General features: G+C 46.9%; 2 protein-coding genes across 2 annotated transcripts; both read right to left on the bottom strand.

The window, feature by feature from the left end:
• Positions 1-47,221: 47,221 nt before the first annotated feature.
• LOC141023163 (uncharacterized) lies at positions 47,222-48,247 on the bottom strand. The gene has a single exon (XM_073499497.1). The coding sequence runs from the start codon at positions 48,245-48,247 to the stop codon at positions 47,222-47,224; it is 1,026 nt and encodes a 341-aa protein (XP_073355598.1).
• Positions 48,248-56,001: 7,754 nt separating this feature from the next.
• LOC120965439 (uncharacterized) lies at positions 56,002-60,330 on the bottom strand. The gene is made up of 8 exons (XM_040391198.3): positions 60,083-60,330; positions 59,778-59,861; positions 57,713-57,772; positions 57,461-57,500; positions 57,278-57,371; positions 56,760-56,819; positions 56,585-56,691; positions 56,002-56,444 (listed from the first exon to the last, which is right to left on the bottom strand). Exons 1-7 carry the CDS (start codon positions 60,211-60,213, stop codon positions 56,666-56,668), a joined length of 495 nt encoding a protein of 164 aa, XP_040247132.2. The 5' UTR covers positions 60,214-60,330; the 3' UTR covers positions 56,002-56,444; positions 56,585-56,665.
• Positions 60,331-72,089: the final 11,759 nt, after the last annotated feature.

Genomic DNA, 72,089 nt, shown 5'->3' with positions numbered 1-72,089 from the left:
CTCGGTGTTATTCACACATCCGCGGGAAGGGGTCTTCAGGGGCGTCCCGCTCTCCATAGCATTCGAGCTCGGCAAATCCTCTGATGAGGATTGTTCGGTGCGGGACCTCGCCAGACTACAAAAAATATGACTCAGGTTAAAATATTATGCCATGACGAGTCTCGACGCATAAACGTGTGCGGATTTTATATACTCACGAGTTCACCAGGGGCTGGGCCCTGGGATCCCACGCTGGGCTAATGTCGGCGGCGGCATTGGGCTCTTCCAGAAAATGAGCTTTTCCCCTTTTAGGTGACTCGGCCTCCAAGTGTATGGAGGCCGTCCTTTTCTTTCTTCCCCCTGCAGGGGATTCATCTTCCTCCTCCTCGTCGTCCTTATCGGAGGTAGAACGGGCGTTGGAGCCTTCGGATATTGTGCCCGAAGTGCCGCGGCGACGAAGGCCACCCCGGGTCTTTTTGGCCTCCTTCTCGGCCTTCTTCTTCGGCACCTTGTAAGGCGCCGGGACCAGCATCTTCGCCAGAAGTGAGCTGGCCGGTTCTTCGGGCAGCGGGGCCGGACAGTGGATCCGCTCCGCCTTCTTCGTCCAGCCCTAGGAGAGTTATGGAAAACACATCAAGCATTTCCCTTGAGTTATGCGGATAAAAAGTATAAGGACTTACCGAGCTTGCAGGGCGGGACAGTTGGTACCCGCGGTCTTCGGCTAAGTCCGGCCACGATTTGGCGGACATGAAAAGCACCTTCCATATGTCTTTGTGCGAGGAGCCAAAGAGCTCTCGCAGGGTCTGGGCTTGGCCGGATCGAATTCCCATAGATTGCAAGTCCGGTGTTGACAAGGCAGGGTCCGGCGAACTAACATCACCTGGACTACATTGACAAGTTCGATGTTCTTGTCCTCCATATCTTTAACGCGCGTCTGGAGCACCGACAGTTCATTGGACGAAGAACAGTTCAGGCCCTTCTGAACCCAGGATTAAGCTGCAGAGGGGCTCCGGATCGAAACTCGGGAGCAGCAGCCCATTCTGTGCTGCGCGGCTCAGTGATGTAAAACCACTGCTATTGCCACTCTTTGACGGAATCATTAAAGGTACCTGTTGGCCATGTGACATTGGGCATCTTGCTCACCATAGCGCCCCCGCACTCGGCGTGCTCGCCGCTCACAACCTTGGGCTTCACATTAAAGACCTCCAGCCATAAGCCGAAGTGTGGCGAGATGCGGAGAAAAGCCTCGCACACGACGATAAATGTCGAGATGTTGAGGAAGGAATTGGGGGATAGATCGTGAAAATCGATCCCGTAATAATACATGATGCCACGAATGAACGGGTGGAGGGGAAACCCTAGCCCGCGGACAAAGTGAGGGAGGAATACAACCCTCTCGTGGGGTTCCGGAGTAGGGACGACCTGTCCCGCCGTCGGGAGACGGTGGCCGATTTTCTTGGCCAGATACCCGGCCTCCCGAAGCTTTTTGATGTCCTTCTCCCGGATGGTAGAGGCCATCCACTTGCCTCCTGCTCCAGTTCTGAACATTTTCGGAAGACCTTTGTGGGCGGAGAAGATGAACGCTCGGGCACTGGAGCTCGAGCGAAGGGGAATGGATCAGGAAGAAGAAAGCGTGGGTGCGAAAGGGGGTCCTTATCCCCTTATAAAGGCAGCAAGGATCCTGCGCCTCCCCACTTACCAGATAAACTCGCTCATTCCCCAAGCGCCGTGATTAATGGCGCGGTTGGGTTACCCACACCGTATTGATGAAAATCCCGTGATAAGGGGACACGATCTCTGCTTCGACAAGACGTGCCAAGAAAACCGCTTCGCAACGCGTGCAGTGGCAGGCTGGTTGAGAAAAACGGTTCGAATAATGACCAAGCCGTGGCGTGATGTCACGCTTTAAAAGTTGCCAGCAGATTAGATTTGTGGAATATTATACTCTCTACGGTGGTATGTGATACGTCTCCAACGTATCTATAATTTATGAAGTATTCATGCTATTATATTATCCATCTTGGATGTTTAATGGGCTTTACTATGCATTTTTATATTATTTTTGGGACTAACCTATTGACCCAGAGCCCAGTGCCAGTTCCTGTTTTTTCCCTTGTTTCAGTGTTTCGAAGAAAAGGAATATCAAACGGAGTCGAAACGGAATGAAACCTTATGGAGAAGTTATTTTTGGAAGGAAAGCAACCAGATAGACTTGGAGTGCATGTCAGGAAAGAAACGAGGGAGCCACGAGGTAGGGGGCGTGCCCTCCACCCTCGTGGGCCCCTCGTGGCTCCCCTGACGTATTTCTTCCGCCTATATATATCCATATACCCAAAAACCATCGGGGAACATAATAGATCGGTAGTTCCGCCACCGCAAGCCTCTGTAGCCACCAAAAACCAATCGGACCCTGTTCCGGCACCCTGCCGGAGGGGGGAACCCTCACCTGTGGCCATCTTCATCATCCCGGCGCCCTCCATGACGAGGAGGGAGTAGTTCACCCTCGGGGCTGAGGGTATGTACCAGTAGCTATGTGTTTGATCTCTCTCTCTCTCTCGTGTTCTTGATTTGGCACGATCTTGATGTATCGCGAGCTTTGCTATTATAGTTGGATCTTATGTTGCTTCTCCCCCTCTACTCTCTTGTAATGGATTGAGTTTTCCCTTTGAAGTAATCTTATCGGATTGAGTCTTTAATGATTTGAGAACACTTGATGTATGTCTTGCCGTGCGTATCTGTGGTGACAATGGGATATCACGTGATTCACTTGAAGAATGTTTTGGTGATCAACTTGCGGGTTCCGCCCATGAACCTATGCATAGGGGTTGGCACACGTTTTCGTCTTGACTCTCCGGTAGAAACTTTGGGGCACTCTTTGAGGTTCTATGTGTTGGTTGAATAGATGAATCTAAGATTGTGTGATGCATATCATATAATCATACCCACGGATACTTGAGGTGACATTGGAGTATCTAGGTGACATTAGGGTTTTGGTTGATTAGTGTCTTAAGGGGTTATTCTTGTACGAACTCTAGGGCTGTTTGTGACACTTATAGGAATAGCCCAACAGATTGATTGGAAAGAATAACTTTGAGGTGGTTTCGTACCCTACCATAATCTCTTCGTTTGTGATCCGCTATTAGTGACTTTGGAGTGACTCTTTGTTGCATGTTGAGGGATAGTTATATGATCCAATTATGTTATTATTGTTGAGAGGACTTGCACTAGTGAAAGTATGAACCCTAGGCCTTGTTTCCTAGCATTGCAATACCGTTTACGCTCACTTTTATCATTAGTTACCTTGCTGTTTTTATATTTTCATATTACAAAAACCTATATCTACCATCCATATTGCACTTGTATCACCATCTCTTCGCCGAACTAGTGCACCTATACAATTTATCATTGTATTGGGTGTGTTGGGGACGCAAGAGACTCTTTGTTATTTGGTTGCAGGGTTGCTTGAGAGAGACCATCTTCATCCTACGCCTCCTACGGATTGATAAACCTTAGGTCATCCACTTGAGGGAAATTTGCTACTGTCCTACAAACCTCTGCACTTGGAGGCCCAACAACGTCTACAAGAAGAAGGTTGTGTAGTAGACAACAAGCTCTTTTCTGGCGCCGTTGCCGGGGAGGCTAGGTAAGCGGCACTCACACCCCGTCAACTAAGCTCTTTCCTGGCGCCGTTGCCGGGGAGGTGAGTGCTTGAAGGTATATCTTTAGATCTTGCAATCGAATCTTTTTGTTTCTTGTTTTATCACTAGTTTAGTCTATAAAAGAAAACTACAAAAAAATGGAATTAAGGGTGCCTCATATGCTTCATCTTTTTAATGTCTTTCGTGAAAATGATGGGAAGGAATATTGTGCTCAAGTACTAGAAGAAGAATTACATAGAATGCTTGGCATAAAATATTTGAATAATGAGCATGATTGCAATGTTGTTACTATGAATTCTTTGAATACCCATGATGCTAATGATATGCAAAGCCACAAGCTTGGGGACGCTATGTTTGCTGAAGATGATATGTTTAGTCCCCCGAGTTTTGATGAGCAAATTTATTATGATGAAAGCATGCCTCCTATTTATGATGATTATTGTGATGACACGTATGCTATAAAGAATAAAGATAACCATGAAACTTGTCATCTTGATCTTAATTTTCAATCACATGATAGTTATTTTGTTGAGTTTGCTCCCACTATTATTGATGAGAATAAATTTGCTTATGTGGAGAGTAGTAAATTTTCTATGCTTATGAATCATGAAAAGAATGATTTATGTGATAGTTATATTGTTGAATTCACTCATGATGCTACTGAAATTTATTATGAGGGAGGAACATATGTTTGTAGGAATTGCAATAATATCAAGTTTCCTCTCTATGTGCTTAAAGTCTTAAAGTTATGCTTGTTTTGCCTTCCTGTGCTAGTTGATTATTGTTCCCATAAGTTGTTTGCTCACAAAATCCCAATGCATAGGATGTGGGTTAGACTTAAATGTGCTAGTCATATTCTTCATGATGCTCTTTTTATGTTTCAATTCTTATCTTTTAGGTGAGCATCATTGAAATCATCATGCCTAGCTAGGGGCGTTAAACGTTAGCGCTTGTTGGGAGGCAACCCAATTTTATTTTAGTCTGTTGCTTTTTGGTCCTGTTTAGTAATAAATAAATCATCTAGCCTCTGGTTAGATTTGGTTTTATGTTTTAATTAGTGTTTGTGCCAAATAAGACCTATAGGATCTTCTTGGATGATAGTTATTTGATCTTGCTGAAAATTCCAGAAACTTTCTGTTCACGAAAGCGATTGTTTAAAATCACCAGAACGTGATAAAATATTTATTCCAATTGCAGCAGATCAATAATCAAATTATCTAGGCCGTCCTATTTTGGTAGAATTTTTTGAGTTCAAGAAGTTTGCGTTCGTTACAGATTACTACAGACTGTTCTGTTTTTAACAGATTCTTTTTTCTATGTGTTGTTTGCTTATTTTGATGAATCTATGGCTAGTAAAATAGTTTATAAACCATATAGAAGTTGGAATACAGTAGATGTAACACCAATACAAATAAAGAATGAGTTCATTACAGTACCTTGAAGTGGTGTTTTGTTTTCTTTCGCTAACGGAGCTCAATAGATTTTCTGTTAAGTTTTGTGTTGTGAAGTTTTGAAGTTTTGGGTAAAGATTCGATGGACTATGGCATAAGGAGTGGCAAGAGCCTAAGCTTGGGGATGCCCAAGGCACCCCAAGGTAATATTCAAGTACACCCAGGATCCTAAGCTTGGGGATGCCCCGGATGGCATCCCCTCTTTCGTTTTCGTTCATCGGTAACTTTACTTGGAGCTATATTTTTATTCACCACATGATATGTGTTTTGCTTGGAGCGTCATTCTATTTTCTTTAGCTTTGCTTGCTGTTTGAATAAAATACCAAGATCTGAAATTATTAAATGAGAGATTCTTCACATAGCTACATAATTATTTAACTACTCATTGATCTTCACTTATATCTTTTTGGAGTAGTTTGTCATTTACTCGTGTGCCTCACTTATATCCTATGAGTAAATGGTTGAATGATTTGAATGTCATAAATCTGAAATTATATATGTTTCATATGCCTTTCCCATGGGGAGTAATGCCTTCACATATTAGAAGTAGAGGTGGTAAATTTATTGAAGGTTAGCAAACATTGTATTGGTCACTTGAACAATTCATGAAAGAATATTGAAGGAAGAGAGATTTCACATATAAATATACTATCTTGGACATCTTCTACGATTGTGAGCCCCATTAATTATTTTACCTGAGCAAATTAGTTGAAGTTGGACAAGGAAGACAACATAATGAGTTATGCTTGGGTATATTTGTATAGAAGTTATATTGTTATGGATCCTCTAACATGTGGTGCTTGCTATTTAGAATCCTTTGCTAGCCAAAATATCTGTACTAAGCGGGAATACTGCTTGTGCATCCAAACTCCTTGAACCAAGTTTCTTCCATGAGTGTCCACCATATCTACCTATATGCGGTATTTACCTGCCGTTCCAAGTAAATTTGCATGTGCCAAACTCTAAACCTTCAAATAATAATCTGTTTTGTATGCCCGAATCGCTCATGTAGCAACTACGGGTTAGCATATCTTCCATGCTAGGTGGGTTATTCTCACGATGAGTGGACTCCGCTCATCATTCACGAGAAAATGGCTGGTTACTGGGATGCCCAGTCCCATGATCAAAAGATCAAAATCAAATATAAAATAATTGCAAACAAAACTCCCCCAGGTTTGATATTAGTTGGAGGCACCCGTTGTTTCAGGCAAGCCATGGATTGATGATTGTTGGTGGAGGGGGAGTAAAAATCTTTACCTTTCTGTTTGGGAACCGCCTATAATGTATGTAGTATGGAAGATATTGGGAACTCTTGGTCGTTATGTTGACAATGAAAGCATACCTCTCAAAATTATTTTCATCTCTGTTTTTGCTCCGAGCTCTGGCACATCTGCAAATCCCTGCTTTCCTCTACGAAGGGCCTATCTTTTACATTTATACAAGAGTCAGTAGTATTCCTTCTCATTCCAACCTACTCTTTAGTTGGCAAGCATCATGTGATGGAAAGCTCTAGGCATATATGGCCATTCAAATATATTTGAGCATGAATTATTACTGTTGACATTACCCTTGAGGTAAAAGGTTGGGAGGCGAAACATTAAGCCCCTATCTTTCTCTGTGTTCGATGAATAATATTTGTTCTAAAAATATGCTTTGAGTGGTAGCAATCATGCAAGACTAAATGATAGTTGAGTATGTGAAGTTTGCTGAATCAAAGCTCTGACGTAGACTCTTCCTGAAAATAAGATGAATTGTAATTGTTTGATGACTAATAACATGGTTTGTTGGTTTTCAAGAAAGTTTATAATCTATACTTTAACATGTGAATAGTTTGTTTACTTTATCATGCAAAGTTTTATGATATGAGCTACTGTTATGACATATAATGATGCTAGAAAAGGTGATTGAAATTATCATTGATCAAACTTGTGCACCTGCTAGCATTCACACTTCATAAATTCTTTCTTTTATCATTTACCTACTCGAGGACGAGCAAGAATTAAGCTTGGGGATGCTGATACGTCTCCAACGTATCTATAATTTATGAAGTATTCATGCTATTATATTATCCATCTTGGATGTTTAATGGGCTTTACTATGCACTTTTATATTATTTTTGGGACTAACCTATTGACCCAGAGCCCAGTGCCAGTTCCTGTTTTTTCCCTTGTTTCAGTGTTTCGAAGAAAAGGAATATCAAACGGAGTCGAAACGGAATGAAACCTTCTGGAGAAGTTATTTTTGGAAGGAAAGCAACCAGATAGACTTGGAGTGCACGTCAGGAAAGAAACAAGGGAGCCATGAGGTAGGGGGGGCGCCCACCCCCATAGGGCACGCCCTCCACCCTCGTGGGCCCCTCGTGGCTCCCCTGACATATTTATTCCGCCTATATATATCCATATACCCAAAAACCTTCAGGGAATAGAATAGATCGGGAGTTCCGCCGCCGCAAGCCTCTGTAGCCACCAAAAACCAATCGGACCCTGTTCCGGCACCCTGCCGGAGGGGGAACCCTCACCGGTGGCCATCTTCATCATCCCGACGCCCTCCATGACGAGGAGGGAGTAGTTCACCCTCGGGGCTGAGGGTATGTACCAGTAGCTATGTGTTTGATCTCTCTCTCTCTCTCTCTCTCTCTCTCGTGTTCTTGATTTGGCACGATCTTGATGTATCGCGAGCTTTGCTATTATAGTTGGATCTTATGTTGCTTCTCCCCCTCTACTCTCTTGTAATGGGTTGAGTTTTCCCTTTGAAGTAATCTTATCGGATTGAGTCTTTAATGATTTGAGAACACTTGATGTATGTCTTGCCGTGCGTATCTGTGGTGACAATGGGATATCACGTGATTCACTTGATGTATGTTTTGGTGATCAACTTGCGGGTTCCGCCCATGAACCTATGCATAGGGGTTGGCACACGTTTTCGTCTTGACTCTCCGGTAGAAACTTTGGGGCACTCATTGAGGTTCTATGTGTTGGTTGAATAGATGAATCTGAGATTGTGTGATGCATATCGTATAATCATACCCACGGATACTTGAGGTGACGTTGGAGTATCTAGGTGACATTAGGGTTTTGGTTGATTTGTGTCTTAAGGTGTTATTCTAGTACAAACTCTAGGGCTGTTTGTGACACTTATAGGAATAGCCCAACGGATTGATTGGAAAGAATAACTTTGAGGTGGTTTCGTACCCTACCATAATCTCTTCGTTTGTTCTCCGCTATTAGTGACTTTGGAGTGACTCTTTGTTGCATGTTGAGGGATAGTTATATGATCCAATTATGTTATTATTGTTGAGAGAACTTGCACTAGTGAAAGTATGAACCCTAGGCCTTGTTTCCTAGCATTGCAATACCGTTTACGCTCACTTTTATCACTAGTTACCTTGCTGTTTTTATATTTTCAGATTACAAAAACCTATATCTACCATCCATATTGCACTTGTATCACCATCTCTTCGCCAAACTAGTGCATCTATACAATTTATCATTGTATTGGGTGTGTTGGGGACACAAGAGACTCTTTGTTATTTGGTTGCAGGGTTGCATGAGAGAGACCATCTTCATCCTACGCCTCCCATGGATTGATAAACCTTAGGTCATCCACTTGAGGGAAATTTGCTACTGTCCTACAAACCTCTGCACTTGGAGGCCCAACAACGTCTACAAGAAGAAGGTTGTGTAGTAGACATCAGTATGTGGAATTTGTTTTGCAGAGCCGGACACGATCCTCGTGTTCAAAATCTTCTATGAAGTATTCAGAGGAGGAACCCGCCTTGCAATGCCGAAGACAATGCAATCTGCGCGCCGGACTTATCGTCATTGAAGCCTGGTTCAGGGGCTACTGAGGGAGTCCTGGGTTAGGGGGTCCTCGGGTAGCCGGACTATATCCTTTGGCCGGACTGTTGGACTATGAAGACACAATATTGAAGACTCCGTCCCGTGTCCAAATGGGACTCTCCTTTGCGTAGAAGGGAAGCTTGGCAATTCGGGTATGTAGATCTCCTCCCTTGTAACCGACTCTGTGTAACCCTAGCCCCCTCCAGTGTCTATATAAACCGGAGGGTTTAGTCCGTAGGACAACAACAATCAGAATCATAGGCTAGCTTCTAGGGTTTAGCCTCTACGATCTCGTGGTAGATCAACTCTTGTAATACTCATATCATCAACATCAATCAAGCAGGAAGTAGGGTATTACCTCCATCGAGAGGGCCCAAACCTGGGTAGACATCGTGTCCCCCGCCTCCTGTTACCATCCGCCTTAGACGCACAGTTCGGGACCCCTACCTGAGATCCGCCGGTTTTGACACCGACGGGAAGCGTTATGACAACACGGTTGATGTAGTCATACGTCTTCATGATTGACCGATCCTAGTACCGAACGTACGGCACCTCCGCGATTTGCACACGTTCAGCTCGGTGACGTCCCGCAAACTCACGATCCAGTAGAGCTTCAAGGGAGAGTTTCGTCAGCACGATGGCGTGATGACGATGATGATGTTGCTACCGAAACAGGGCTTCGCCTAAGCACCGCTACGATATGACCGAGGTGGATTATGGTGGAGGGGGGCACCACACACGCCTGCCCCCATATATAAAGGAGCAAGGGGAAGGCCGGCCAGCCCCTGTAGGGCGCGCCAGGAGGAGGAGTCCTCCTCCTAGTAGGAGTAGGACTCCCCTTTGCTACTCCTACTAGGAGGAGGAAAGGAAGGAGGAGAGGGAGAAGGAAGGAGAGGGAGGAAAAGGAGGAAAGGGGGGCCGCCCCCCTAGTCCAATTCGGTTTGGGCTAGGGGGGCCGTGCGCCCGACTCCTCTCTTCCACCACTTGGCCCATGAGGCCCATTACTTCTTCCTCGTATTCCCGTAACTCCCCGGTACCCCGAAAAATACCCGAATCACTCGGAACCTTTCCGATGTCCGAATATAGTCATCCAATATATCGATCTTTACGTCTCGACCATTTCGAGACTCCTCGTCATGTCCCGATCTCATCCGGGACTCCAAACTACCTTCGGTACATCAAATCACATAAACTCATAATACCGATCATCACATAACTTTAAGCGTGCGGACCCTACGGGTTCTAGAACTATGTAGACATGACCGAGACACATCTCCAGCCAATAACAAATAGCGGAACCTGGATGCTCATATTGGCTCCCACATATTCTACGAAGATCTTTATCGGTCAAACCGCATAACAGCATACGTTGTTCCCTTTGTCATCGGTATGTTACTTGCCCAAGATTCGATCGTCGGTATCTCAATACCTAGCTCACTCTCGTTACCGGCAAGTCTCTTTACTCGTTCTGTAATGCATCATCGCAACTAACTCATTAGTTGCATTGCTTGCAAGGCTTATAGTGATGTGCATTACCGAGAGGGCCCAGAGATACCTCTCCGACAATCGGAGTGACAAATCCTAATCTCGATCTATGCCAACTCAACAAGTACCATCGAAGACACATGTAGAGCACCTTTATAATCACCCAGTTACGTTGTGACATTTGGTAGCACACAAGGTGTTCCTCCGGTATTCGGGAGCTGCATAATCTCATAGTCATAGGAACATGTATAAGTCATGAAGAAAGCAATAGCAACATACTAAATGATCAAGTGCTAAGCTAACGAAATGGGTCAAGTCAATCACATCATTCTCTAATGATGTGATCTCGTCAATCAAAGACAACTCATGTCTATCGCTAGGAAACTTAACCATCTCTGATTCAACGAGCTAGTCAAGTAGAGGCATACTAGTGACACTCTGTTTGTCTATGTATTCACACATGTATTAAGTTTCCGGTTAATACAATTCTAGCATGAATAATAAACATTTATCATGAAATAAGGACATAAATAATACCTTTATTATTGCCTCTAGGGAATATTTCCTTCAGGAGGCGGCAGGTCTGGTAAGAGGAGTACTCCACCCCACGTGGTTGGGCAATCCTCTGGTGGTGCGTAAGGCAAACGGGAAGTGGACCCTGTGTATTGACTACACAGACATCAATAAAGCCTGTCCAAAGGACCCTTTCCCTCCGCCACGCATCGACCAGATTGTAGACTCCACTGCCGGGTGTGACCTGCTGTCATTCCTCGATGCCTACTCAGGGTACCACCAGATCTTCATGATGAAGGAAAATGAAGAGAAGACCGCATTCATCACCCCATGTGGTACGTACTGTTTTGTACGAATGCCTTTCGGGTTGAAGAGCGCTGGTTCGACGTTGTCTCGAGCAGTCCAGATTGGTTTTGAGCCCCAGCTACATAGAAATATGGAGGCTTATATGGATGGCATAGTGGTCAAAACCAAGGACAGGGCCACGCTCGTGCAAGATTTAGAAGAAACATTCACAAACATGCGCAAGATCAACCTCAAGCTCAACCCAGAGAAGTGCGTGTTCGGTGTCCCCTCCGGCAAACTTCTCGGGTCCTTTGTGTCTCAACGCAGAATCAAAGCAAATCCCGACAAGATCAAAGCGATTGAGCAGATTGAGGCGCCGAAATGGGTCGAAGACGTCCGTAAGCTCGCTGGCTGCGTTGCTGCCCTGAGTAGGTTCATCTCCAAATCTACTGAGCGCGCCCTCCCCTTTTTCAAAGTTTTAAAAAAGGCGGGTCCAGTAAAATGGACTCCGGAGGCAGAGGCAGCACTGCAAGATTTGAAGAGGTACCTCTCCTCCACGCCAATACTAGTCGCGCCTAAACCACGAGAGCCGTTGCTGCTGTACTTAGCAGCAACGAATCAAGTGGTCAGTGTTGCGCTGGTGGCGCAGAGGGGGCCTGAGGGAGAAGCAGCAGTTGCAGCAGAGACGTCGCATGACAGGCCGGGGTCTTCCCCGGCAGAGCCTGACGCCGGCAAACCAGAACCCCCGGCAAGGCCCGAACCCGGCAAGGCAAAGCCTGAGCGGATGGGCGAAGTGGGACAGAAGAAGAAGATGGTGCAGCACCCAGTGTATTTTGTCAGTTCCCTATTGCAGGGGGCTAGGTCAAGATATTCTGGAATGCAGAAGCTGCTTTTCGGCCTTCTCATGGCCTCAAGAAAGCAGCGCCACTATTTCCAAGTGCACGAGATCACCGTCGTCACCCACCTTCCTTTGCAACGGATTTTGCACAACCCAGATGCGACAGCGAGGATTGTGGAGTTGGCATTGGAGCTGTCGAGCTTTGGCCTCAGGTTTGAAAGTACTTCAAGGATCAAGAGCCGAGCTTTGGCAGAGTTCATAGCAGAGTGGACCGCAACGCCCGACGAGGAGATTCAAGAGACCACCCTTCCCGACAAGGAGACGAGCAGTGAGTGGATTATGTATTTTGATGGAGCTTTCTCACTCCAAGGTGCTAGTGCTGGCGTGCTACTCGTCGCACCCATCAGAGACCACCTCAAGTACGTAATCTAGATGCACTTCCCCGGGAAAAATCAACAAACAATACGGTAGAGTACGAGGGGTTGCTTGCCGGTCTCAGGATCGCGGCAGACCTCGGAATCAAGAAGCTCATCATTAGAGGTGATTCCCAGCTCGTCGTCAAGCAAGTCAACAAGGATTACCAGAGCCCATTGATGGAGGCCTACGTGAATGAAGTGAGGAAGTTGGAAGAACGTTTCGATGGCCTACAGGCAGAACATGTTTCCCGAGCGGAGAACAGCATTGTCGACGACCTGTCGAAACGCGCTGCCCTCAAGTTGCCTGTGGAACCAGGTACCTTTGTACTTCAGTTAATACAACCATCCGTAGAGCCATCAGCGGGGCAGAACAAGCGAAGGAAGACAAGCCCCGGCAAGTACCTTCCCGCTAAGCTCCCAGGAGCCGCCGGCAAGGAGGTTGCCGGGTACCCCAAGCTTGCCGAGGGGTGACTACCTCCACCAGGGCCCCAGGCCCTGATCGTAGAGGCAGCTGCCCCTGCGGCCGAAGATGCGCCTTTGGTCCTTGCCGTCGAGCCCCAGGCTCCGGCATGGGCGCAGCCCACTGTCCGTTTCCTCCCAATGGGAGAGCTCCCCGAGGAGCAGGAAGAAGCAGAGAAAGTAGCCCGTCGGTCCAACATGTACCAGTTTGTGGATGATACCCTATACAGAAGGAGGCCAAACGAAGTCAGGCTGAAGTGCATTCTTCAAGAAGACGGACTAGAGCTGTTGGCAGAGATACATGGAGTTATCTATGGCTCCCACATAGGGTCAAGGGCCCTTGCCGGCAAGGCATTCCGGCAAGGTTTCTTCTGGCCCATAGCCCTCCAGGATGCAGCTACGCTAGTAACCAAGTGTGAAGCGTGTCAGTTCCACTCGAAGAAGCTTCATCAACCAGCTCAAGCCCTTCAAACAATCCCTCTCTCCTGGCCATTTTCGGTCTGGGAGCTCGACATACTGGGCCCCTTCCCCCGTGCTGTCGGGGGCTTTGAGTACTTGTACATCACAATCGACAAGTTCACAAAGTGGACCGAAGTGGTGGCAGTGAGGAAGGTGACAGCATAGTCAGCCGTCCAGTTCTTCAAGGGGCTAGTTTGCTGTTTTGGTGTGCCGAACAGGGTCATCACCGACAACGGCACCCAGTTCACAAGCCGCACCTTCATGCAATACATCCAGGACCTCGGTAGCAGGGTCTGTTTCGCTTCGGTGGCACACCCATGGAGCAACGGCCAGGCGGAGAGGGCAAACGCTGAAATACTGCGAGGCCTAAGGATGAAGACTTTTGACAGGCTGCACAAGTGTGGAAGGCACTGGATTAATGAGTTGCCGATGGTTCTTTAGTCGATCAGAACGACGCCAAATCGAGCCACCGGCCAGACACCCTTTGCCCTGGTATACGGGGCAGAAGCAGTTCTCCCCACAGAACTCACATACGGGTCACCTCGAGTGCTCGCTTATGACGAGCTTGAGCAAGAACAGGTGTGGCAAGATGACGCGACGCTCCTTGAGGAAGATCGTCTTCGGGCGGCTGTGCGAGCTGCATGCTACCAGCAATCCTTGCGCCACTACCATAGCTGCAAGGTTCATGCCCGAAGCCTTGAGGAAGGCGACCTTGTTCTTCGGCGCGTTCAGGCGGCCAAGAATTCCAACAAGTTGACGCCGAAGTGGGAAGGCCCTTATCGGGTAATACGAGTCACCAGGCCTAGCGCAGTCCGCCTGGAGACCGAAGATGGTATCCCAGTGAGCAACTCCTGGAACGTCGAACATCTTCGTAAGTTTTACCCATGAGGCACGGTTGTTGGGCCTCCCGGCAAGCCACCTTTTGTACAAGCCTTGCCAATAAGGCATGTAACCCTTTGTACAAAGCCAGGCGCAGACCCTGAGCATAAATAAATGAAGCGCTGGCGCCCTAAGTTTTAGCATGCATGTTAGGTTAAGTCTCTCTTTGGTAGGGTTGATAGTGCCCGGGGGCAACTAACCCCTAGCAAAGAGGTCGGGTGTGTGTCTTTTCCGTCCTTTCCCGTCTTTTCTTTGGTTCGCAGGCTGCACAGGTGTTTCTACTAAGCCATTTAAGGGCAGGGAGACGGTCGACACCCCCGACCCCGGCAAGCCATTGCCGGGGGGCTACAGGTTCAAGCGCGCGACCACGTCAAGCCAAGGTTGCCGGGGGCTGCAGATCCAGATAAGTCCTTTATCCCCTGTTATGCATTTCCGTGTGGAATTGGGATGTATGAAGCCTCGTCTATTCCTGGACCACCGTGCTCCCCCTTTCCTGTGCCCAAGAACTATTCCCTGGGCCGGAACTTGGTTGTAGTTGCGGTGACAATGAAGCAAACGAAGGGCCTAACCCTACTTCGCCCCTGCCTCCGCCGAGGGCATGAGTATGGTCGTGAATGAAGTAAGGGGACGGCAAGGCCTGTTGCCGGGCGACAATGTTTATCTTAAAAATAACAAGGATTCATTCCTTGGCATGGGCCTCGCTCACGCACAAAGAACCCGGCAAACACCCTTTTTCATTAATACGTTCCAAACAGGTACAGTTCGTACGGGATGCATACATGAGCAAGGGGGTTACAAGGTTTAAATCTAACAAGTGCTCGCAGGCTTAAAAACTAAAAAAGATAAGTGCCACGTGATCCCCGTTCTTGCCCCATTCCTCCCAGGTGCGGCAAGTGAAGGCAAAAAGGAGGCGACGGGGAACCCGCCGATGGAGAGCTTGACGAGGAAGATCATCGGCGGGGCGCCTGGCCGAGGAAGGAAGGCGACGCGGTCAGCCGGCGTCCTCCCGCTTGACGCCCTCATCGTCGTTGTCACTGCCCTCCTCGTCACTCCCGCTTGAGGAGGAGTCTTCATCATCGGAGGAGCTCTCCACGCAACACCTTAGGCGAGTTCCCAAGTGCCCAAAGACCTTGACAGAGAGTAGGCCGTTCTCCATTAATTTGAAGTGGAGAACAAGCCCCTCTGACAGGCTGTGGGCACGAGCGAAGGTCTTCCATCCGCGACGAAGATACATGACGTGAGGGGCGGGAAAGTCGACGTCGACCCGCATGCTGCCATTCCCGCAACCCCTCATATGCAACCTCAGAGCCTGTGGCGCGTCCAGCTCCATCTCCCGAGCGAACGGAGTAGGGAGACGAAGACGGCGGCGCACTGGCCGGTGCAGCCTAATGACGAACTCACAGGGCTGGTCTCTGACGTGGCCCTCCATTTGGGGAGGGGCCGCTGGCGGAGGTGAGGCCGGTGCGCCGCCCCGTCCTCATCTTCCCCGAGTTCCATGACGGCCTCGGCCTCGCCCCCTCCCCCTTCCTCTTGCGGCCGGCTCCGCCGCCACGAGCTCTTGGGAAGGAGGGGCACGCTGTCGAGCAGAGACCCTCGTCGCCGCTATCGGAGTGCCGGCGCGCCCTCTCGCCATAGCAAAAGAAAGGAAGGAGCCAAGGTGGAAGGGGATGAATGATGGAAGATTGAGCGGTGCCATCCACCTCCCCTTCTTATAAAGGGGCGGGGCCGGGGCTCGGCCGCCCCACTTAACCAATCTAGCCAACAGAGGCGCAGGGAATCGAGACCGACCCGCTGCTCTAATCAGCAACGACCCGGTTCCCTGCCTCGTCATTTAAGGCCCGTGCCCCGCGCGGCCACTGCCTACCATCTTCGAGGCATGGGGGACACGTGGCGAGCAAGCCAAAATCGAGGAGACGAGTGAGGCGACCGTTTTCCACCCCGTGATCGTGGGGCATGGGCGCCTTGAAGGTCGTGACTCGAGTCCACTTAGTAAATGAGCCGCTCCCCTGTGTTTTCCTCTTTTTATGGGGAAGGCGCAAGCCGCCTCTTTACTATGATGTGACGCATGAGGGCAGCAACCGCCCCACGCATTCAACGCGGGTCGTGGCGAAGCGCAACGAGCGAGGGAGTTACTGCGGTAAAAACTCCGCCCCACATGCCCGTGCACCATTCTGGGGCCAGCCCAAAAACGCGTTGCGCTTATGTGTGGCCCAGTCCCGGGGGCTCCTGTCGGTGTACAAAAGTAGGGGGCTCTCTTTGTACCCCCTTTACTTGTGCACGGGCAGTCAGAGCCGCACTTGCACACTTAGCAGGGCAGAAGAGGGAAGCGGAGGCACAAGAATATCAGAGTAGCACTCCAACCAGGGGCGCAGAAGACAGATCGACAATATGGGCTTTTCCCCAGCAGGACCCTTGCCGGGGCGGCCTAGTCACCCCCAGCAAGAGCCTTGCCGGGGCAGCTCACCCAATGCCAACATCGTGACCACCCTTCAGCCTGGGAGTTCCGACACCATCGACAGCATTGGAACCAAGGCTCAGGAAGTGCCTGCATGGTGGCATGCAGATCTTTGTGAAGACCAGAAGCATACAAGACTAGATAAATAACCAGAAGATGAGAATCCTCGGCAAGATCCTTGCCAAGGATACCCACGAGACCCCCGGCAGGCCCCTTGCCGGGGACGACCACGACGCCATGGCAAGACCCTTGCTGGGGCCCCGGCAAGACTCTTGCCGAAGACATCCGCGGGGCCGCAGCCAGGCCCACATCTGCCAAAGCTCCGCCGCCGTTCCCATGCAGCTACCAGCCCACCAACTAGGCAAACACCTGTGTGGCGACGTGCGGCCTCTAGGCCAACTCAGCAAGCACCTGCGTGGTGGCATGCAGATCTTCGTGAAGACCCTACCACCATGCCAACTCAGCAGCCAGCCAGCTTACGTGGCGCCGCATGCCTCGTTTGCCTGGACGCGTGTCGGAGCAAGGCGGAGCGGCGACAGACGGGACGGGCCTCGTTACCGCCCCCTATAAAGCGAGAGGACACCTAAGTAGCGCATTTAATGTGCCTTGTCCCGTAATGACAGGCGATAAGCTTGTACACTGTATACCTTTCCACCTCCTATGTGCCACTGTGGCAGCCCCTTTGTCTATAAAAGGAGGCCCGCAGCGTACTGGGAAAGGATTCGGATCCTTTGGACGACGCATGCACCATAGCTAGTTCAAAAGCTCAAGAACACTCAAATATACAGAAAAGCAGGACTAGGGTATTACGCATCCTCGCGGCCCGAACCTGGGTAAACGATCTTTGTGCTGGCTTCTAGACCCGCTCTTTGCACAACCCCGCGCCCGCCAACCGTAGAAGGGATTCTAGTGATCCCATAGGTGTCGTTTCTCCCGACGGGATCATAACACATAATAGGTGACTATTGACTTGCAAGATAGGATCAAGAACTCACATATATTCATGAAAACATAATAGGTTTAGATCTGAAATCATGCCACTCGGGCCCTAGTGACAAGCATTAAGCATAGCAAAGTCATAGCAACATCAATCTCAGAACATAGTGGATACTAGGGATCAAACCCTAACAAAACTAACTCGATTACATGGTAAATCCCATCCAACCCATCACCGTCCAGCAAGCTTGCGATGGAATTACTCACGCACGGCGGTGAGCATCATGAAATTGGTGATGGAGGAAGGTTGATGATAACGACGGCAACGGATTCCCCTCTCCGGAGCCCTGAACGGACTCCAGATCGGCCCTCCCGGGAGAGATTAGGGCTTGGCAGCGGCTCCGTATCGTAAAACGCGATGAATCCCTCTCTCTGATTTTTTTCTCCCTGAACGTGAATATATAGACTTGGAGTTGACGTCGGTGGAGCCTTAGGGGGGGCACAAGGCAGGGGGCGCGCCCTCCACCCTCGTGGACAGGGTGTGGGCCCCTGGTGTTGATTCTTTCGCCAGTATTTTTTATTTATTCCAAAAATATTCTCCGTGAAGTTTCAGGTCATTCCGAGAACTTTTATTTCTGCACAAAAATAACACCATGGCAATTCTGCTGAAAACAGTGTCAGTCCGGGTTAGTTCCATTCAAATCATCCAAGTTAGAGTCCAAAAGAAGGGCAAAAGTGTTTGGAAAAGTAGATACGTTGGAGACGTATCACAGTCCACCACCACCACCAGATCCCCTTCTTCTTCCTCATCTTTCTTCTTCAATTCCGTGCACCATCAGATCCCTTCTCTCCTCTGTCCAATAGCACCAACAGATCCCCTTCTCATCTTCATCTAGTAGTAACCATTTTGTCCTGGGATGATCTTCCCAGTTCTTCTGAAGATGACTCTGTGACCAGCAAGGTTTGTGGGCCCCCCACCCAGTCTAGGGTTTCTCAGCTAGGGTTTCTCTCTCAATTGATTCCAAATTTCTCTCTTTTGTTTAGCCACCAGCCACAATTTCCTATGACGAATGGAGTGGCTTGGCTACAGATCTGCCTAGCTTTAGATGTGGGCATGGATCTTTGTGTGAGAAGCATGTGGCATTTGAATCTGTTGATAGTGGCTGAAGGTTTCTAGCTTGTGCATAGAAGGTTAGTAATTTTTTTGCATTTGGCACTGTTAAACAGGAAGTCATTTGTTGTATGTTTTAAGTTTCATCATCATGCACAGAACTGAATACTAGCAGTTAACTGAATTTTTTGTTTGGTCTAAATTTTTAGGAGGTACCTAAATGCAGATATGTTGAGTGGGTTGACCCTGAGTGGCCTGATGCTCTGAAGATGAGCCTAGATAGTATATGGACCATGTATGAAGAGGAGAAAAAACAGAGGCTCAGACAGAATGTTGTGAGTGTTGAAGAAAACTTGAAGGTTCTTGAAGAGAAGAAGATGGAGAATGAGTGGAGGCATTTCAAGCTTGATTTTGCTAAGATGGTGGCTGAGAAGGAGCAGGCAATGAGCCAATTGGGCAGCACACAACTTGCTCTGACGATCTAAAGGAAGAACTTGAGAAGAAGAAGATGACAGACAAGTCAGTAACCAACATTCATCAGGTCTTCAGGGTTAAAGCAGAGAAAGGGAGGGACCAAGCAGTGCAGGAGAGGGACCAAGTGATTCAAGAAAGGGATGATTTGAAGCATGAGAAAAGGAAGCTTGAGTACATGATTGGTGACCTATTCAAACACAAAGAGGCCACCAAGGAGAAGATAAGGAAGCTGAAGGGCATGCTGAATGAATTTGATTGAATTTGTGTCATTGTAAAAAAATGACTTTGTATCTTTCCTAGAATGTGTACCTTCTGTCGAATGAACATGAACCTCCTCCTGGATTTGTGTTATTTGTACTTTCTGTCAAATGTTAACTAAATTGGGTTTAGATAAGTAAATGCAGATAAGAAATTGAAGTTAACTGTCGGTGTTTCTTCTTTTGGAAAGATTTGCTGTTTTCTATGACTAAATTTGTATGCCTGTACCAAATTTTGATTAAAGAGAGAAAATAAAAATTACACAAAAAAAGTTTTGCCGGGGTCTCGAACCCAGGACCTGTGGCATTGAACGTTGGGGGCAATGCCAGTGGGGTAAGTAGTAGTGCTTTGATCAAGGGCAGGTACTAAACTAACTATTTAGTAGTTGCTAGTGGCCCAATGGCCCACGCCTTTTCGGTTTCCTTCTCTGCTCTTTAAGCCCACCCACCGCTCCACTCTCCACTCACCTCCAGTCCACCCACTCGCCTCGGTTACCCCGCTACCAAACCCCCACTCCGCCGTCAAGAAAACCCTCGCCGCCGATGACATGGAGAACAGCCCCGCCTTGCAGAGGGTAATTGATGACCTCGCAGGCGACGACAAGGCGATGCGCGCGGACCTGACGGAGATCGGGAAGTGGTTCCCTAGCATTGGGATGTTGCGTCACCACGCGCGTGGCCTCCTCAAGGTCATGACCGACGACGAGCTAGACCGCGCCTGCACCGACCCCAACGGTATCCCTTATGCGCTCGTCCTCCGCTTCGTGATGCAGGAGACGCGCTCCGACGACCCGGGGCAGCGAGCCCGGTGGTGGATGTACCGGTCTGCCACCGCGCCGTGGCAGCCGGATCCGTCGCGTGTTGGCTCGCGAACGGAGCGCGTCCACAACGTCAACCTGGCCGTCCCAGCGCCTGTCAACACGGCCTACTGGGACCACTACCAGCCTGATCTCCTCGGGCGCGACGACGTCTCCGAGTACATCTCGTCCAACTCGGAGTACGACTCTGGCTCCGACGATGACTCTGGGTACGCTGCTGACTCGTCATGGTTGACTGGCTGGGAGGAGCCCGAGGTGATTGTCCTCTCTGACGACGAGCCGGAGGTCAAGGTGGCGGCGCCCGTCGTCCCCGAGCCGGAGGTCTAGATGGTGGCGCCCGTCGCCAGGGAGCGTGACAAGCACTGCCCCATTGACGTCGAGCTGCTTACAAATGTTCCTGACATCATCAAGAAGGAGGTGGAGGTGGTCTTGGGCCTGCAAGCACAGGTGGACGTCGCAGCGCAACCAGAGAGGAAGAAGAAGAGGAAGGTGACAGTTGACATGGAGGTTCGCCGCTCGGAGCGCCTCCAGAAGATGAAGAAGATGCAGTAGCAGGCATGAAGATGATGCAGTTGCAGTAGTTAGGTATGCTGAAATATACAGATTTTCAGCATATAAGTTATAAAATAGTAGTTTGTTAGGTGTGATTGTATATTAAGTACATAAGTTATTTGTAATTTCTACTGGCAATGTTGAACTGGTTGTTGATGCTATATAAGTGTTGAACTGGCTGTTGATGCTATATAAGTGTTGAACTGGCTATGATGCTATATAAGTGTTTAACTGTGTTGATGCTATATAAGTGGCAGTTGATGCTATATAATGTTGTTGATGCAGTCTTGTTGCTATATAAGGCAACAATCCAAAAGTGTCTTGTTGCTATATAAGGCAATCATTCCAAAAGAAGTAGCTGCTAAGGTTTTCAGAAAAATGAATCTTTGTCTTAACTGAATTTTGTCTTAACTGAACTTTCTCTTAACTGAACTTTCTCAGATAACTAAATTCAGACAACTGTTAAAATTCAGTTAACTGTAAAAATTCAGTTAACTTTTCAAACTAAATTCAGACAACTATAAAAATTCGGTTAACTGTAAAAATTCAGTTATCTTTGCAAACTAAATTAAGTTAACTGTAAAAATTCAGTTCTCTTTTCAAACTAAATTCAAACAACTTTTAAAATTCAGTTAACTGTTATAATTCAGTTAATAGGGAGGGGAGTGGAAGCATAATAAGTAGGTTGTCAAATAACACTTGAGCAAAGCACTGTGCCTATCACACTAGCATTGCACGCAGTTTCTCACACCACAGTTCCTGGGTTCGAGACCCAGGCCACCCTTTTTTTATGCAATTAAGTACAAAACCAGTAAAGAGAGAAATGAACCACTGGTTCATTGCATTTCTCAATTTGAATTCAGTGAATAAAGCCACTGATTCTGCACTAAACTCTAACAGTTTTCATTTTGAATTTAGTGAATGAAGTCATTGAATGAGTACAAATACAACTGCACTGAATCATCTAAACTCCAATAGTTTCAAAGAGTCTCATTGTAGTTTTTTCCAAAAAATTACAAGTGCAACAACACTGAATCATCTCAACTCCAACAGTTTCAAAGAGTCTCATTGTAGTTTTGGCCAAAAAATTACAAGTGCAACAGCACTGAATCATCTAAACACATCAAACATGTTCACTCTCTTCAGCTTCTTGGGCACATGTCCACTTGGCCCTGCCTGCTTCCTCTGCTCGGCTCTTATTCTCTTGGCCTCTTCTTGCTGTTTCTTCCTTGCTTCTTGATCTTCTTTTCTCCTCGGTGCTGCCATAGCTCTCTTTGCTTCTTGATCTTCTTTTCTCTTCAGTGATGCCTCTGCTTTAGCTGCCATTGCTTCAAGGGTTCTGGCCTCCTTCTCTTCTTGCAATGCAGCTTTTCTTGCTGCTGCAACTTCCAGCCTTACTGCAGATTCCACAGCTTTCTTCTCTTGTGTTGCTCTTCTTCTTCTTTCTGACTTCTCTGCTTTCCTCCTTGCATTCTTGCCTTTTTGCTTCTGCCTCCTCTGCTTTCTTCTCCGCCATCTCATTCATGGCCTCAAGTGTTGCATCTCTCTTGGCTGCCATCTGTCTTTCTTTCTCTCTTTTCATCTTCAGCAACTTTCATGGTCTGGTTGCCTTCATTTGTAGTTGTTGTTGTCTGTGCTGAAGTGTGAGAACTGGCTGCCAGTGAGATGAATGAAGAATCTGGCAAAATGCTTTCAGTATCTTCTCCAGGAACAGGTCTGGATTGTTGCATCCTATGAAGCATTGTAAATCCAAAGTCCTGCACCTGTACAAAACAATCATCACATGCTAGCATCAGTACAACAAAAAGGATTGGGCAAAACTGGTCAAAATGAAGGGACAAAAGTGGAGAATTTGCCTGAAAAACAACTGGTGTATCCGCTCCATCATCTTGTGTGACAATGACCTCCTCATGTGTATCATGGCCATCAACATGGGCGTCCTCATGTGTAACTTGTCCATCAACATGGACCTCCTCCTGTGTAAGTTGACCATCATCTTGTGTGCACTACTAGGAAAAGGCCTACTAGTGGCGCACCAGTTTTGCCTACTAATGGCGCACTACTGGTGCGCCACTAGTACCACGCCACTAGTATTTTTACTAATAGCGCACCACTGGTGCGCCATTAGTATCTGGTATACTAATGGCGCACCAGGCAGTGCGCCATTAGTATAGGCCATGGTGCGCCATTAGTATGCCTCCCAGGGGGGCATATATACCCATGTGCTTTGCCATACTAATGGCGTACTGCGAGGTGATGCGCCATTAGTATCCTTTGGCATACTAATGGCGCACTGCGGGGTGATGCGCCATTAGTATCCTTTGGCATACTAATGGCGCACTGCGGTGTGATGCGCCATTAGTATCCTTTGGCATACTAATGGCGCACGTTGGTGTGATGCGCCATTAGTATGTATATTAGGGATTTTTTTTTCTTTTCTGATTGTTGCACAGATTACAAAATATATTATTGGACAGAATATAAGCAGCACCACACAGCAACAGCAGATTCATCGAATACAATAGAAGATTAGTCTCCGAATACAATTCATCATATTAGTCTCCGAATTCAAAAGACCGAACAAAGATAGAACATTACAAGTCTCGAGACCGCGAGTAGCGAGTTTGTCTTCACATTACAAGTCGATATCGATCATCTAAACTACCATCACATAGAAGAGAGCTGCGGTCATCACGATGAGCATCATCGTGATGAAACTGGTCTTCATCCGGTTCCTCCAACGCTCCCTCCTCTCTCCCGCTAGATAGGGCGCGTATCTAGATTCCGCCTCCGCCCTAGTGGTGTACCCTTTGTAACTGTTACCGCTGAAACGGTGAACCTGTCTCCGACACTCCTCCTAGTCATTGTAGACTCCGGGAACCTTACCCTTGTACACGACATACGACGGCATCTCTATGCACTAGCCAAACAACAGACAATACATAAGCAATATATAAGTATGCAACAAAAGGATCGGAAGAGAAAAGCAAGACATTAATAGCACAATTCATGGTCCTACTAATAAATAGCATCGATTACATCTAAGTTGAACGACTGTCCAAACCAAAGAGGCATACAAGTTCATTAAAGTTTAATTACAACATGAGCTAATCAATGTTTCAGAACTACACATAGCATCACTACTTTCGACTCGACTCATGGGACCGGAGCGTGGATGAAGCCGTCGTCTGTCGTGATGGTCATGAAGTCGCGGGCGTTGTCAGCCTGCATTTGTAGCGTTGTGTCTATCTCACTGTTGGACGATTGAAATTTGAGGTAGAACTGCCCCGAGGTACGAAGGACATCTTGATGGATGATTTCTGCAAACTCCGACTGGATGCGAAAGAATTCTTGTCAGATGTCCGCGTCCTAGATTGCCGCCAAGCTTGCGGCCCAATCTTTGAGATTATTTGGTAGCAGAAGGTGATTATGGTCCCGTACGATCGCCCGCATGTGATGGAGGGCGTAGTAGGCATCCTTCTGACCGCCAGGCGGCTGCTTGACGCAGGGGAACGTCGTATTGTGGGTGAACACGTGCCTGCCGTACCTACGAGATGGCCTTTTAAAGGTGCCTCCAGATGCGGCATAGCCGGGGAGAGCATCATCAAGAACTTTCTTGATATTTGTGTAGTCTATCTTGGAGTCACGGTCCGGGTCGAAATATGTGGCCATGGAATATTTCGGGCTTAAGAGGATGAGTGTGCAATGTGTGTCACTGCACAGAACACAGAATGTTAGAAAAAAAAGAACGATCAAAATCTAAGAAATCATATGTTACGGGGCGGTTAGGAGATGACTTACTCGGGAAAGTAAGGCACGAGGAAGTTATCCTTATCTGGGTTTGCCAGAATGACGCCTTCGAGGTGTGAACTCGCGACTTGCCGGTCCCCAGTGCTGCCCAAGATCTTGGCACGCATGTAGAAGGGGTCGACTATCACAATGTCCGGGGTCTTGTCTCTAATGATCCGCATCTCCATACTTAGCGAAAACAGCCGAACGAAGGTGTAGTGCAGCGGATGAAGGTTAAGCATAGCAAAGATGTCATCAAACCGCAGGACGATCGTACCCCCGACGGCGCTATCCACAAAGCCCTTGCCCTCTGGCACCTTTGCCACGAAAACCGGGTATGCCACATCATTCTCTCTGAGACGCCGCTTCTCCAAATAAAGAACACTATCATGGAGACTCCGCATAGCACCGGTTGCAGCATTGAGCATATTTGTCGATAGCATCGGCCTACCCGCCACATGCACCCTCCTCGAGATATCCTTAGGTGAAGGTGGCCCGTCCTGAGCACGGATCGTACTCGGTGCCGGCTGGCTCGCACTGGCGCCCTTGTTAGTCTTTCGTTTCTGTCCCTTCTTCTTGATCTGCTGTAATGGGATCGAGTTCTGCTCACAGACCGCCTTCTTGAGCGTGTTGGGGCTGATAATATTTGGCACCTCGGCTATCTGAGGCTCGGTGAAGGCGGCAGCTGGAGGCGTCTCCTGAGAACTGAATGCCAGACGACGCCTGTTGCAATTGGGTTTCTCCGCCGTACCCGCTAGATCGCGGTCGTCTTTTTCTGGGTTGGGTTCTTGAGAAGGAGGCCCGCAGAACTCGTCACCGTACCCATGTTCGGCAAAGTACTTATCGACGTTGGAAAATGAACCGCCGTCGTTGTCGTCGTCGTCCGGATCCTGTGCCATATGCATGTCCGGATCCTGTGCCATAGGATGTCCGGCATGTCCGGTAGCGTTGCGGCGTTCTTGCCATGGCTTGGCGCTAGCATGACTGGCGGTCTTGTCTGTGGGGTGGTGTCCCCCGCCCCCAAACGAATCTGGCTCTTCGGCCAAAGCAGGGGCCAGCTTACACAGGCGCTGAGGGTCATCACATCATCTTCGTCGGCCCCAGCGGGTCGAATCGGAGGTAACAACTCGTCGCAGCCTGGCAGCACCCGAACCAGTTCAACCCTATACAAGGTGGGTGGCATCGGATTACCGTGGAACACGCGGTTGCCCGGTTGAACGATTCTACCCTTGGCGACATCGACCAACTCGCCGCCCACGAAGTGCAGGAGAGTGCAAGGAACATCGGTGGCGCCCTGCGAAAACATGTAGGGCGTCAGGGATGCCCAGTCAAAGGCAAGGAGATGAAGTCATCGGCCGAGAGGCTTAGTTACCGTGATGCCGTCGAGCTCGGCTAATGTCGAGGCACCGCCAACGGCGGGCGTGCGCGTGCAACTGACGGAGGGGCCGCTTGCTGGCGAGGTGCCGGCCGACGTACACCCGGGTGCATTAAGCTCCAATGCCCGTGCCGGCGCCGGAGACACGAATACCGCCTCCGCCGGAGACACCAATGGCGCCGCCTGCGCGTTGTGCAAGTTGCTGGCGACGGCTTACTGAGCTTATCCTTGTTTTTCATTATGTTCAACGCCCTATTTAAAGGGGTGTCAAAAGGGGAGCTCTAAGACGACCCCGCGCTACTGCTTTCAGCCTCCTGCGGAAGGAATGTGAACCATTTAGAAATTTGGCTTCATTAATTAGAATGCAACCATATGGAGCTAATTACGCGGGAGTGTATTCCTTACCAGAACAAGCTCAAGCGCCCTGGTCTTCGGATCCGTGGTAAGCTCCTTTGTTACCGGGTCCTCCTTGTACCGGGCCCTGACAAAGTTCCTGGTCTGCTTGTCACGTTATTTCTCGAAGCGAGGCGGTAGGCCTTGCTCGGCACGCTCCGCGTCCTCCTTGTCCCATATAGGCTCCGCCGCTCTGTAACCGCCGGGACCGAGTTGGTGGACCCCTAAGTTCAACTCCCGCATTTCTTTCCCCCACTGACTTGATTCGGAGGTTGCGCTGCTCTCGCATTTGATCTTGAACTCCTTGTAGTCATCTTTGCTCATCAAAGGATATTTCGCCTTGATCTTCTCATAACTATCACCTTTTTCAATCATTGCCTTGACCGTGCTTCTCCATGTAGACAGGGTCGTGCTCATCCTCGTGAGGGCGGCACTGTTCACTTTATTCCCTGAGAGGCGTGTGTTTGCAAACTCAGCGGGGAACTTGTATCGTTCGTGCAGCTTCGTGAAGAGGAGGCTGCGCAAATTCCCTCGGTCCTTATGCCTTAGGTTCTCGGTGTTGATCGAGACGGTGCTCCGGAGAATGCACCCGAGCTGAACCGAGTACCCCTTGACTACATGTTTGGGCGCCGTTGGATGCCCGTCGGAGTTCACTTCAGTAAATTCCTCCTTGACGGTGCCGAGCACGTTCGGGCGCCGGTCCTTCCGTTGCCTCTTCGGTTGGCTGCCATCTGTGCGTGCGCCGCCATCATCAGTGGTGGCATCCTCTGCGGCACCATCAGTGGTGTCATCCCCGACGCCACTAGGGGTTGTGTAGTCAGGATCGGTGTCTTCCGCGGCGGCGTCCTCATAGCGGTGAGGTTCTTCCTCCATCTCCTGGGACAGCTCCCAGAATTGCTTGCCGCCCGAACCGCCGGCCTCATCGTTGTGGGCCATGTTTCGCTCTAAATAGGAAAAAAGTTTGGTCAAAAAGTTGGTTATTGTCAAGGAACAAGATCATGGTCTCATCATTTAGGGTTTGTCGACACCGAGGCATCCTAAAAGCTAAGCTTTTATCATTTAGGGTTTGTCGACGCCGAGGCACCCTAAAAGCCTAAGCGTACATCATTTAGGTTCTCATCGACACCGAGGCACCCTAAAAGCTAAGCTGGGAAGGAGAATTCTAAGTTGGGCCTAATCACTTGGCTCTATTGCCACCTATGGTTTAATGCAGCAAGAATAAAGGGGCAGTTGATCCTACTTAATTAAGTACTAAGATACCCCGGCACATGCATTAGTCGCAAGTACCCCATATGTCCTATTTTTAGCAAAGTCATGCTAAAATTCACGGAAAATTTCAACATGACCTTTGCTGAAAATAGGACATATGGAGTACCCGAATTTGCCGGAACGGAAGTTAATCGACATTCCGGCAAACTCAAGGGCCTCTCGGGGTACAGCAGCAGCATCACAAGTCCTAGATTATGATGATACAACTTTTTGACAGCACAGCACCTATGACAGCACATACAGTTTTTCACATTTGGAGATTGCACATACAGTTTTCACATAAGCATGAAGAATCACACAACACAGCACCTATGGCAGTTTTCACATACATGAAGTTCTCAGCATAAGCATAATTGTTCTGGAGATTGCACATACAGTTTTTGACAGGAAAAATTCAGAAAATGCATTTTTGTCAGTAACACAGAAAACAAAAACCATCAAAAAAATTGGGTAGATATTTGGGTACCTCTATACAAGGTGGTGTATACAAGGTGGTACATATTTGGGTACACAGAAAACAAATACAATTTGGGTACATAAGTGTTATACATTTCTCTGAATAGTATACAAGGTGGTGTAGATCTCTAAGGAGCTGCATTAAAAGGGAAGGGCGTGCGGCAAGATGCCATCAAGCTCCCAGCAGCAATGGTCACAAGTGACAGGAGCTGTGCCTGCCACTAGAATTGGCACTTTTAATTTTTTTTGCTTCTTCTTTTTTTTGAGATAGAAGCACTTTCAGTCTCAGAAACAAAGATCACACATCTTTTAAAATCAACTTTACACGAAGTATTCGTGTAAGGAAACATTAATAAGTATCTAAGTGTTTTCAGTTCATTTTATACAAAAGACAAACAACAGCCCTTTTCTTTTGCGCCGGAAGAAAATGCTAGTACTATGTGATAAGCTTTAGAAAATGGAGTACTTACAGCAACTGTGCAGGCAATCAATCCAGGCTTCTCCTGGTGATCCAAAGTAACATAGAATAGAAGAAAAGCACCAATATACCAGGGAATTGCAGCCAAGAAGAACCCTAGTAAGAACCTTCAAAACAAAACCAACCTAAAGTCTTTAATATGGATTGATTGTGCTTTCATTTTAAATTTGCAGGTAAGAACAATGAACTTATAGAAACTCCTTAATATGAATATTATACCAATGATAAAAGAAGTGAGACAAGAAGTGTCTGCAGCCTTGAGTAGATTCCCGGGATCTGAAGGTTGTTCACCCTGCTCATATCAAATATTATGTTGTATTAGCAGCAAGTAGACAAGCCTCCATACATCAAGCCCTAGTTATCTTATGCCAGTAAATATAAAATAAACAAACTTAATAGGTGGTTTATTTTTACTCTGCTCTCACCCTTCCTATTGCGTAGTTACTGTGTTCCCAATGTCAGTGAATTTGCAGTCTTCAAAGATCAGAAAGTTGTGCTCTTCAGCGATCTTCAGAAAACAATTTAAGAATCATCAAATAAAAAACAAGCAATATAAGAACCAAAATCTATTGAGTAGTTCTCGTGCTCATCCAGTAGCAACATCTTTCATACATGACCAGTAGTCATGTACCAAATTTTTATTTAAACTGAATTTGCAAATCACTAAGAGCTCTACTAGTTTCAGACTAGATTTACAGAAACTAGCTGCCTTAAGATTGATAACAACAGAACCCACTAGCTGCCTTAAGCATCTCATCAAAAAAATAACAGGAGGGGATCCCTAACTACAAGTATGCTGATAACTAAAATCAAGCAGAAAACCTTGGATGGCTGCGGCAGCGGTTGCGGTCTGGCGGCAGGTGGGAGGAGACGGGGCAACGGCGGCGAGGCTTTCTGGGCTCTGGGGGAGAGGGCGAGGGGAAGCGAAGGTGAGGGAGGGGTGGGTGGGTGCGGCGAAGGCGAGGGAGGGGGTGGGTGGGGGAGGCGGAGCCCGGGAGCTAGGTCGGCGTCGGTGCAGCGTCGTGCTCGCCGGAGGTAGCCATGGTGGGAGGAGGCAAGAAAACCTAGGGGGAAGGGGGAGGGGAGGAGAGGGGGGAATCACCTGTGGGAGAACAGCAGGCTGCCGTAGGAGAACACCGACGTCGAGGAGGCTGCGGGCAGCGGCGCATCGAGGAGGCGGCGCAGTGGGTCGGGGGATGGGGGGCGGCGGCGCGGGGGAGCTGCAGTGGTGGGGGCGGCGGGGGTGGAGTCCGGCGGGGGTCGGGGCGGCGGCGTCGTGGGTCGGGGCAGCGCGCGGGTGGATCTTGGCGAGGAAGAGGGACGAAGGGGAACTGGCGAGGGAGAGAGAGGAATTAGCTATAGGGGGGGAACTTACTAATGGCGCACCACGAAGCGGTGCGCCATTAGAATATTTTTTTATATAGCAATGGCGCACCCACGATCGGTGCGCCATTAGTAAACTTTTTTTATATAGCAATGGCGCACCAGCCAGAGGTGCGCCATTAGTAAACTTTTTTTATTATTATTTTTTGTTGCATGTAATAATTTTTTAGAAAATGAATATGAATATGAAACAGTAATAATTTTTTATAAAAACAGTAATAATATTTATGAATATGAAAAAAATCATCAAATTTATTATTTGAAAATATAATCAAATTTGTTTTTTTTTGCAATTTTAGTTGCATTCATTTGTGACGGTGGAGCGGGCCGGGGAGGGTGCGGGGGAGGGTGCGGGGGGTCGGCGGCGGCGGTGGAGCGGGGGAGGGTGCGGGGGGTCGACGACGGCGGCCGGTGGAGCGGGGTAGAGGGTGCGGGGGGTGCTCGGCGGTGAGGGGGACCGGATCTGGCGAGGTGGGATAGCGATCGAGATGGAGGGGGATCGAGATCGAGTGTCCATGAAATTTAAAAATATTCATGAGTTCAAAAAGTGCCCATGAAATACAATCGAGAAATGAAGGGTACAATTTAAATACAATCGATCTTAGCTAGCTATCTGTTCACAATCTTCTTGCCCTTATTTTTCGTAAATGGAGTTCTTCTCTTGAACGGACGTCCTTTAGGTAGGGTGGTCCTGCTCCTTCTTGTGGTGTATGCTGATACTTCATCGTCGTCGTCATGTTCCATCTTTGGGTCGCCGTACTTGTCGAAGTCTTGCTCATTGGCGACTCCATCCATTCCGATGATCTTCCTTTTGCCTCTCCTCACGACAACACGACTGGGCTTTGACGGGTCGGTAATGAAGAAGCATTGGTCCACTTGGGAAGCCAGTACCCATGGCTCATTTTTCGCGGTGAGATTCGCGCCTGCGGTCTTGGATTTGGCTTCGGGTATAACCATGGTAGTGAAATACCAGTCTTCTTTTATGACGCTCTTGGCCCATCTGACACGAAACATCGGGACCTTCTCTCCAGCGTAGCTCAGCTCCCAGATCTCCTCGATCCTTCCGTGGTATCTGTCCTTGTCGTTACCGGTGTAGGATTCCATCATTACCCCGGAGTTCTGATAACCATCGCTCTTCATGTCCTTGTCCTCGGTGTAGAATGTGTAGCCGTTGATATCGTACGCCTCATACGTCATCAGGTTGTGCTCGGCGCCCTGTGACAAGGCGAATATGAGTTGTTCTTCCGCGGAAGAATCCTCATGTAAAGGGTACGACAGAAGCTTCTGCTTGAACCAACGCGTGAAACATGAGTTGTGCTCTTTGATTATATCTCCGTCCGTCCTCTGTTGGCCTCGGTCATTGTACGTCTTCTCAATAAACGTTTTGTGCTCTACCACCCAAGGATCGACCACGTCTATGTGTTGTAGCGCGACTAGGTTTGCTCTTTCAAAGTCGGCAAGTCGACCATCGAAGTCGACATGCATTTCGCGGCGACCCTCACGGTGACCCCATCCAGCAAGCCTGCCGAGGTGCCTGTTGACGGGCAGACCAACGGGGTTCTCGATGCCTAGATAATTCGTGCAGTAGGAGATGCACTCTTCGGTCAGAAAGCCCCTGGCTATGCTTCCCTCTGTACGTGACATGTTGCGAACGTATCCTTTGATGACACCATTCATCCTTTCGAACGGCATCATGCTGTGCAGGAACGTCGGCCCGAGTTGGATGATATCCTCCACGATATGGACCAGCAGATGCACCATAACGTCGAAGAATGCGGGCGGGAAGTACATCTCAAGCTCACATAGTATCACCACGATCTCTTCCTGTAGCCTTCTGAGTTGCCTCACGCCAACCGACTTCCGAGAGATGACGTCGAAAAAGTTGCATAGGCCAAATAGCGTTTCACGGACGTGCGCGTCCATGATCCCACGCATTGCAACTGGAAGTATCTGAGTCATCAGCACATGACAGTCATGAGACTTCATCCCGCTGAACTTCTGCTTCGCTAAGTCTAGGTATCTGCTTATCTTCCCCGCGTAACCATATGGAAGTTTTCCTCCTACGAGGCAGGTGAAAAACTGATTGATCTCCTCCTGACTTAGAGTGAAGCACGTGGGAGGGAAGTCATTTCCGGTCTTCTTCGCCTTTTTGCCTTTGCGACGACTTTCCGTGTCCTGCTTCGCCTCATCATCATCATCATCAACACTAACGTGAAGCTCCTCCCTGATGCCCATTGATTTCAAGTCTGCCCTTGCTTTTGGCCCATCTTTGGTCCTCTCTGGAATGTTGAGCAGGGTACCAAGCAGACTCTCACACACGTTCTTCATGATATGCATGACATCAAGGCTATGAGGCACACGATGGATCTTCCAGTACGGCAAGTCCCAGAAAACAGACCTCGTTTTCCATACCTTCAGCAGTGGCTCTGGCGCCTTAAGCTTTCGCTTCTTTCCCGGCTCTGGCGCCTTTTGCTTCTTTCCCGGCAGTGGGCAATCTTCCAATTTTTCAATAGCTCGTCTATTTCCTCGCCGCTCCTCGTACGCGGGCGTCTTCGGGGTTCGGTTTCACCATCGAACAGATCCTTGCGTTTCCTCCACGGGTCATCGTCGCGAAGCCACCGTCGATGTCCCATGAACACGGTTTTCGAAGACCCGGGATCTCTATCTAGCTGGCGATACGTTGTGTCATCCATGCACCTGACGCATCCAGAAAATCCGTGGACCACCTGCCCCGCGAGATATCCGTAACTGAGATAGTCGTGCACCGTCGTGAGTAGTGCGGCTCTCATAGGATAATATTCTTCCTCTGCGGCGTCCCACGTATTGGCTGGCGTTTTCCACAGCGTGTCTAGCTCCTCTTTCAGCAACCCCAGATACAGATTGATGTCGTTCCCTGGGTGTTTCGGCCCTTCAATTAGCATACTCTTCCTCTTCACGCACAACTAGGGGGGAAGGTTGTACATCCACACAAACACAGGCCAGGTGCTATGTGTGCTTCTCTGGCTACCAAACGGATTGACTCCATCGGTGCTCGCGCCCAGCACGATGTTCCTTGGATCGTTCCCAAATTCTGGGTGTTCGAAGTTCAACGCTTGCCACTGGCTCCCATCCTTAGGGTGACTCAGCATCTTGTCTTTTTTATTTATCTCCGGATCATTTGCGTCATCTTCTCGCTTCTTCTCCTCCCTATCCGCGTGCCAACACAGGAGCTTTGCTACCTTAGGGTCCGCGAAATACCGCTGCAGACGAGGAGTGATCGGAAAGTACCACACCACTTTTCGAGGAGCTTTCTTCCTCTTCTTGTATCGAGTGACGCCGCACACCGGACATATGGTAGACTCCGCGTGCTCGTCCCGATAAATGATGCAATTGTTCATGCACACATGGTATTTCACGTGCGGTAAATCCAGAGGACACACGATTTTCTTCGCCTCCTTGAAACTGGTCGGGCACTTGTTCCCCTTGGGAAGACGTTCGTGCCAGAATGACATGTTCTCGTCGAAGCATGCGTCGGTCATTTTGTGTTTTACCTTCATCTCCAGAGCCATGAGCGTTACTTTCAGGCGGGTATCCTCGGGCCTGCATCCTTCATACAATGGAGTAACCGCGTCTATCTCCAGTTGATCCAGCTTGGCTTTCTCTCGGGCGGCAGCTCTTGCGTTATCCGTCTGCTTGAGAAGCAGCTCTTGAATATGAGGGTCCTGCACCCAGCCCATCGATGGTCCATCTGTTGGAAATATGCCCTAGAGGCAATAATAAATGGTTATTATTATATTTCTTTGTTCATGGTAATTGTCTATTGTTCATGCTATAATTGTGTTATCCGGAAATCGTAATACATGTGTGAATACATAGACCACAACGTGTCCCTAGTAAGCCTCTAGTTGGCTAGCTCGTTGATCAACAGATAGTCATGGTTTCCTGACTATGGACATTGGATGTCATTGATAACGGGATCACATCATTAGGAGAATGATGTGATGGACAAGACCCAATCCTAAGCATAGCATAAAAGATCGTGTAGTTTCGTTTGCTAGAGCTTTTCCAATGTCAAGTATCTTTTCCTTAGACCATGAGATCGTGCAACTCCCGGATACCGTAGGAGTGCTTTGGGTGTGCCAAACGTCACAACGTAACTGGGTGACTATAAAGGTGCACTACGGGTATCTCCGAAAGTGTCTGTTGGGTTGGCACGGATCGAGACTGGGATTTGTCACTCCGTATGACGGAGAGGTATCTCTGGGCCCACTCGGTAATGCATCATCATAATGAGCTCAATGTGACTAAGGCGTTAGTCACGGGATCATGCATTGCGGTACGAGTAAAGAGACTTGCCGGTAACGAGATTGAACAAGGTATTGGGATACCGACGATCGAATCTCGGGCAAGTAACATACCGATTAACAAAGGGAATTGTATACGGGATTGATTGAATCCTCGACATCGTGGTTCATCCGATGAGATCATCGTGGAACATGTGGGAGCCAACATGGGTATCCAGATCCCGCTGTTGGTTATTGACCGGAGAGGCGTCTCGGTCATGTCTGCATGTCTCCCGAACCCGTAGGGTCTACACACTTAAGGTTCGGTGACGCTAGGGTTGTAGAGATATGTGTATGCGGAAACCCGAAAGTTGTTTGGAGTCCCAGATGAGATCCCGGACGTCACGAGGAGTTCCGGAATGGTCCGGAGGTGAAGAATTATATATAGGAAGTCAAGTTTCGGCCACCGGGAAAGTTTCGGGGGTTACCGGTATTGTACCGGGACCACCGAAAGGGTCCCGGGGGTCCACCGGGTGGGGCCACCTATCCCGGAGGGCCCCGTGGGCTGAAGTGGGAAGGGAACCAGCCCCTAGTGGGCTGGGCGCCCCCCCATGGGCCTCCCCCCTGCGCCTAGGGTTGGAAACCCTAGGGTGGGGGCGCCCCACTTGCCTTGGGGGGCAAGGCACCCCCTTGGCCGCCCCCCCCATCTAGATGGGGTTTGGCCGGCGCCCCCCCCCCCCTCCCAGGGGGCCTATATAAAGGGGGGAGGGAGGGCAGCAAGATGACAGCCTTGGGCGCCTCCCTCCTCCCCTGCTACACCTCTCCCTCTCGTAGAAGCTCGGCGAAGCCCTGCCGGCATCCCGCTACATCCACCACCACGCCGTCGTGCTGCTGGATCTCCATCAACCTCTCCTTCCCCCTTGCTGGATCAAGAAGGAGGAGATGTCGCTGCACCGTACGTGTGTTGAACGCGGAGGTGCCGTCCGTTCGGCAACATCGGTGATTTGAATCACGGCGAGTACGACTCCGTCATCCACGTTCATTGGAACGCTTCCGCTCGTGATCTACAAGGGTATGTAGATGCACCCCTCTCCCCTCGTTGCTAGTATACTCCATAGATGCATCTTCGTGAGCGTAGGAAAATTTTAAAATTATGCTACGATTCCCAACAGTGGTATCAGAGCCAGGCCTATGCGTAGTTACTATGCACGAGTAGAACACAAAGTAGTTGTGGGCGTTGATGTTGCCAATTCTTCTTGCCGCTACTAGTCTTATCTTGTTTCAGCGGCATTGTGGGATGAAGCGGCCCGGACCGACCTTACACGTACGCTTACGTGAGACAGGTTCCACCGACTGACATGCACTAGTTGCATAAGGTGGCTAGCGGGTGTCTGTCTCTCCTACTTTAGTCGGAACGGATTCGATGAAAAGGGTCCTTATGAAGGGTAAATAGAAATTGGCAAATCATGTTGTGGTCATACGTAGGTAAGAAATGTTCTTGCTAGAAACCTACAAACCACGTAAAAACTTGCAACAACAACTAGAGGACGTCTAACTTGTTTTTGCAGCAAGTGCTATGTGATGTGATATGGCCAGAAGATGTGATGAATGATATATGTGATGTATGAGATTGATCATATTCTTGTAATAGGAATCACGACTTGCATGTCGATGAGTATGACAACCGGCAGGAGCCATAGGAGTTGTCTTTATTATTTTGTATGACCTGCGTGTCATTGAATAACGCCATGTAAATTACTTTATTTTGTTGCTAAACGCGTTAGACATAGAAGTAGAAGTAATCGTTGGCGTGACGACTTCATGAAAACACAATGATGGAGATCATGGTGTCATGCCGGTGATGAAGATGATCATGGTGCCCCGAAGATGGAGATCAAAGGAGCATAATGATATTGGCCATATCATGTCACTATTTGATTGCATGTGATGTTTATCATGTTTTTGCATCTTATTTGCTTAGAACGACGGTAGTAAGTAAGATGATCCCTTATAATAATTTCAAGAAGGTGTTCACCCTAACTGTGCACCGTTGCGAAGGTTTGTTGTTTCGAAGCACCACGTGATGATCGGGTGTGATAGATTCTAACGTTCGCATACAACGGGTGTTGACGAGCCTAGCATGTACAGACATGGCCTCGGAACACACGCAATACACTTAGGTTAACTTGACGAGCCTAGCATGTACAGACATGGCCTCGGAACACGGAGGACCGAAAGGTCGAGCATGAGTCGTATAGAAGATACGATCAACATGGAGATGTTCACCGATCTTGACTAGTCCGTCTCACGTGATGATCGGACACGGCCTAGTTAACTCGGATCATGTTTCACTTAGATGACTAGAGGGATGTCTATCTGAGTGGGAGTTCATTAAATAATTTGATTAGATGAACTTAATTATCATGAACTTAGTCTACAAATCTTTACACTATGTCTTGTAGATCAAATGGCCAACGTTGTCCTCAATTTCAACGCGTTCCTAGAGAAAACCAAGCTGAAAGATGATGGCAGCAACTATACGGACTGGGTCCGGAACCTGAGGATCATCCTCATAGTAGCCAAGAAAGATTATGTCCTAGAAGCACCGCTAGGTGAAGCACCAATCCCAGAAAACCAAGACGTTATGAACGCTTGGCAGCAGCGTGCTGATGATTACTCCCTCGTTCAGTGCGGCATGCTTTACAGCTTAGAACCGGGTCTCCAAAAGCGTTTTGAGAAACATGGAGCATATGAGATGTTCGAGGAGCTGAAATTGGTTTTCCAAGCTCATGCCCGGGTCGAGAGATATGAAGTCTCCGACAAGTTCTTCAGCTGTAAAATGGAGGAAAATAGTTCTGTAAGTGAGCACATACTCAGAATGTCTGGGTTGCACAACCGCTTGACTCAGCTGGGAGTTAATCTCCCGGATGACGCGGTCATTGACAGAATCCTTCAGTCGCTTCCACCAAGCTACAAGAGCTTTGTGATGAACTTCAATATGCAGGGGATGGAAAAGACCATTCCTGAGATATATTCAATGCTGAAATCAGCGGAGGTGGAGATCAGAAAAGAACATCAAGTGTTGATGGTGAATAAAACCACTAAGTTCAAGAAGGGCAAGGGTAAGAAGAACTTCAAGAAGGACGGCAAGGGAGTTGCCGCGCCCGGTAAACCAGTTACTGGGAAGAAGTCGAAGAATGGACCCAAGCCTGAGACTGAGTGCTTTTATTGCAAGGGAAGTGGTCACTGGAAGCGGAACTGCCCCAAATACTTAGCGGAAAAGAAGGCCGGCAACACCAAAGGTATATGTGATATACATGTAATTGATGTGTACCTTACCAGTACTCGTAGTAGCTCCTGGGTATATGATACCGGTGCGGTTGCTCATATTTGTAACTCAAAACAGGAACTACGGAATAAACGGAGACTGGCGAAGGACGAGGTGACGATGCGCGTCGGGAATGGTTCCAAGGTCGATGTGATCGCCGTCGGCACGCTACCTCTGCATCTACCCACGGGATTAGTTTTAAACCTCAATAATTGTTATTTAGTGCCAGCTTTGAGCATGAACATTGTATCTGGATCTCGTTTAATTCGAGATGGCTACTCATTTAAATCCGAGAATAATGGTTGTTCTATTTATTTGAGAGATATGTTTTATGGTCATGCCCCGCTGGTCAATGGTTTATTCTTGATGAATCTCGAACGTGATGTTACACATATTCATAGTGTGAATACCAAAAGATGTAAAGTTGATAACGATAGTCCCACATATCTGTGGCACTGCCGCCTTGGTCACATTGGTGTCAAGCGCATGAAGAAGCTCCATGCAGATGGACTTTTGGAGTCTCTTGATTACGAATCATTTGACACGCGCGAACCATGCCTCATGGGTAAGATGACCAAGACTCCGTTCTCCGAAACAATGGAGCGAGCAACCAACTTATTGGAAATCATACATACCGATGTGTGCGGTCCAATGAGTGTTGAGGCTCGCGGAGGATATCGTTATGTTCTCACTCTCACTGATGACTTAAGTAGATATGGGTATGTCTACCTATTGAAACACAAGTCTGAAACCTTTGAAAAGTTCAAGGAATTTCAGAGTGAAGTTGAGAATCAACGTGACAGGAAAATAAAATTCTTACAATCAGATCGTGGTGGAGAATATTTAAGTCACGAATTTGGTACACACTTAAGGAAATGTGGAATAGTTTCACAACTCACGCCGCCTGGAACACCTCAGAGAAATGGTGTGTCCGAACGTCATAATCGCACTCTATTGGATATGGTGCGATCTATGATGTATCTTACCGATTTACCGCTCTCATTTTGGGGCTATGCTTTAGAGATTGCCGCATTCACTTTAAATAGGGCACCGTCTAAATCCGTTGAGACGACACCGTATGAATTATGGTTTGGGAAGAAACCTAAGCTGTCGTTTCTAAAAGTTTGGGGATGCGATGCTTATGTAAAGAAACTTCAACCTGAAAAGCTCGAACCCAAGTCGGAGAAATGCGTCTTCATAGGATACCCTAAGGAAACCATTGGGTATACCTTCTACCTCAGATCCGAAGGCAAGATCTTCGTTGCCAAGAACGGGTCCTTTCTGGAGAAGGAGTTTCTCTCGAAAGAATTGAGTGGGAGGAAAGTGGAACTTGATGAGGTGATAGTCACCCCTTCCGAACCGGAAAGTAGCGCAGCGTGGGAAGATGTTCCTGTGGTGCCTACACCGACTGGGGAGGAAGTTAATGATGATGATCATGAAGCTTCGGATCAAGTTACTACTGAACTTCGTAGGTCCACAAGGACATGTTCCGCACCAGAGTGGTACGGCAACCCTGTCCTAGAAATCATGTTGTTAGACAACGGTGAACCTTCGAACTATGAAGAAGCGATGGCGGGCCCGGATTCCGACAAATGGCTAGAAGCCGTGAAATCCGAGATAGGATCCATGTATGAAAACGAAGTATGGACTTTGACTGACTTGCCCGATGATCGGCGAGCCATAGAAAACAAATGGATCTTTAAGAAGAAGACGGACGCGGATGGTAATGTGACCATTTACAAAGCTCGACTTGTCGCTAAGGGTTATCGACAAGTTCAAGGGGTTGACTACGATGAGACTTTCTCACCCGTAGCGAAGCTGAAGTCCGTCCGAATCATGTTAGCAATTGCCACATACTATGATTATGAGATATGGCAGATGGACGTCAAAACGGCATTCCTTAACGGCTTCCTTAAGGAAGAGTTGTATATGATGCAGCCGGAAGGTTTTGTCGATCCTAAGAATGCTAACAAAGTATGCAAGCTCCAGCGCTCAATCTACGGGCTGGTGCAAGCATCTCGGAGTTGGAACATTCGCTTTGATGAGATGATCAAAGCGTTTGGGTTTACACAGACTTATGGAGAAGCCTGTGTTTACAAGAAAGTGAGTGGGAGCTCTGTAGCATTTCTCTTATTATATGTGGATGACATATTATTGATGGGAAATGATATAGAATTCTTGGAAAGTATAAAGGCCTATTTGAATAAGTGTTTTTCAATGAAGGACCTTGGAGAAGCTGCTTATATATTAGGCATCAAGATCTATAGAGATAGATCGAGACGCCTCATTGGTCTTTCACAGAGTACTTACCTTGACAAGATATTGAAGAAGTTCAATATGGATCAGTCCAAGAAGGGGTTCTTGCCTGTATTGCAAGGTGTGCAATTGAGCACGGCTCAATGCCCGACCACGGCAGAAGATAGAGAAAAGATGAGTGTCATCCCTATGCCTCGGCCATAGGGTCTAATATGTATGCCATGCTGTGTACCAGACCTGATGTAAACCTTGCCGTAAGTTTGGTAGGAAGGTACCAAAGTAATCCCGGCATGGAACACTGGACAGCGGTCAATAATATCCTGAAGTACCTGAAGTGGACTAAGGATATGTTTCTCGTTTATGGAGGTGACGAAGAGCTCGTCGTAAAGGGTTACGTCGACGCTAGCTTCGACACAGATCTGGATGACTCGAAGTCACAAACCGGATACGTGTATATTTTGAATGGAGGAGCACTAAGCTGGTGCAGTTGCAAGCAAAGCGTCGTGGCGGGATCTACATGTGAAGCGGAGTACATGGCAGCCTCGGAGGCAGCACAGGAAGCAGTCTGGGTGAAGGAGTTCATTACTGACCTAGGGGTGATTCCCAATGCGTCGGGCCCGATGACTCTCTTCTGTGACAACACTGGAGTTATTGCCCTTGCGAAGGAGCCCAGATTTCACAGGAAGACCAGGCATATCAAGCGTCGCTTCAACTCCATTCGTGAAAGTGTTCAAAATGGAGACATAGATATTTGTAAAGTACATACGGACCTGAATGTAGCAGATCCGTTGACTAAACCTCTCCCTAGAGAAAAACATGATCAACACCAGGACGCAATGGGTGTTCGATTCATCACAATGTAACTAGATTATTTACTCTAGTGCAAGTGGGAGACTGTTGGAAATATGCCCTAGAGGCAATAATAAATGGTTATTATTATATTTCTTTGTTCATGGTAATTGTCTATTGTTCATGCTATAATTGTGTTATCCGGAAATCGTAATACATGTGTGAATACATAGACCACAACGTGTCCCTAGTAAGCCTCTAGTTGGTTAGCTCGTTGATCAACAGATAGTCATGGTTTCCTGACTATGGACATTGGATGTCATTGATAACGGGATCACATCATTAGGAGAATGATGTGATGGACAAGACCCAATCCTAAGCATAGCATAAAAGATCGTGTAGTTTCGTTTGCTAGAGCTTTTCCAATGTTATCTTTTCCTTAGACCATGAGATCGTGCAACTCCCGGATACCGTAGGAGTGCTTTGGGTGTGCCAAACGTCACAACGTAACTGGGTGACTATAAAGGTGCACTACGGGTATCTCCGAAAGTGTCTATTGGGTTGGCACGGATCGAGACTGGGATTTGTCACTCCGTATGACGGAGAGGTATCTCTGGGCCCACTCGGTAATGCATCATCATAATGAGCTCAATGTGACTAAGGCATTAGTCACGAGATCATGCATTGCGGTACGAGTAAAGAGACTTGCCGGTAACGAGATTGAACAAGGTATTGGGATACCGACGATCGAATCTCGGGCAAGTAACATACAGATTAACAAAGGGAATTGTATACGGGATTGATTGAATCCTCGACATCGTGGTTCATCCGATGAGATCATCATGGAACATGTGGGAGCCAACATGGGTATCCAGATCCCGCTCTTGGTTATTGACCGGAGAGGCGTCTCGGTCATGTCTGCATGTCTCCCGAACCCGTAGGGTCTACACACTTAAGGTTCGGTGAGGCTAGGGTTGTAGAGATATGTGTATGCGGAAACCCGAAAGTTATTCGGAGTCCCGGATGAGACCCCGGACATCACGAGGAGTTCCGGAATGGTCCGGAGGTGAAGAATTATATATAGGAAGTCAAGTTTCGGCCACCGGAAAAGTTTCGGGGGTTACCGGTATTGTACCGGGACCACCGGAAGGGTCCCGGGGGTCCACCGGGTGGGGCCACCTATCCCGGAGGGCCCCGTGGGCTGAAGTGGGAAGGGAACCAGCCCCTAGTGGGCTGGGCGCCCCCCCCATGGGCCTCCCCCCTGCGCCTAGGGTTGGAAACCCTAGGGTGGGGGGGCGCCCCACTTGCCTTGGGGGGCAAGGCACCCCCTTGGCCGCCGCCCCCCCATCTAGATGGGGTTTGGCCGGCGCCTCCCGCCCCCCCTCCCAGGGGGCCTATATAAAGGGGGGGAGGGAGGGCAGCAAGATGACAGCCTTGGGCGCCTTCCTCCTCCCCTGCTACACCTCTCCCTCTCGTAGAAGCTCGGCGAATCCCTGCCGGCATCCCGCTACATCCACCACCACGCCGTCGTGCTGCTGGATCTCCATCAACCTCTCCTTCCCCCTTGCTGGATCAAGAAGGAGGAGACGTCGCTGCACCGTACGTGTGTTGAACGCGGAGGTGCCGTCCGTTTGGCACTCGGTCATCGGTGATTTGAATCACGGCGAGTACGACTCCGTCATCCACGTTCATTGGAACGCTTCCGCTCGCGATCTACAAGGGTATGTAGATGCACCCCTCTCCCCTCGTTTCTAGTATACTCCATAGATGCATCTTGGTGAGCGTAGGAAAATTTTAAAATTATGCTACGATTCCCAACACCATCGTCGTCTGCTCCGCCGGCATCTTCATCTTCATGATCATGCCCTTCGTCTGCTCCCGCATCTTCCTCATCATCATGTCCGGCATCTTCTACATAATGACTGTGTACTACATCACCGTCGTGATCATGTCCTAGAGATTCTTCGTCTTCTCGCCCGCCCGAGCCGCGGTGGTTGTCTTGCTGCCCATCCTCATTTCTTGCCCGACCCCCATGGACGACTTCATAGTCATCTTCATCACCTTGCCACCGATAGCCATCCATGAAACCACGCAAGAGCAGGTGGTCCCGCACCTGCCCGAAATCCAGGTCCGCAATAAGGCTCTTCAGCTTGCATCTTCGACACGGACATCTTATCTCCGTCTCGTTCTTTTCAAGCTTCTCGGCCTTCGCGGAGCTCAAAAACCTATTCACGATGCCTTCGGTCATCTTGCGGACCATGGTCGCCTGCGGGGTAGAGCAAAACGATATTTTAGAACCAAGAAAAAATTTGGCATGACTTTCCCTAAAAATAGGACCAAAAAGAATGCATAGTGCCAAAATTCTCACCGAAACGGAAATGAATCAACATTCCGGCAAAATATTGGCAACTATCGCATTTCAAATACCGGTACCTGCAAACACAAACATATATGCAACACCACAAACATATGCAACACGACTAACATACATAGATCTAGCTAGGCCATAAAAAGTGCATGTGCACGTTGTTCGAGAGGGAGAACAACATAAAGATAGCTTCCCCCTTACTTACCTATCAAAAAAAGGTAATTTAACCACTTAATTTGGATGAATTTATGGTGCAAATGAGGTGAGGAGGAGGAGGCAGCCGAGACAAGCTTGGAGGAGGAGGAGGAGGAGAGAATGAAGTGGGGAAAGTGAGTGGGTAGGTGTGGCTGTCCAAAATATCTAGCTCCTCCCAGGTTACTAATGGCGCACCACCACCTAATGCGCCATTAGTAACCCTGGTTACTAATGGCGCACCTGCTGGTGGTGCGCCATTAGTAGTTTTGCAAAAAAACAAAAAAAGACACTAATGGCGCACCGTGGAACAGTGCGCCATTACTAGCTTAAACTAGTAATGGCGCACTGTCCCCAGGTGCGCCATTAGTAGTTTTGCAAAAAAAAAAAAAAATATTGTAGTGGCGCACTATGTGGCTGGTGCGCCATTACTAGTTAGAACTAGTAATGGCGCACTGTGCCCTGGTGCGCCATTAGTATGTCTGGAAAAATAAAAAATAAAATTGTTACTAATGGCGCACCGTGTGTCTGGTGCGCCATTAGTGTAATACACTAATGGCGCACCAGCACATGGTGCGCCACTGCTACATAGCAATGGCGCACCACATGTCCGGTGCGCCATTAGTGGCCATTCCATCTATAGCCCTTTTCCTAGTAGTGGTGACATGAACCTCCTCCTGTGTACCTTGGCCATCATCTTGTTCTGCCAAAACAATTTCATCATCTGACACATCATCAGGAATGGCCCTTGGACCCCTTCTTGTTGTTCTCTCTGCTATATTTGGCAAAATGCCAGCCTTTCTTTGATTACATCCTTTGATGTTGTGGCATGTTTCATGGCAGTATGAAGATGTTATTGTGATTCCATGTCTGCTCATCACCTTGGTTCCATCTTTCTTAATCTCACAAGGTTGCTTTCTCCTACTCTTGTTTGAAGGCCTCCCTACTTTTTTTCATAGACAGGTGGCTTGATTTCACAACCATTCATCTTCTGTCACTCACTCCTATCTCTGCAAGGCTTGATAATGGGTTTGTATGCTAGCTTGAATGCTTCTATACTGTAACAGAAGTGCACCAAACTCCCAGGATCAATCCTCTCATGTCGGCAGCATGCAATTGCATGGTGACATGGAACTCCACTAACATCCCACCTTTTGCATGTACAGCTTTCTTCCTTCATGTCAACAATGTATGTCCCGTTCCTGTTGTCAACCTGAAAGATGCCATCACCAGCCCCTGAAACCATGCATGTAGCTGACAGCTCTATATTCTTCTCAATTCTTTTCCTAATTTTTGGGCATATTGAGCCAGGCCAGGTCTCTGCCTCCTTTCTTTTTTTGTAGAATCTGACCATGAGCTGTGTTTTGATCTTGTCAATCATTGATCTGAGATGCATCTCCCTAGCCTCAAGAATATATTTGTTGAAAACCTCACAGTTGTTGTTCAGAAGGATATCACACTTGACCAATTCTCTTTGGAAGCCCCTAACCCAAGTGTTGGGTGGTAGCTTCTCAAGCCATTTGTATGCTTCTAGGCTGATGACCTTCATTTCCTCCATGCTTGCAGCCCACAGTTCTGGTGTTGTGCTCCTTGCACACTTCCATAACTGGTTCTTAATAACATCTCCTTTGTGTGTTTGCTGAAAATTCTGCCATATATACCTAACATGGTGCATGTGCTCTGCATCAGGAAAGTGCTGCCTCACTCCCTTGATGAGGCCCTTTTGCTTGTCTGACATTATAGTCCATGGCTCTGTGTTTACAATTCCCAAGTCACTCTTCAGATTTGACAGAAACCATTTCCATGTGTTAGTGTTCTCTACCTCAACAACTGCAAAAGCTATAGGGTAAATGCAGTCATTAGGATCCATGCCAACAGCACACAGCATAACACCTCCATACTTTGTCTTCTGGTGGCATCCATCCAAAAAAATGACAGGCCTACATGCTTGCATGAAACCCCTTTTGTAGGCATCCAGAGAGAAATAACAACTTGCAAATATGCCATCACTAACACCCACATAGAAAGAACTGCCTGGATTTGATCTTCTGAATTCTTGTGCATAATCCCACATGCTGATGTACTGCTCCAACTCATCTCCTTCAATCACTTTCTTCACTAGCCTCTTAGCCCTTCTGAGCTTGCTCCTTGTTGCTGTCATGTTCCAATCTTTCTGAACCACCCTTGCAAAAAAATTCATATTCATGTTTTCATCTGCTCTGGAAGAATCAACATATTTTCTAGCCATAAAAGGAGCAGTGAATGACTTAACACACCATTTCTTTATGCATGTATGCTTTGTGTTGTATTTCTTGATCATGAAGCAGTTGATTCTCCCATCAAATGAAGCAGCCATTTTTGGTAAAGCAGACCTAATGTAATCGCAAATTAAAACAATTCTGCACACCAAGTCAACTCTGACACTAAAATCAACCTTTACTGCTTAAACCCTAGACCCCTGGACCCATGACAAATTGGGGGAGAAAGAACCCTAACCACTCCAGATCTCTGCAAACATGAGCAACAACTGCGAACCCCCCATCCTAACACAGGACGCAGCCCTATTTTTGGCCTGCCACTAAGTTCATAAGAAACTGCTAAAACCCTACCACCCACACCCAACCCGTCAGAAAGTTGAACGAATGCCCAAACCCTAGCTCGTACGCACAATTGATGCGACCAAGAACTCTTTGCCGGAGCTAAATTGGACAGATCGAGCAACGGAGATGCTGGCGACGGCGACGTACCGTACAGGGGCGGCGAGGCATCATCACGGCGACGCGAAGGAGCAAGAGGGACGTCGCGCAGGCCCCTCCCGAACGGCGCGGACGGCGGCGGCTCAGCGTCCGTCGACGTGCTCATGGAGCCGTCGTCGACGCCGACGAGCTCAGAGGACGACCTCGGCAGCGACGATGAGCAGAGAGGGTGCGGGAGAGCAGAGGAGACAGCGAGCGGGTGCGGGAGGAGAGGGAGACGGCGAGCTGGTGCGGTCCGATCAGGTGGGCTGGTTTAATGGTCAAGGCAATTTTGCAAACCCCCCCCCCCCCCCCCCCCCCGCCCCCGCGGATGGACTAGTATTAACCCCGGGCACGACCAAGTGGCGGTCAAACCTAGCTGGCGGTCGCTGACTCGGCCAAGTCAGCGAATACGTACACAGAATCGTACATACGGACCAAAGTGAACCCTGTGCGCAAGTACATGGACCGTAGTTCGGGTATTTTGAAGTAGTGGTACTAAAGTGTCAACCGACTCAAGTTTTGTGACCTACAGTGAATTTTTCTCTTCTAGAAAAATCAGAAGTAACATGTAGCGTCATTGGTTTGCAAAACTATGTTACCCAAAGCAACAAGGAGTCGGTTTTAGTGTCTTTTATTCTTTTAATCTGACTATGTTAGCTAAGCAAGTTTGAAGACTTATTCAGAACCCGGATTCAGTATGTGTGCACATGTTCTTAAGGCTAAATTTAATCCTAATTAGCAAATTATTCATGCTGGTATACGATGGTTTGATCATCATTCACATGGCAAAGTATAGTGGCCAAAATTCAAACATTCAAACATGGGCATATTTGGAGAGTGGGTAGTGAGAAAACATCAACATATGGGGAGACCCATGGATCCCATCTATGTATGAACAGGAAGGTAATTACGATATAAGAGGAACAGTGATGCTTCGCGTACTAATTAAGAACATGCATGAACAGATAACGCACAATCAATGTAACTTCCTGAACTACAACAACATGAAACACCCCCAAGAATATCAGAATCAAAGAAGAATGACCAGTACGAGTACATCAAGCAATCAATCATCAAATAAGCTAATAAGGATTGATCATATGATCCAACAAACAACAGCAGTTGCAAATGTTGTAATGGTCGATCTCAGCAATATAGCTTGCAATCAAAGCTAACGATCAAATCAAACAAGCTAATAAGATTCACACCCCACCAAATGAACCAACTAACAACAGCAGCTGCAAATGTTGTAATGGTCTCAGTGGATCTCCAGCAACCACTCACTCCATGAAGCGCCAGCCTCGCACGAAGCGGGAGCACTGGGACTCCGGCGGGGGCGCCACGACCTCGAAGGCTGCGTCGCCCACCACGCAGCCCCGTCTGACATCAACGCCGTACATGTGTGAGCCGATAATCAGGTAGAGGACGCCGTGAGGGCCGATCACCGCGACCGCAGGTACCTCCCTGGGCAGTCCGGTGGATGCGTACCGGGGATCCTTCCAAATCGTGTCAAAGCTGAGCGACCCCTCCAGGAGCCAGGCGTCGTGGAAGATCCACGCCTGAATCAGCGGGCGGTGCAGGGCATCGACTATCTCGGCGTACCGGAGCAGCTGCCCCTGCTGGCACATGGTGGCGCACCGGAGCCGGTCTAGGCCGACGGCGCCGGGTGGCCGGGCTCTCCCTGGTGGGAGACGCACGAAACGCAGCACATGGCCCCCGTCAAGCTCCCACCAGAGAAAGCCAACCCTGAGATCAAACCATATGATGCTGCGGCCTTGCGCCACCACGCCCTGGCCATCCCAGTGCCAGTCGCTGGTGACGCCATCCACCGCCACCGGAAAGGCGCCCCACGAGCTGGTACAGCTCTCGTAACGGAGGAGCGAGGTCTCACCGGGCTGCAGCGCGAAGATGCTGTAGTCGTCCTCGCCGTGGGAGACGATGGCGAGGCGATCCGGCAGCAGCACGCCGAGGAGTGCGTCCGGAGGGAGGAGAGGGGTCGCGGAGCCGGACGTGACGTCGCACACGTAGTAGAGCGTCTCGTCGGCGCCGTCCTCGCCGCGGGCGTGGAGGAGGAGTAGGTGCCCGTGGTCTGCCAACGCGGACACGTACGGGTACGGCTCGTCAGTCGAGGTGAAAGCGCCCGAGAGCTGGTTGCCCACGACGAGGGTGCTCGGCATTGGCGGTGGCGCCGCCGAGAAGACGACGTCGATCCCGGCCGGCATATCGACGTCCACCACCCGAGGGATGCAGGCGAGGAGAGACCACTCGGCGGTCTGGATCTGCAACTCGGCTCTGCACATCGACATCGCGCGCGATCAAGAATTCTGGAACTCGTCCACTTGAATTGATGGGAGTAGAGAAGGAGGAGGAGGTTGAGCTCACCTAGGAGCGGAGGAAGCGCGCGGCGGCGCATGGCCGTGGGCGGTCCGGGGTCGACGGATGAGGGTAAGCCTCCGCGGGAGCTGCTGGGGGCTCCTGCGGCCCTTCATAAGCCACCAGTAGAATGCCCTGATGCGGTCGAGGTCGAGGATGACGTCCTCGACCCGCTTCCACCCACGGGTCGAGCGGAGGCGGCGGACCGCGCGGTAGAGCCTGACGAAGACGCCGCGGTCGACGTCGTCCTCCGCGCTGTCGTTGTCGAGCAGGTCCAGCACGTCGTCGCCGTATGGCTCGGAGGCGAGAGGGCGGCGGGAGCGGGACGACCCGCTCTCGGCGCGGCGGCTCCGCCGCGCAAGACGGCGCAGGAAGGCGGCCAAGGGCCCTCCGCGCGCGTGCTCGTCGGGCTCCGCGACGGGGCGGTGCAGGACGACATCCTCTCCCTCGGTCCCACGCGGTCGGAGTCGAAGGGGCGCGCGGCGGTCGCGGATGACGGCGACGAGGTCGGAGAGGGCGGGGGGGTCGCGGAGGACGGCGACGAGGTCGGAGAGGGTGGGGCGGGTCCGGCGGAGGAGGTCCCCGGCCCCGGGCCGCTGCAGGAGCTCGTCGATCGCGGGGCGCACGGCCGCTCTCCAGCGAGGCGACCCGGCGCGGATGGAGTCGGCGGCGGGGCGGAGCAGGGCGGAGGCGCGGGTGGCGCGGGTGGCGGCGGCGCGGAGCGCGAGAGCGGATGCGGCACCGAGGCGCGCGGCGCCGGTGACGAGCCGGGTCCACGCCGTCATGGCTGCGGGCGGGCGGGCGGTGGCTAGGGTGGGGAAGCGAAGAGGGGGAGGAGGGGGCGCGGCCTCCGGTTGGTTGTGTGGGGGAAGAGAGGGGCGAGGCGAGCGAGCGAGAGGGGAAGAGAGCAATGCGAGCGAGGGGGTTGGGTTTCCTTTGAGCGCCGCGGCGGGTAGGTCGGTTCGGTTCCACCCGGTGGCACGCGTGCACGCGACGGTCGACCGATCCATCCATCCAATCGGCCAGGGCCGGCGATCTAGCTACGTGTTCTCCTCGCCCTGATTGGTCTGGTGGGTTTGACTCATGAGTCCACATAGCAACCAAGCTCAGCAAAGTGTACCACCTGATGCAAGATCCATCCTGGCTCTCACTTAGGAAGAACAAATGTACTCGATCTATCTAGTTAATAATGTGCGTGCTAAATCAATTTGTCCCAACTAGCACTTTCCAAGAGCTAAAATGTGGCATGGATCCGGATTATGTGCACACTAGCTAGCTAGAGAGGGAGATCAACACCAACATTAATTAAGACCCTAACCTACCTACACACTAGAGAAGGATCGCTCATTGCTCCCCTCCCGTCCGTCGCCAAAGCATGCATGACTGGAGCGGAAGGGGGCTCCTGGGTTCACCGCCAGCACAAAGAGGTGGAGTATATGGTTGTCCAAGAACCCATATGGTTGGAATACCATCTTCTCACACAATATTCATTTTTCGATTTATTCCAACACCAGATCATAACTTTTAGTGTAACCATCTTTATTAGGAAAGTACTCCCTCCGTAAACAAATATAAGATCATTTAGATCGCTACTTTAGTTATCTAAACGCTCTTATATTTCTTTACAGGGGAAGTATAAATTAGAGAGCATGTGGTCAGAACAAAAACAATTAATACGACCTTAATCTAAGTGATGCCTGTTGATTTTAGGGTGAACGGTCGTACCCTTTGGGGTAGCCGGTTACGTGTTTATATACACGGGAAGAGCCCCCGTGGTGGCGTATACAAAGAGGATACGTATTGGGGTAGAGTACTACTCTATACCCAATATGTATAGTACAATAACTCTAATACCCCCCCCCCTAATCTAGACCTGGGGACCTGGGAGAGGTTTAGATTACGTTTAAACTCATCTAATTTTTTTACACATAATGTTTTTGTGAAACCATCTGCAATCTGATCCTTGCTTGATATGAACCTGACATCAAGTTGCTTGCGAGCAACTTGTTCTGGAACAAAGCAGAAGTCTACCTCAATGTGTTTTGTACGGGCATGAAAGACTGGATTGGCAGACATGTAGGTAGCACCAAGATTATCACACCATAGGCATGGTTTCTCCTGAAGGGAAACACCAAGTTCACGAACTAGTGCTTCAACCCAAATAAGTTCAGCAGTGGCATTTGCAAGAGCTTTATATTCAGCCTCTGTACTTGACCTGGACATAGTAGGTTGTTTTCTGGCACTCCAAGAAACAAGATTGGGCCCAAAAAATATGGCAAATCCACCAGTAGAACGTCTATCATCCAGATCACCTGCCCAATCTGCATCGGAATAGGCACTAAGAAGGGTGGAGCTAGACCGCTGGAAAGTAAGACCAACCTTACTTGTGCCCTGAATATACCTCAAAATGCGTTTAACAGCAGTCCAATGTGCAGTAGTAAGAGCATGAAGAAACTGACAGGCCTTATTAACTGAAAAAGAAAGATCAGGGCGAGTCAGTGTCAGATACTGGAGTCCTCCGACAATGCTTCTATAATGTGTAATATCCTCAGATCCAAGAGGAGATCCATCTGTCAAGCGTAATGTTTCTGTAGTGGAGAGGGGTGTTGGACATGGCGTGCAAGAACTCATACCAACACGAGCCAGTAAGTCTGTAGCATATTTTTCCTGACTTAAAAGCAACCCATTGGACTGTTTGTGAACCTCAGTACCTAGAAAATAATGAAGATCTCCAAGGTCCTTGAGAGCAAAATCCGAACTTAAGTGATGAAGGAGAGCTGATATAGCCTAATCAGAGGAGCTTGCAACAATGATGTCATCAACATAAATTAAGAGGAACATAGTGAGTCATGGCTTATCAAAAAGGAACAATGAAGTATCAGCTTTGGATGGAAGAAAACCTAGTGTGTGTAACTTGGAACTCAGGCGAGAGTACCAAGCTCGAGGAGCCTGTTTCAAACCATATAATGCTTTATCAAGTCTGCAAATATAATTTGGATTAGCGGAAGACTGAAAACCTGGTGGTTGTTTCATGTAAACCTCCTCTTCCAGAACACCATGTAAAAACGCGTTCTTCACATCTAGCTGCCTTAAACTCCAGCCTCGAGAAACTGATATTGCAAGAACAATTCTGATAGTGGCAGCCTTAATAACGGGGCTGAAAGTATCCTCGTAGTCAATACGTGAATCCTTTTGCAACAAGACGTGCTTTGTACCTGTCCATGGTGCCATCAACATGTTTCTTGATGCAATAAACCCATTTGCAATCAATTATATTTTTATTTGAACTGGGAGGCACTACATGCCAGGTTTTGTTAGCAACAAGAGCATCATATTCATCTTGCATAGCATGTTTCCAGTTTGGATCAGTAAGGGCCTCAGAAAGATTCTTGGGTTCTCCTGTAGCTGTTAGAAGAGCATACCTAACAGTACCATCAGTATATAGTTTCGGTTTTCAAATACCTTTTTGCAGCCTAGTTTGAACTCCAACAGCAGGAGGTGGTGCAGGAGTGGAAGGCACAAAAGATCCTGAAGAGACAGCAGAATCAGGCAGATCCACACCGGAATCCATGCGGCTGTCACCTGATGAGGTAATCATTACGTGTTTATATACACGGGAAGAGCCCCCATGGTGGCGTATACAAAGAGGATATGTATTGGGGTAGAGTACTACTCTATACCCAATACGTATAGTACAATAACTCTAACAATGCCCACTTCTATCTTGAAAGTTGTCCGGATCGGATTAGCATGCATAGGTTGAAATATTTTACAAAATTAGATCTATCACCCAACGGATGACATATATGTGTTGCTTTTGGCATTTTGTCCTCTTCGCCGTATTGTTATATTCAGGTGTTGTCACCGTGCATGCATTGTTTTGAAACCCATGCATGCATTGCTTCAAACCCTAAACCTTCACCCTATACGGACGTGTGCACCCATATATATGTGTGTGTGCACACTTCCCTTCTGCCTTACATGCAAAAAACGTTGGCACACGGCGTGGCACATGCAACGCACGGCCTGCGCCCAACACACGCTCGAGAAGGAGTATGACGTGACAGACCGGAGAAATAACGTACCGAACCATGACAAAAAGGTTAATCAATTTTCACCTCCTTTCAATCACGACATCATAAAGTAAGAGAGCTCGATCATACGTACCGCGAACAACCAAACTCTGCAACCATACCAGCCGATGATCCATCCCAGCTGATCAGTCAATGATCCAACCCATGAAGTAAGAGAGCTCGATCATGACGATTACGAAGAACAAATGTACTGTAATTAATAATGTGTTAAATCAATTTGTCTCAACTAGCACTTGGGAAGAACTAAAAGGTGGCATGGACAACACCGCCATTAATTAAAACCCTAACCTACTGTAATTAATAATGTGTTAAATCAATTTGTCTCAACTAGCACTTGGGAAGAACTAAAAGGTGGCATGGACCTGGATTATGTACATCCTAGAGATGGATCAACACCGCCATTAATTAAAACCCTAACCTACCTACACACTCGAGATGGATCACTCTCATCCCGTCTGTCGCCAAAGCATGACTCCAGTGGAAGGGGGCTCATGGGTTCGCCCCCAGCAGAAAGAGGTGGGGAACCAAACCAAGTGTATCGAGAGCTGACTCGTGTATGGTGTTCTGTTCTATATGGTTGTTGAAGAACCCATGTGGTTCAAATACCATCTTGTCGTGTAGTTTTTTTTAATATTTATTCCAATAGCATATCATAACTTTTAGTTTAACCTTTTTTATGGAAGTATGAATTAGAACATGTGGTTGGAACAAAAAAAATCAACATCTTAATATCTAAGTGATGTCCACTTCTTGAAAGTTGTCTGGATTAGGCATTCATGTTTTGAAACATTTTACAAAATAAGACCTATCACCCACCGATAACATATATGTGTTGGTTTTGGCATTTTCTCCTTTTTCTTGTATGCATGCTTCAGACACATGTGCATGCTTCAAACCCTAAACCTTCAGCCTAAGTACTAAGTACTACATACGCGTGCACCGAAATGTGTGTGTGTGTGTGTGTGTGTCGGCACACGACGTGGCACACGCACGGCCTGCACCCAACACAGGCCCGAGAAATAATATGATGTGACGTACCAGAGAAATAACATACCGAAAACCATGGCAAAATGGCCGATCAAATTCCATCTCCTTTCAATCACGAGGTCATAAAGTAAGAGAGCTCGATCATACATACGGCGATCAACCAGGCTCTCTCTCTCTCTCTCTCTCTCTCTCTCTCTCTAAAACCTAGCCATCTTACATAGCAGACATGATGCAAAAAATATGACCATGCGGCAGCTCCACGACAAATTGTACACAATGTCACAAAATATGAAGGATGCCAAAAGAGGGTGCTGCAATTAATCCGTGCATGCATGAGACAGCACGTCCTACGTACGTACGGCTGAAGTAGAACTGCTAGCACTCATATCCGTGCATAGCAGACACGTTTCATTAACATTTGGAAGGATTGTGTTCGTATCACATGGAGTTGTTAAACGAAAAAAACGTGTATATATAGTGAGTTTTAAAAACGAGTATATTTATAAAAGAAGGAAGTAGCTACTCTCTCCATAAACTAATATAAGAGTGTTTAGATCACTAAAATGGTGATCTAAACGCTCTTATATTAGTTTACAGAGGGAGTACCATATAGTGAGATGTTGTAGGACTAGAGATAGGGAACCCGCTTAGGGAGGTGCGTGCATGCATGTGGTTGTGTTTTTTCTGCCTATGATAATTCTAAGGGTTTTCTCTATAATAAAACCGACAAGCGGAACTTGCCAAATGGTAGAGAATAGGAAAAGGACACCACGTGGCAAATGAGGTGAGCAACCTAAAACATACTCCCTCCGTTCCAAAATAGATGACCCAACTTTGTACTAGCTTTGTACTAAAGTTAGTATAAAGTTGGGTCATCTATTTTGGAACGGAGGGAGTAGAGAATACGAAAACCACCATGTTTGCTTCTCCCATTGTCAAAATATTTACCCACAACCCATTACCGAAAACTATTGGTCTCTCATGGTGTCAAAATTTCTTACTTTGTCCTTTGCCTAGCTGAAAGTGGTTTTTGTCGATGGCTTTTGAGTCCGGCACCACCGACACGGAGGAGGATGAAGATCTATTGTACCCTATTTGGAGATCAATCTAATATAAGCAGAAGTAGGGCTATTGCCCATGGCAAAGGGTTAAGCTGGGTTATACTCATGTCTTGTGTCCATCTGGTGACCTGTGATGATGTCTCACTGCCAAAGTAATCTTGTACGGCACGTTGCTGGGAGGCATCGATCCAACGAAATTATCCTCAGCAGTGTTGTCGATGGATTAATGATGTGTAGTTTCACGCTCGTGGTGCAAAATAATCAGGGAAATGGGAGGGCGGGAACGAAGTTTATCCGAATACTAAGGTAAGTAGGAAAAACATTGAAATCCAAAAACTACATGGAAAATCGAATTTACTAGCCATAGAAATTGTATTTTTAAATACATTTTTAATCAAAACTTACATTAAAAAGTGCAAACTTAGAAGAAACATGAAATTTAGAAAAATGAGTGTGCCCTATAAAAGTTATTGAACAATGAAATAACTAAGACATGAAATATAAAAAGTGAAATGTTTTTAGTTTGAACCATGCATTCCCATGGTTCCTTATTTTTTGTGAGTGAGCATTCCCATGGTTCCAACAGAGTATTTCTCAATTTTAGGCATTTAAAACATCCTGATAAAACATTAAAAAGTATCTTTTGCCTTTTCCATGTTTTTTTCCTTTTGGGCATAACCATGGAGGATATTACTACTTTTTGAATAGTTGGATTGCTTACCACATGAATCACATGGTGGTGGACGATATTACTACCTTCGTTCATAAATATAAGATGCTTTGGATATTTCAGTATGGACTATATATGAATTAAAATGAGTGAACAGGCACACTAAAATGCGTCCATATTTATGAACAAAGGGAGTATCAATTACCAACTTTTTTAGGGTCAATCTGGCATGAGTGTTGCCTACTCATAAGAAGAAATGAAGAATTCAAGTATTTACATGATGTTGGAGACGTCCGGAAAAACCACATGGTGATTACAACATCTCCAACACTGACCCTCGAATTTCCTCCCGCGTCCATCCACAAGCGGGGGAACCAGTCCACGGACACGAATGCGAGAGACAGTCATCCAACGCTATCCTCATACAATTCAAACAAGGTTTGAATAGACCGGACGAAATTCATGTAAACCGACATAAATCGGGGGAGGTTTCAGTTCGTTCAGCTTATCGCATGCTGATCCACACTAAAAATAGAAGAGATGCTTGGCTATATGAAAGAGCGGGGAATTCTAATCCGAAGAAGGAAGTGAAAGCATGGACCAAGATGTGGAAGCACAATATTCCGGCCAAAGTTAAGGTGTTCACGTGGCGTTTGGCAAAAGTTTGTGGGCAATCTGGAAGGCCAAGAGAGATGTGCTATGCGAGGACAAATTCCAGAGTCCGTTTGCTACATGCGAGTTCATATAGAATTTTATAAGGGGGCTGTAAGATGTTCAATCACCTTTTTTTTAGAAGATGTTCAATCACCTAGTCATGGGGAAGCCTGCTAGAGAGTTTACATGTTGCAAAACAAGAAGCAAAGGTCGGACAGAAGTTTAGCAATGACTGCTGCCCATGCGAGAAAGCAACCTGGATATACACTGCAGACCGAAGCCGAAACCAAAACCAAAATCACATGAACCGTGCGAGTGAAGATATCAAAATCCTATGGAACCTACTCTATTTCCCCTATGTTGTGCGTCATCTCTGTTCTTCAGAACCATATACCACTATCCATGTCGAATCTGAAAGACAGACACCACAACCGTACAACACCGAAACCATATGAGCCGTGCGGGTTAAGAAGCTAGCAAATCCTACAGAACCTACTCTATCTTTCCCCTGTGCTGTGCATCATCTCTCTTCTTCAAAACCACACCACTATCCACATCGATCTGAAAGACAGGCCATCTGGCAAGAGACGTAGCAGTCCTCCTCCTCGTCGGGGCCCAGGAACGAGGCAAAGGACTTGTGAAGCTTGCTGATGGATTTGTCGCCCTGCAAGAGACACAAACACAGGGTTACATCGAAGAGAGAGAGATTTACATGGTACCAATACACATCGAACTCCGTTAAAGCGATGTGGTTACAAGACAAGAAAGGCGGATTAAGTAACACTGTAGGGTGCCTGAACAGACCTGCTTCAACTTGATTCTTCTGCATCTGCTAGCTTCTCTGAAACTCTTTTCTCAACATCAGAAAGAGAGGTCTTCTCCTTCTTAGTAGTTGAGTAAGAGCAACGAATCTTCGACACACAGGAACTATTTATAAGACAAGTAATAGCATGGATAAGTGGTGTAAGCATCTACTTACTTTGCTGTTCATATTGAACTATCAGTTTCTCCTTTTCAACCTCAAACTTTGAGAAAAGATCTGCAGAACATGACATGTGGATAAGTAAGTAGTCGACAACAGAGATGATTCATAATGTGGCAAGAAAATGCAAATTTAGGTCTCATTATGCATAACTATGACCGGAAGATATGGGCTCGTCCTTTCAAACAAATAATAAATAATTAAGCATAATTAATAGCCAGTAACACATATTCATAAACTGTGCACAAAGTTCAACTAGCTTTAAAGGTTAACAAGGACATGGTTTTCTTTGGATACTGTTTGGCAATATAGTTCTCCTACATGTGTCAGGGCAAGATAACAAACTCATTTATTATACACAAATATGCTTATAATTCAACATGATGCAGCTACTGTTCTTCCAAGGTCAAAAGCTAGGACAAGAGCAGACTATGTTCTACACATATGTATTTATCATAACATGTAGAGTGCATGTATGCCAGACTTGAGAAAATGTGGTAGCCCATTCGGCACACCTTTGAAATTCTGTGTGTGTGGAGCTTTGTCTATGCAGAACTTGTCATGAGTGGCTTGAAACTTGGTGTACTCGGTCTTCAATGAACCTTCACACTGCATTGCATACAATTAAAGCTGGTAACCAAACTGTAACAATATTATATAACCAGATGTACATCATTGTATCAATAGAAGTTCAAAACCTCTTTGGAAGCCTTCATTAGAGCTTTAAGAACAGTCTGCCTGCTAACGCAATCAGTAATATTTGCCAGGATTTAGAGTACATTTCAATGAACATTTACAGTTTTTATTATCAAGAACTAGCTTATGTACATGTTCATGTTGAAGCAATAAGTAAAAAAGAACATATCAAATCTTCACTACAGAAAGGATAGCAGAAATTTGTATTCCTACACACAGAAAGTTAAGGCAAGTGAAACAGTTCGGTTGTTCACCTTTCCTTCTCAAACTTTGCCTTGGTGTTCTGTACCATAGATTGAATCTCTGTTGCAACGCTGAAAGTTAAAAGAATCTGTTAGTAAAGCAAATTCTGCCAGCAGCTGAAAAGTGTGCAATAGATATAACTTGCGACCTTTGTCGGACAGGAAAGGCTCAAAGTATTGAGCCAGTTTATATGCACTCTGAGATGTCATCAATTCATCATATGAATCCATCCTTCATACCGGAATGATCATGTATGCTATGTTTCCTTAAGTTTATGATCAACTGCCACAGCATTATAGAGTGCCTAAAATGATCTACTGGTGCAACACTACATACAAGACCAATCTGGAAACCATGGTATGTTGCCCTGCTAATTTGGTGAGCACAGATTTCCCAATGTCTAAATGCAACACGGCAGGTAGAAACAGTAACATGACTCGGAAGTCTTTGCAAGCTATGTGAGTAAGCCAGGAGAAAAATGGGAAGATGGAAGCATATATTTGATCAACAAAACTAGTTATGGTTCTACAAAGAAGGCGGCTAAATGGTGTTAAAACCAATAAGTGCACGCAACACTTCCAAGTCCCATCATTGCATCAGTACGTACCCACTTTCTCCAATCATCAGATGGGCACCCGAACATTCACAAACAACATGGCACTCATAAATCCTAGTTTTCATCCGATTACAGACTTCTGGAACCTAAATTCAGATACAGGCATACAGTAGGCTAAAAGCACTGATAACACTCATAACTCCAAAATCCTACCGTTGAAGGGAACAAATCTCCCATAAGTTTATGATCAACAGCCACAACATTGCAAAGTGCCTAAAATGTCTCTTACAAGTTTATGATCTACTGGTGCAAAATTACATACGAGACCTAAGCAGTCATAAACAACCTGGCAACCATGGTATGCGATCCTGCTACTTTGGTGATGCAAACATAGATTTCCAATATATAAATGCAATACAGTAAACAGAAACACTAACATAACCCCAAGTCTTTGCGGGCTACCGTGAGAGTGAGCCAAGTACAAAATGAGAAGGTGGATGCATATATTCGATCAAACAAACTAGCTATAGCTCCACAAAGAAGGAGGATAAATAGTCTTAATTGAATCGGTGCACGCAGCGCTTTCAAGTCACATCATTGAATCAGTACCCACTACTCCAATCATCATATGGGCACTCAAACATTCACAAACAACATAAAACTCGTAAATCCTAGTTCTCATCCAATCACAGACTTCTGGAACCTAAATTCAGGTACAGGCATACAGCAGGCTAGAAGCACTGATAGCACTCATAATTCCAAAATCTTACCATTGAAGGGAACAAATCTCCCATAAGTTTATTATATCAACTGCCACAACATTGCAAAGTGCCTAAAGTGTCGCTTGCAAGTTTATGATGTACTGGCGTCAAATCACATATGAGACCTAAGCAGTCACAAACAACCTGACAACACTGGTGTGCTGTCCTGCTACTTTGGTGATGCGAACATAGATTTCCAATATCTAAATGCAATGCAGTACACAGAAACACTAACATGGCCCCCAAGTGTTTGCAGGCTATTGTGAGGGTGAGGCAAGCACAAAATGGGGAGGTGGGTGTGATGCATATATTCGATAAAAAAACTAGCTATGTTTCACTCTGAACAAGGTGGATAAATCGTGTTAAACCAACTGGTGCGTGCACGCAACACTTGTAACTTTGTAAGCCCTGTCATCGCATTGGTACCTACTACTCCAATCATCAAAAGGGCACCTGATCATTCACAAACAACATGCCACTGGAAATTCCTACTTATCATCCATTTACAAACTCCTGAAGCCTATCAAAAACGATATAGTGCATATACCTATCAAAAACGATACAGTGCATACATCAGAACATCAGGTTCAGATACAGGGCACGCAGCAGGTTGGAAACACAAATAACCTGAATCCTACCACTGTAGGCAACAAATCTCTCATGAGAGTGAGAGTGGGGCTGGTAGAAAGACTGCGCACAGTAGCATTGCGAAATTGACCTGGAATAAGCATGGGGAGGTGGACTGGGAGCGGGAATCACCTGGAGATGGCCGTCTTCTTCTGGCCGTCCTTGTGAGCCTTGTCCTTGATGTGGCGCAGCATCGTCACGATCTGCTTGAAGTCACTGTCTCGGCGGATCCCATCGGAGCAAGCACCAATAAATCACATGGCCAAATCAGTCAAACGCACGCAAAATCCGACACGCGAACCGCCCGCGAGAGGGGGAGCGGCCAGGAAACCCACGCCGTCGCCGTCGGTCCCTTCGATCCGAGCAACGCCGCGAGCGGGACGCGCGGAGCGGAGATCAGCGGCGCGAATAGCTGGGGGGAGGGGGGGGGGAGGCACCTGTCGAGCTCGAGCTCGGGGTCGGAGTCGTCCATGTCGCGCCGCCTCTTATCGGACCGGGGTGCCTCGTCGGGGTCCTTGGCCCCGCCCCGCTTGCCGCCGCTCGCCTTCGCCTTCCCCGCCACCAACATCGCTCACCGGTGGTGGTGGTGGTGGTGGACGAGACCGCCGCTTCTCTGGCTGTTTTTTTTTAGTCTCACTGTGTGGGAGAGGGTTTGGGCTTTGGATGTTGCTGGATCTCAGCCCAAATGCCCACCAAAATAACACATTTCCCTTGCTAGGGTGTTGGAAGCAACTAGTTAACGAGCGCTCCCTTAGGAGCCTCGCAACGATCAGTGCCACTTGGCGCGCTCTCAGCCGCCCATCACGTGTCGCGTTCTGGGCGTTTTCTCCGGATTTCTTTTATTTTTTGCACACGTTTTTGGCTTTTTAAACGGTTTTTCTACGGGTTTTTTTATGTTTCGGTTTTCAACGGGTCTTCTTTAGCTTTTGGGTCAAAAAATTTGAAAAAATATATATTTTTGCATGAAAAAATGTTTTTTTCTTTCACGAGAGACATGGTTTTGCTTCCGCGAAAGGCACGATTGTGCTTTCGCGAGAGTCACGGCCGTGCCTCTCGGAAACGGAAAAAAACATGTTTTCTGTTTTTTCCCTTCCACGAGAGGCATGGTTTTGCTTCCGTGAGAGGCACGGTTGTGCTTTCGCGAGAGTCACGGTCGTGCCTCTCGGAAACGGAAAAACGCGTTTTTGTTTTCTTTTCTTTCGCGAGAGGCACGGTTTTGCTTCCGCGAGAGGCACGGTTGTGCTTTCGCGAGAGTCACGGCCGTGCCTCTCGGAAACGAAAAAAATGTGTTTTCCGGGTTTTTTGCTTCCGCGAGAGGCATGGTTGTGCTTTCGCGAGAGTCACGGCCGTGCCTCCGAAAAGGAAAAAAACACGTTTTCTATTTATTTTTTCTTCCGCGAGAGGCACGGTTTTGCTTCCTTGAGAGGCACGACTGTGCTTTCACGAGAGTCACGACCATGCCTATCGGGAACGGAAAAAAAAGCGTTTTCTATTTTTTTCCTTCCGCGAGAGGCACGGTTTTGCTTCCGCGAGAGGCACGGTTTTGCTTCCGCGAGAGGCACGGTTGTGCTTTCGCGAGAGGCACAGGCATGCCTCTTTCGAAAAGGGAAAAAACCCATGCTCCCAGGTCGGTTTTTTTGTCCGTTTTTTCGTGAAAAAAATTCGTCAAAACCAATCAACATGGAATCTAGTTTTGAAGATCTCGAAGCAAGGAATCCAACGATGAAAATGGTTCAAGATTTGAATGCACGGTTTAAGAGATAAAACGTTTTGAATAAACGGATCTTAGAAAAAAGGAAAAAATCCCAGGTTGCGACAAGTGGCGCACATCCAGCGCGCCACTTGTCGCAACCTGGGAGGTGGGAGTGATCTTTGTAACAAGTACTCCTCAACTAGTGATTTCGGGGCAACAGATCTAACTCTAGAAGTTCACCTAAAAACATCTAATTCTAGAAGCCTAAAAAAATCTAATTCTAGAAATTAAAAAAAACTAATTCTAGAAGCCTAAAAAATCCAATTCTAGAAAGTCACTGAATGAAACCTAATTTGACCGCAGTTTGTAAGCATTGTACTCTACCTTTGCAACTTGGTGTGCATACAATGCCCATCGAAACTTGGTTAAGGCCACTAATACTGCATTTTTTAAGCAACAACTTGAGATCTTGATCATTGACGAGATGAGCATCGAGAAGAGGCCGTGAGTGGGAGCAGAATATAACCATGGTAGGCATAGGGACTACGAGGTGGTGGCGTACAGTGCATACAGTACCCAAGAGACCTAGATGGATAGTCTGGAATAAAGAGGAAAGTAGTTGAGACTGGTTGACTACTTTTTGGAAGTGCACTTTTGATCCCAAGATCATATGCACTCGGGTTAATAGGAAAATCCGGAAAAATAGGTAGCATTGATGTGTTTCATCCATGCATTTTTTTGTGATGGAATGGCATTCGTGGAGGTATGGGGAGAAAAACTGATGCTCTAAAATGCTTCAAGAATAGTCCTTTGGAGCATCGACATGATAGTCGTTGTCTTGTACGATCCCATTAGAGCAACACCCACGAATCATATGACCAAATTGGTTAAGCATGTGAAAATCCGACACAAGTCACATGTGAGAGAGGGAGGGAAGGAGGTGCGGCCACTAAACCCTCGCTCTTGTTGTCGGTCTCCTCGTTGGAACCACGTCGTGAGTGGGACGCATGGAGCGCAGAGTAGCAACGCAAATAGCGGGGGAGGGCAGGCACATGTCAAGCTCCTTGTCTCCGCCCGCTACTCTCCTTCATCTTCCCCGCGGCCGGCATTGCTCGCCGGCGATGGTGGTGAAGGTGGACAAGACCGCCGCTTCTCTTCACTTTGCCTTGCCCCTTCTCTCGCTTTTGCCGTGGCAGTGCGTCTATGTGTGAAGGTCAGAAAAAGTTGTGTAGTGGTACAATGTGAGAGAGGACTTGTGATCTGTATGTTGCTGGACCTCAGCCAAAAATGGGCCAAAATACCAATCTATTGTGTACACTTTCTCATGTTAACATGAGTATTTTTTTAGGTTTAATTCTAGACAAAACAAAAGGAACATGTACCATGGAGTTAAATTGCGCAATAGAGCCTTTGTGCCATCCAATTCTAAAAAGTGCCTATGAGGTACTATGAAGTATGAACTATGTTATTTGTGGTATCGTCCGAAAAGAGTAGAGTACTTTCATGTGATGTGGTCGGTCATTGTAGCCTACAATGTTTACCACACTTTGTAAGCAATATACTCTGCCTTATAAGTTTGATGAGCATAAAATGTCCATCTAAACTCAACTAAGGCTGCTAATACTATTAAAAAATGAAGCAATAACTTCATGTGACCACAGTCATTATCGACGTGGCACCGATGAAGAGGCTACGAGTGGGAGTGTAATATAACCATCAAAGGTGTCTGGACTAAGAATAGGCAGTGCACGGTAACCACGAGATCAAGAATGTCAATCTATAATTAAGAGGGGAGTAGTTGATCAATCGGCTACTTTTCATTTTCTTTAGGCGATTCTAATGGATGCTAATCCATAGGCCGGGAAGAGGCACCATTGTACACAGTCCGTACTTTGGCACGCCATACCCATTTAGGCTAGTAACTTTGCTTCATCCACCTTTTTTAAAAGGAAAATACAAGTAATGCATTACAATATTGTATTTGGCATATCACCAATTACAACTCAGATACAAAAGCAGGAAAATGGCCTAGCCATGTCTCTATGCAGCCATTCCCCATGCCAGCACCATGCGCTGCTAAAACATGTGCAGCAACGTTACAGTCACGCTTACAGTGAACTACATCAACAACATTTAGTCCTACTTTCATTTGGAATTTTACATCTCTGAATATAGTTCCTAATTCAGCCACTTATTTGGGTCGCCCTATATAACCCTTATTGCCGTCACCCCTTCCCTTCACTCTCTGTGCAATAGTTATGGGATTGTCGGCCCAATAATGTATGGGCTGCTGGTTCCATTTCCTCCTCTTCTTTTCTTTTTTGGGTCGAATTGAATAAGAAATTCCATGCATATGAGTTGTTCTACGGAAACTTCCGTTAAATTGTTAGAAAGTGTGTTTTCACGTGTGAAATTGGAACTTATTGCCATTTTTTTGCAGAAAACTTTTGTGTAAATGAACAAACTAATAATGTGAAAAATGACACTACAACTAGCATCGTGCGTACATACCTGTGGACATTTTATTGAACAAGGTGAATAGTATTTATAAGTTGGTAGACAGAAAGTAAGTAACGTATGTATTAACATTTTAGTACTCGAGGAAATAAACAAATTTTGTAAGTGGGTAAAAAACTGGGTTACACGAACATCTATTGTTGAGGTGAAGTTAACAAACAACTGGGCGTCAATCTGTTTGGTGACATGGTGCTAAAAACTCCATTTGTGGACAAAAAAACTCGCCACTTCGCTATAGAAAGATGATTATTTATTTTTTGCGCAGTACAGCAAAAGATATTAATCTGCCACATTCAGCAGACATTTTTACTCAGCCACGTACCAGGAAAAAGACATACTCTCTAACAAGCTGGCTAGGGTCTTCAGGAGAGAAAAATCCTGAATGATCCCAGGAGAATCTACAACGGGTCCAAACAGCTAACTACATCGCTAACTAAATTCATATAATAATTAGTGGATCTAAGAAGAATGGGTGTGACTATATAACATTGAGATATATCTAAGTCGTGACATCATCAGAAGTCACAGCCCACCGCGTCGTTCTTTTTCTTTGTTTTTTTGTCACAGCCCACCGCGTCGTTCTTTTTCTTTGTTTTTTTATGACTGGAGCGTGACAAGAAAAAAACATTCTCTGCGCTGCATAGGTATCGAAGTCAGGACCTAATACTGTGGAACGAAAGATCGCACCGGTACAACCGATAGCAACGGTTGACTTTTAGCAAATGGGAAACATTTAAGAACATAGCATGGCGTCGAGATTAAGAAAACATGTTTGAAACCTTTTTTTTACATATTATGATTTTTGTGAAATGTCGAATATTTTTTTATAACACAAACAGTTTTAAAATTTCGAAAAGTATCTTAAAGAAGATGAAAATCAGGTATTCCAAACAATTTATTCTCAAACAAATTTTGAGAACATGGCAACTTTTTAAAAAACTCAAACAGTTTTTAGAGTGTGGACAATTTGAAAATTCCAAAGATTTTTAGAAAACATGAATAAAATTATCCTATTTTCATTTTAATAATAAATTTTCAATAAAAAAGTTGTTTGCACCATTAAAAAATGTTGATTTTAAAATTGACATTTTAAAAATGTTGATGCATTTCAAAAGATTGTTTGCGATGTTTTAAAAAAGTCTATTATAAAATGGAAAAAAATTGTAACATTCAAGGAACTGTTTGTGACAATTTTCTAAAAGAAACTTGACGCATTTCAGAAAAATCATGAAAATTTATAGAAATTTTTTATGCAATGTTAAAAAAATGTTCTCTTACTTTTTTAAAGTTCAATACACTACTAGAAAAAGGCCTACTAGTGGTGCACCAGTTTTGCCTACTAATGGTGCACTACTGGTGCGCCACTAGTACCACGCCACTAGTATTTTTTACTAATGGCACACCAGGCAGTGCGCCAGTAGTATAGCCCACGGTGCGCCATTACTACACATAGAAGTGCGCCATTAGTAACAATTTTTTTTCAAATATTTTTTCAGGATTTTTTTTTCAAATTTTTTTTATGTTTTTTCTTAATCTCGGGTCACTATGGCTTAATCAGCCCACGGTGCGCCATTACTACACATAGAAGTGCGCCATTAGTAACAATTTTTTTTCAAATATTTTTTCAGGATTTTTTTTTCAAAATTTTTTTTATGTTTTTTCTTAATCTCGAGTCACTATGGCTTAATCTCAGGTCAATATGCTTAATCTTAAGTCAAATCACACTAAGTGGTCAAACTTCCCAGAAGGTCACCCATCCTCACACTACTCCAGCCCGAGCACGCTTAACTTCGCAGTTCTATCCAACCCCAGCACCACCTCACTTCACAGGCACTTGTTGATATATCTAGCATATCAATCCTATTAAACCTTGTTGATGTCTAGGACTTTGTTCATATTCATGAGTGTGATGAAATTTTGAAAAAATATTTCAAACTTTCCCGGTCATATTACGTATCATATTTTTTTTTTAAAAATCCAAATTTTTTTTTTGAAACCAAATTTTTTGAAAAATTTCTCGGTCTGTTACTAGTGGCGCACCTAGCAAATGGTGCGCCACTAGTAAGTTTGAATTTTTTTCCATTTTTTCCGCTCAAGATCTTAAAAGACCACGGTGCGCCATTACTATCTGACTTAGTAATGGCGGTTAAATTCTTATGTAACTTTTCGAGTAGATGATTTTTCATATAAAAAACTTTTTCATCCGAGTTCGTATGCAAAAGTTATGCCCATTTTACAAATTCCAGAGAGATTTTGCAAACAAAGTCGAAATTCATATTTGTAAATTTTCCCAACAAGTAGACCACATATCACATGGGAAACTTATTTTATTTTATTTTATTGACATTTCCATCATTTTTTTTAAAACTGAAAAGGCGGTCCACAGGGGGGATGTTTGGGCCAAACTACTAATGGCGCACCATGCGAGTGGTGCACCACACCCACGGTGCGCCATTAGTAGTTTAAAAAATAAAATAAAATAAATTTGAATTTTTTTTGAAACATAATTACTAATGGCTCACCATGGGAGTGGTGCGCCATTACTAGTTCAACTAGTAATGGTGCACCACACCCACGGTGCGCCATTAGTAGTTTAAAAAATAAAATAAAAAAAATTTTGAATTTTTTTTGAAACATAATTACTAATGGCGCACCGTGGGAGTGGTGCGCCATTACTAGTTTAGCTAGTAATGGCGCACTATCCCCTGGTGCGCCATTAGTAGTTTTAAAAAAAAAATAATGGCGCACCGTGGATGTGGTGCGCCATTAGGATTTAGTAATGGCGCACCACATGCATAGTGCGCCATTAGTGTCCATATTGGCTATAACTGTTTTTGTAGTAGTGATAGGGGTAAAAAATGTTCAGTGTGTTAAAAAAATGTTCCCACATATTAAAAAAATATACAGTGTGTATTACATAAAAGTAGACATGTATTTGCAAAAAGAAATACAACTATATAGGGGTACTGGGTTGAGAACGAGTTGCGTTTCGAGAGTGGAAATGCAGCCATGTCGGGCATGAGTTGCATGTTTGGCTTGGACATGCAACTGGGTCGGGCGGGTTTGCATATTGGGTTTGGACATGGAACTAGACAGGGGTCGGGGCAAGTTGCGTGTTGAGAAACAAAGCACAAGTCTAGTTTCAAGTTAAAGGTGTGGGCTTGCAACTGGGAGAACTACGAGCTGAGTTGCGAGTTGAGGATGGATTTACAACTGGGACAACTACAAACTAAGAGACTAGTTGCGAGTCAAGGGTTCACTTGCAACTAGGATAAAGACAAACTATGGTTCCCGTTGTGAGTCAATGATGGACTTGTAACTAGGATGAAAGACAAAAACACATGCCGAGTTGCGAGTCAAAGGGTGGGCTTGCAACTGGCATAAAACAAACTACGTGCCTAGTTGCGAGTAGTGGGTGGACTTGTAACTGAGACAAGTATATAAAAACAATGATATAGTTGCGCGTTGAGGGTGGACTTGCAACTGAGATGGAAAAAAATGACGTCTCAGTTGCGAGTCGAGGGTGGACTTCCAACTAGGAAAAAATCAAACTATGGGCCCAGTTGCTAGTGGAGGGTAGACTTGCAACTCGGACAACAACAAACTATGATCCCAGTTGCGAGTCGATGATGGACCTGCAATTAAGAAAACTATGAAAGCAATGAGCCAAGTTGCGAGTTAAGGGTCGACTTGCAACTAGGATGAAACAAAGTACGGCCCCAGTTGTGTATCAAGGGTCGACTTGCAACTAAGATGAAAAAAACAAAACACATGCCTAGTTGCGAGTCAAAGAGTGGCCTGCAACCGGGAGAACTACGAGCTGAGTTGTGAGTTGGGGTTGGATATACAACTGGGACAACTACAACTATGAGACCAGTTGCAAGTTAAGGGTTGACTTGTAACTGGGATAAAACAAACTATGATTCTAGTTGTGAGTCAAGTATGGACCTGCAACTAGGATGAAAGACAAAAATACAAGCACAGTTGCGAGTCAAGGGTGGGCTTGCAGCTGGGATAAAACAAACTACGTGCCTAGTTGCGAGTCGAGAGTGGACTTGTAACTGGGACAAGTATATAAAACAATGATACGAGTTGCGAGTTGAGGGTGGACTTGCAATTGAGATGAAAATAAACACATTCCAATTTGCGAGTCGAGGGTGGACTTGCAACCGGGACAACAACAAACTATGGGCCCAGTTGCCAGCCGAGAGTGGACTTGCAACTGGAACAATAACAAACTATGATCCCAGTTGCGAGTCAATGATGGACTTGCAATTAAGAAAACTACGAAAACAATGAGCCCAGTTGTGAGTTGATGATGGACTTGCAATTAAGAAAACTACGAAAACAATGAGCCCGGTTGTGAGTCAAGGGTCGACTTGCAACTATGATGAAACAAACTACAACCCTAGTTGCGAATCAAGGGTCGACTTGCAACTGGGATGAAAAAACAAAAACACATGCCTAGTTGCAAATCGAAGGGTGGGCCTGCAATTGGGACAACTACGAGCTGAGTTGTGAGTGAGGATGGACATACAACTGGGAGAACTACAAACTTTGAGACCAGTTGCGAGTCAAGGTTGACTTGTAACTAGGATAAAAACAAACTATGGTTTCAGTTGTGAGTCAAGGATGGATCTACAACTAGGATGGAAGAAAAAACACAGGCCCAGTTGCAATTCAAGGGTGGGATTGCAACTGGAATAAAACAAACTATGTACCTAGTTTCGAGTCAAGGGCGGACTTGTAACTCGGACAAGTACATAAAACAATGATACGAGTTGCGAGTTGAGGGTGGACTTGCAACTGAGATGAAAAACGAACATCCCAATTGCGAGTCGAGGGTGGACTTATAACCGGGACAACAACAAACTATGGGCCCAGTTGCGATTCGAGGGTGGACTTGCAACTAGAACAACAACAAACTATGATCCCAGTTGCGAGTCAAATGATGGACTTGCAATTAAGAAAACTACGAAAACAATGAGCCCAGTTGCGAGTCGATGATGGACTTGCAATTAAGAAAACTACAATGAGCCCAGTTGTGAGTCAAGGGTCGACTTGAAAATAGGAAAACAACAAACTATGGGCCTAGTTGCGAGTCAGGGGTGGACTTGCAACTGGGACAACAATAAACTATGATCCCAGTTGTGAGTCGAGGATAAACTTGCAATTTATACAACTACGAAAACAATGACCTCTAGCTGCGAGTCAAGGGTCAACTTGCAACTGGGATGAAACAAACTACGACCCTAGTTGCGAGTCGAGGGTGTGCTTACAACTACGATGAAGAAACAAAACACATGCTTAGTTGCGAGTTGAGGATGGGCCTGCAACTGGGGGAACTACGAGCTGAGTTGCGAGTTGAGGATGGACTTACAACTTACAAATTATGAGACCAGTTGCTAATCAAGGGTCAAGTTGCAACTGGGATAATACAAACTACAGTCCCAGTTGTGAGTCAATGGTAGACTCGCAACTAGGGTGAAGACAAAAACACAGGCCCAGTTGCGAGTCAAGGGTGAGCTTGCAACTAGGATAACACGAACTACATGCCTAGTTGCAAGTTGAGGCTAGACTTGTAACTGAGACAAGTATATAAAACAATGACTAGTAACTAGGATGAAAAACACATCCCAGTTGCGAGGCGAGGGAGGACGTGCAACTGGGACAACAACAAACTATGGGCCAGTTGCAAGTCGAGGGTGGACTTGCAAGTGGGATAACAACAAATTATGATCCCAGTTACGAGTCGAGGATGAACTTGCAATTATGACAACTACAAAACAATGAGCCCAGTTGTGAGTCAAGGATCGACTTGAAACTGGGTTGAAACAAACTACGGTCCCAGTTGCAAGTCAATGGTGGACTTGCAACTAGGATGTAAAAACAAAAACACAAGCCTAGTAGCAAGTCAAGGGGTGGGCTTGCAACTGGGAGAATTATGAGCCTAGTTGCGAGTCAAAGATGGACTTGCAACTTGGACAACTATGAAACTACGAGCCTAGTAGCGAGTCAAGGGTCGACTTGCAACTGGGATGAAACAAACTAAAGTCCCAGTTGCGAGTCCATGGTGGACTTGTAGCTAGGATGAAAGACCAAACAATGCCCAGGTGCGAGGGAAGGGTGGGATTGCACCTGGGATAAAGCAAACTACAGGCCTAGTTGCAAGTCGAGGGAGGACTTGTAACTAAGACAACTATATAGAACAATGATACGAGTGGCGAGTTGAGGGTGGACTTGCAACTATGATAACTACAAACTATGAATCCAAATGCAAGTCAATTGTGGACTTGCATCTGGGATGAAAAACAAACCACATGCCCAGTTGTGTATCAGTGGTGAGCTTGCAATTAGGGTGAAAGAAACTACGTGCCTAGTTGTGAGTGAAATGATGAGTAAAAAGGCCTTCTCATTTTCCTACCTCTATTGAAATCCCAACTCGCTGTCCTTCCCAACAAGAATATAAAATAAAACTATGAGGCAACTTGGTTGGGACTTGCAACTGGTGCAAGAACCAAAAGTACGGCCCAGTTTGCGAGCAGAGGGTGGACTTACACTAGGTTGGAAACAACTATGGGGTAAGATGCAGGTCGAAGGGTGGGCTTGCAACTGGGAAGACAACACCTATGGGCTTGGTTACGAGTCGAGGAGGGACTTGCAACTGGGACAAGAACAAAAAGCATGGCTCGGTTGCGAGTGCATGATATTCGTGCAACTGGGTTGGAAAACTACTATGGGCCAAGTTGTGAGTCGAGGGGTGGGCCTGCAACCACGAAGACAGCAACACCTCTGGTCCTTGTAGGGAGTCGGCGGAGAACTTGCAACAGGGTTGAAAACAACTACAAGCCAAGTTGCAAGCCTAGGAGTGGGCAAAACTGAAGCCAAGCATGCCAACAAAAAAGGAAGCGCAACAAAAAAAATAGCGAGGATGGAGATCGAGTGCTTGCATGAACATTATAGAAATTTAAGCGAATGATGGGAAACTTAGATGAGACATCGTTTCGTTTAAAAAAATATTCACGAATTTAAAAGGTGTTCACAAACTTAAAAAGTATTTCCAAATTTTATAAAACTATTTAGAAAAAATTTATTCACAAATTTGCAAGAAAAGGACAAATGAAAATGAAAGAAACAAATAAAATAAAAAAGACAAAAATAGGAAACAAAAGAAAGAACGGGTAGAGATAATAGAGAAAAGCAAGAAAAAGTAAAATGGAACAAAAACAAGTTCGTAATAGTATTTAGAAAAAAACATATTAAAAATGTATAAAGAACACAAAAATACTAAAAAATTGAAAAAAAACGGGGTCACAAGTGAAACACACAATTTCATTTGTATGATGCACAATTATCTGCTGGAATTTTGTCCATTTTGGGCCTAGCCCAATAGCAGTTTCAGAAATTCATAATAAATCCTAGAGGCCCACTTAGCCCATTTGTGCAAGGCAAGGGATACTACTAAAGTTTAGTCCCACATTTCTAGTTGAGTGGAAGTTGGACCTCCTTATAAGGGAGGTTCTTTCCCCACTTGTATGAGCATGAGAACAAGAGGGACATCCACGCGTGCTCCTCCTCCGCCGCCCGCCTCGCCACGCCTCGCCGCGCCGCGCCGCGGGTTGCGGGTTGCGGGAATGAGCCGAGCCGATGTCTAAATTTTTGCAACGCACTACGGGTATACAAAAGGTCACACGGAAGCTGAAAAGATTTTTGCGAAAGTGGAGTTCGAGTGCGAACGGTGCAGCTCTTCGGCTGCTGGCTGTTTGCTTCATCTCCGTCTCTTTGTTTCGCCTCCCGTCGCTGCCCTCTCGCCTCCTTCTCTTGTGCCTATAAAAGGGAGGTCGCTCCTCCCAGAGAGACGCACCAGAACTACTCCTTCCCTCGCCATCGGTTCCATCTTTGAGCTGCTGCTGTCTTCCTCATCCCGGCTTGCGGCGTGCACCGCACGTCGGGACAGTAGGCCTCCGAAACTGCACCTTTTGAGTCCTGCACGGGAGAAGGGTGATAAGGTTTTTGGGGAGCGCTCAGCGCGACTACTGGCTGCTTCATCACGGACGATCCGGTCGCCGACGACTACTTCCCCGGCGGCGAGGACACCGACCCCAAGTCCAGCGCTTCTGCTACTGCTGTCCCGTACGTGTTTTTCTCCTTTCTATTAGAGGTCCTGCTACAGTTCCTTGTTCTAGGATTTGCCCTAGATATGTTAGACTCTATTTCATATATGCAACTTGCTA

This window comes from Aegilops tauschii, chromosome 5, assembly GCF_002575655.3.
Source record: "Aegilops tauschii subsp. strangulata cultivar AL8/78 chromosome 5, Aet v6.0, whole genome shotgun sequence".
NCBI lineage: Eukaryota > Viridiplantae > Streptophyta > Magnoliopsida > Poales > Poaceae > Aegilops > Aegilops tauschii.
The sequence above is the reverse complement of the archived record's forward strand: the minus strand, read 5'-3'. Positions and strand labels throughout refer to the sequence as shown.

Coding starts and splice junctions, on each gene's coding strand:
- LOC141023163 (XM_073499497.1), bottom strand. CDS start 48,247: ATGTCGATGTGCAGAGCCGAGTTGCAGATCCAGACCGCCGAGTGGTCT.
- LOC120965439 (XM_040391198.3), bottom strand. CDS start 60,213: ATGTTGGTGGCGGGGAAGGCGAAGGCGAGCGGCGGCAAGCGGGGCGGG. Junction 57,372..57,460: donor TAATGAAGGCTTCCAAAGAG/GTTTTGAACTTC, acceptor TATGCAATGCAG/TGTGAAGGTTCATTGAAGAC. Junction 56,820..57,277: donor ACACACACAGAATTTCAAAG/GTGTGCCGAATG, acceptor CATGTTCTGCAG/ATCTTTTCTCAAAGTTTGAG.